Genomic DNA, 72,089 nt, shown 5'->3' with positions numbered 1-72,089 from the left:
AATAAGCCGGCCGAGTGGACGTGAGTGGCATTGATGCACTGGTCATTCCTACAAGACTAAATGCTGTAGTTTACTAGCATAAAACATTGTCTCCCTTACGAGAGGTGCTCCTGTGTGATCCTGATGTTGTCAGTTGTTTCAAGAACATGAGACAATGATGCCTTGCAGTCTCCAGCAATACCATTACGAGAGCAAACCCTTTGCCCTTGCTGTGTGTTATAGCATAGTGTTGTTAAAAGGCACTAGATTGTGTTTAAACCCATTCCAGAACAGATTTTGCTTCATGCTTAAAAAGGGGTGGTATACAAGTAAGGGAGCCTGGAAGTCATCTGCATTGCTGTGTCTCTGTTGATAAGCAGTGTTCAAGGTCATTTCAAACAGCTTAAAACATCGTGAAAGATGATTTGTTGAAAGAGAAATAAGACATAACTTCATTTGCTGTTTGCATTATTTATATCATTTAAATAACAACTTTGACAAGTGTTTATCGAGTTCAGCATATTTGACTATTTTTCTTTTAAATAATGAAACGTAACTGATATGAGTATCGTATACAAACTGCACCGACATAGCAACAACTGAATATTTATCTTTCATGGCATAAACAGATAACAAACAATTCACAAGCTCGGAATCACTGAATGAATTGTGGCAATGACAGAGGACGGCATGAGCATTGATTCATGGCGATAGCGGTTAAAGGCTCCGATTTCAAAATTAAGTTTTCGCAAAGGTTAGGTGGAGTTTAGGTTAAACAGAATGGCAGGTCGCGTTCAGTATTCATGGGTTTGCAGGACATATACCTACACAGATAGACCAACAGACCTACATTGTACATACCTAACCACACCTTGTTTTATGGTTTTGTGTAAGTCAAGCGGCAGGCAGGGCAGTAGTCTGTCGTACAGACCATGAAGTAAATATATCCAAGAAAGCCCACGCAAGTCTAGAAAATGTGGCCAAGTCTAGATTTCCTTAGCTTCTGAAAATGGAGGAAGTCTCAGGGCTCCATTTCATTATATTATGTTTTGACGATGAACGTTTTTTTTCAGTAAAATATGTTCATTTCAGAGACTAGTTCTTAGTCTAGCACGGCAGCGACAAGTACCATTGACAATTCATCCTGGTACTTTCGTAAGCGGTAAGGGACTGAGCCACTAATCACTTAGGACATTTCCCCAGAGATTTTTTCGGTGTGTGTGTGTGTGCGTGTGCGTGTGCGTGTGCGTGCGTGCGTGCGTGCGTGCGTGCGTGCGTGCGTGCGTGCGTGCGTGCGTGCGTGTGTGATGGAGTGTTGATTGTCAGGTCAAATCTCTACGTGCATACAATTTGTGAAGCTTAAAAGCCTGAAAGACAAGGTTGGAATATTGCATCGTAAAACCCAACACTCACTCACTGAGTGATCTGTTTATCCCACTACCGAGACACTATCCCACCCAGGACAGTGTATCTGGCATCTGTGTATTACACGAGTCTCATACACATACATGCACCAAACCTACCCCATTTCCCCACTGGAGAGTCCAAATTCTTTTCAGCAAAGTGTTGTTTATCAGTTACACCCAAACGAGGGTGTGCACGGTTCTACAAGATGTATATAAACCTATTCCAAGTTTCACCTTAAAACCTCGAATAATTAAATCATGCGAAATCCGCACTACATGAAAGATGTAAGGGCAATTTACCATGTGTGTTTTCCCACACCAAAGTCAATCGTGTGTGACAAATCCCAAATGAAATCTATTAACTCTACACTATACCCATGGTTGTTTGACGAGGTTCTAACGCAAACCTTACAAAATACTTATGAGTGAAGAGGTGCCTAACGTTGGATACCACTTATATTTACGCTTTCTCTCATAAATGAAATTGCAGGTGAAAAGCACAGAAATAGCGTTTAACTTTAGCCAATATCCTGCAGGTCTACCGCATGTCGCTACCTGTCATTAAACAAGCATGTTTGGCAGCTTCATTGCTCAGGTCTGGATCCTGACTGGCAAACATGTTGAAAATGCAATATCCACGTTATGTCATTTTCTAGACGGACAGGAAGATATACCCTAAAACAAAGGGATAAGGGTTGTTGGTCTAAGTGGAGTATCTATACTAAATTTCAGAATGTTTTATCATTGCTATTACTGTGCGGTAGTGTAGGGCCCAGGTCACATACCAACTGATGTTAAGCAACACAGGTCACAGAGTGTCCTTGAATGGGTGATCGTGTCTGGAGGCTTGACTTCTGTGTGTCTTGAAGTTCAGTCCTGCCCCACAGCAAAGCACATGTGACACAGGTGGTCTCAGCCTCATCAAGTGAGATTGTTTAAAATTGCCTCTGTTCAAAAGATCACCGGCAGTGAATGGGTACCCAGTGGGATGAGTGATGAATTGATCTTCTAGGGAATTACCTGCAGTTTGATTTAACTGATTCGCTTGGTTTACTGCATGGGGTTAATGCGTGTCCTACCGCTTGAAGTATGCACGCGTGCTTGGATACAGGCGTTATATGAATGTCCATTCTTATTATTATTATCATCCTCACAGGCCTTCAGAGAATTATTCTTCGATATTCGATTAGTCCCATGATATATAAAACCAACGCATTGAAACCATCAGCGGACGCGAAACTTCGTTACTCAAGTCAATACAGTTGACAATATTACAAACACTGTAACCGGTAGATGAAACCATAAAACACAGACGTCCCGTCGCTCTGAGACAGTGAGCTTCTCTCATGGATAAGTGTGACCTCGTAAGATGGAAGGTCCCAAGACCGGAAGTCTGCATGTAGCAAAACACACAATACACACAGAGAAAGAGAAACAAAGAGAAGTAATTGTTTAGCCACATGTCGCCAATCGCCAAAATTGTTTGTCACGCAAAAGAAACAGGGCAGCGGCAACTATTACCTGTAGCTCGAAGTACTGCTTAGCTGAGATTCGAACCCTGGCCTTTATCGTGACGAGCGACAACAATGCCTGTTCGACTACAGCTCTAAGTCTTACTCAGCGCCCGTAGTCCACACAAGGGATGAAGCTGACAGCATCGTCTGAATGTCTAGTGAACGAATGGTATTAACTGAACCTTTACAGGGATCGCACATTCCTGGCCTCTACTCCGTGCTTCCAAACATATTCCAACAGCAGATAGAATTTGGAAATGATCTTGACGCTGTGTCAGTTGGTACAATAGAAAGCTATCTTCTCTCAAGTAAACATTTGAATTGCAATAAGGTAAATATCAGCTTGAAACGCAAGATCTGTCGCGAATGTACGTGTTTTGAAAATCAAACAGTTCCCAGTTGCTCCTCTATCTATTCTGGAAAATGTCAGACATCCTTAGCCCTCCGCGCGAACCAGGAAACTCCTATATAGCTACCATTTTATCATCATCAAACAAATACCCGGTTATAAATGACAAAGAACAACAATCTGAATTTACAGAGAGGAAACCTGATCATGTAAAAGATATACGCTTCCGTTTCATTTGACCCATAATTCCACTGATCTACCGAACCGGAATCACGATGTGTGGAGCTTACACAGGGCATCCGTGTATAAACAGAGGGGTAACACCCTTAAAACGCTCCAAGATTTTCTTCATCGTGTGCGTCTTCGTGATAGCTGGATTGTATCAGAAAAACTTGAACATCAGCTGATACAGATCAGGAGGCCGGCGGTAGAGTATTTGCGTAACATTTACTCCGTACTCCGCGCAGTGCCTATAACACCCTGTTGGAGATAGGAAACGTTACGCCCTGGAAAACATGCAATGGCTTCGCATTTATCACACTGTTGGAATCGTTAGGTGGCGTCCATTCTACTGAAATCTAACTCTTTATGTTTTCTGTAGCTGAGTCGGTTGCATGTGACATGATTGAAGACATGCTTAATTATTAAGTCTTTTGAAAAATGACTCGCTATTTATCCCCAAGCAAATTATCGTGGTATTTTCCGTGGCTGGTAGATCTCAAGACGTTCACTCATAAGTGGTAGCAACATGGAGGTCGGTGATATCACAATCTCATTACAATTAGCTTTGTGTTATCTCAGCTTCTAAACAATGATGTGACTACATCCCGTTGCGGGTCACGCCAGACCGACCTTACCCTTGACCAGTCGCTTTCAAGTCGGAATGTGTTCTCTTATCACGTATCTTCGGAAAAATTCCAATCCACGAGACACTCCAAATGACCATTACCGGATGTACTGCGATTCCGTCAACACCCTCGTCCAAATCTAGCTTCAGTTCTACTAAGATGAACATTTCACACTAAAGACTTCCTCTAGCCATTGCATGGCACTACCAATATCGACCATCTCTTTGATATACATTGTATACTAAAATGTCCATAAGAATCGATATCATTCAAAACTTAGTCTAAAGTTAAAGTCGGAAGTTTAAAACCAGTGCCCTGCTTACTGATTGGCTAATGGTCACCTCTTGTTTGTATTCCATTGGTGAGTCATATTGAGACATTCTGACCTTCATAGGATGCCCCCAGATCTTTGTTTAGAGGCACCATGAACAGTTTTGAGACTAAGGGACACCAGTGGTTGTTGGGAAAGGATAACTATTACATTTACAGAGGCAAACAGTTTACTCAACTAATCTGAAAACGGACAGTGGATGTCTCCTGAAAGCAGATGTCACCTGCTGAATATAGACTAAGGGACACCAGTGGTTGTTTGGAAAGGATACCTATTACATTTACAGAGCCAAACAGTTTACTCAACTAATCTGAAAACGGACAGTGGATGTCTCCTGAAAGCAGATGTCACCTGCTGAATATAGACTGATTGGAATTGGTCGACAAGAACACCTGTCGCTACAGGTTATTCTACACCAGTTCAGAATCGGTAGTTAAACATGCAGCTTTTGAAGGGAACCTTCAGTGCAGATTGAATCATCTGACGGCTGTGATTAGGCGATATTGTGTAATATGACTATGTATCTTAATATTTAACGCATTTGACAACATAATGACTGTAGCTGTTTATGACCAAGTATTTTCAGTGGGGTTGACATTTAGTGCGGAAGTGGGACTGGTCTGTTTAGCTTCTCATACTCGGAAAAGGTGGCCAAGGTGGTAAATGTTTATGTTTATTGCTTCTTTAAGGCCAGACTATGTACACATGTAACGTAATAGCTGTGATGGATGAGATATTTTTTTACAAAATAATATATCATAACTATATAAGTCAGTGGGGAAATATTTGGTTTTGTACCTAACACATGAAACTAACCCACGGCACTGTGGATACAGAGTACAGTTTTCATACTCAGATCTTTTTATTGTTTTTGTGAAAAAGATAATAAATGAATTATGAATTATGAAGAATATAAATGATATCTAAATAATATATTCCTTCAGTACATCAATTGCTTCCCTTAGCCGTATCCGTGCGCCGATACCACGTTCGATACCCCGTTACTCAGCTCCGTTTCAGTTCTTGCTTGTGAGAGGCAGCAGGGTAGTTTTGTGGTTAAAGCGTTAGCTCGTCATGCCGACGACCTGGAACTGCTTTCCCACATGGGTCCAATGTTTAAAGCTCATTTCTGATATGTCCCCCACCGTGGTGTTCCTAGAATATTACTAAAAGCAGCGCAAAAGTAAATTCACTCACTCAAGCTTCGTTGTGTCGTGACAGTGATAGACATCTCTCTACCAAGCTTTAGCAACTGATCATCCATCTGACACTGAGACACTGCGGCGATAAACTATACTCTCTCATTCACTATTTCTTTCGCGAAGTTTCCGGTGAGTCAACACAGTCTGTAATTTGAGAAAAAAACAGAAGGGTATGAGAACCTGAAATCAAGCTCTGGCGATACTCCCTACAATCAAAAGGCCATTGAATTAATTCGCACAATATAATTACCATACATACACCAGCCTGCCTATCAGGGAGCAATCGAGATTTGGGCTCAGATAAAAAGCGAGAAGGATTGATCGAAATACCTCCGAGTCGAGATAAGCGTGTATACACATCTCGGTTTACCGAGCGTAATCAAGAAACACACAAACACAACAATAGAAACACCTAAACAACAAAACGCTCTTACTTATCATATCCTGAAACCCTACAGAGCCAGCGACCCCCTTGGAGAGGTCGGGTTTCCAACGGAAAGTAAAAAGTCGCCAAGCTAAATACTAGAGATGCAGACTTGAGGAATATACATGCATATTGTTTGTTGATGTATCATAACTATGAGTGTTCAGAAACCATGTTCAATGGAAGTGTGTTTGCTTATTTGTTGTTTGACACAGCGCTCAACAATATTCCAACTATATATACGGTGGCGGGCTGTAAATAGTCGAATTTGGACTAGACAATCCAGTGATCAACAACATGGGCATCGATTTACGCGACTAGGATACGATGACCAAGCCAGCGAGCCTGACCACCCAATACCGTAAGTCCCCACTCACGACAGGACTTTGTAGTTGAGGACGAATTCTGACCTGGGCCTTTATTATTCTCGAAACGTTCGTAGCCCTACGAACTTCTTAAGCCCATTCTACATTTGGCTACGACGAAAGTCAAGAATTCTTAGGGCAACGAACGTTTCGAGAATAAGGGCCCTGGATCTTCTTGGGTAGGAAATGGAGGTAAATATTGAGACTCCTAGCAGAGATAGTCACGAACAGCATTCCCACCCTATCTGTGTACGTGCGAGAGCTAGTCCGATTTGTTGCTAGCTTCATAGCTATATCCATATCCACTGTAACATATAATCAGACCTTGAAGCAAATATATTCATGACTGCCCACACAAGTCGAGAAAATGTGACAAGTCTAGATTTCCACAGCTTCTGGAAATGAAGAAAGTCTCTGAGCTCCTTTTCATTGTATTTATAATTTTTATTTAAAAACTTTTATTTTCTGTAAAATATTTTAATTTCAGAGACTAGCTGTTAATCTATGTAACATATAACTCATTCTCTGTACCGACGAGGTTTTTTTTCACTCTGTTTACCGAGGGCCAGGAAAAGTAACAAAAAGAACCATCTTTGAACGTCCTTTAGTATAACGACACGTCGACACCATTGGCTTTCGGTGGAGACGCCATTTTACTTGGAGAATACAAACGAACAGAACATTTCCTTATATTTGAGATATATTCTCTTACTTTTCATTGCAAATCATTAACGATCCTCTCACCCTATACGGCAACTGAAGATCAAGATGTCAAACTGTACAGGAAATGTACATTCTTTGTTATTTTTTCTAAGAAAAAAAGGCATATACAATAACTTTCTCTTTACATGAGCTGTAAAAACACTGAAAAACTAGAAATTCCTAATTAATCCACAACACAATTCAAATGATCGTGTATGTGCACCACCCAGTGGACGGACGAATCGGCTCATCCAGGTCATGGTCCTGTGTACCGGTCAGTAGGTCAGTCAGTGTCAACGTGTATATCTGCAGCGTCATCCCGCTAACAGTGATAGAACATTACCCTGAATGGCATCTGAGAACAGATCAATATACACAATAAACACTGGAGTAGGCACAGCTACACACTGAACTAGATCCATTTGACAGATCCAGCTGGACATGCTTGACAACACATATTGAACTGTTTGATGAGAAGGTTGACGGTGTCTCAGATTTACTTCTTGTTGTGGAGGAGACCCCGGTTTAAAGATACAATAGGAGGTCTCTTAAAAGTGTCACTCGTTAATCCGGCTACATTTTTGCCGGAAACTACGTCTAAATCAATCTGATAAAATTCCATGATCACCTTTTCAACTAAACAAGAACGCATGCCTACCACAACGTGTCGGGTCTTGTGTAATAGTCTGATACACACAACGAATATGCCGCTCCCAGAAATACAGCTTCAGATACCAGCTTATCACGGCGCTCAGCACACGACTGAGGGTCAGATAAACCTGTGATTGACAGCTCCATCTGTACATTTAGGGCTGTCATTATACTCACACCAGGCCGTCGATAGAGGCCACTAACACTTTGTCTCTGATTGTCTTAATGATAGTTTTATGGGCTACATTTTTTGTCAACAGAACCTTTCTTTCTCTGCTGTTGAATCAGGAAATCTAGACTCGGTTAATGTTTATATAGACTTGCCCAGGTTTTTAGACAAAATAAACATGTGAATAAACGCTCCGTGGTGATGGCGCGATGTAGAAGATCAGACGGTCATGCGACTCTTTGGTCAGTGCATGTCATTGTATCACAGTAACGTAAATCGATGTTCATGATATCATTCACTGGACTGTCCGTTATTACTATCATCACATGGCTGCAGTCCTGGCAGTCGCCTGTTGTAACAGGCAGCTACAAGAACAGCAGGACGTTCTGGAAGAGCCAAACATTTCCTGTCCCGGAATACCTTGAGGGATTTCCCGATTTCTGCTTCAACGCTTTCAGATCTCCCCATTGTGAAGACGGCAATGGCTCCGCATTTTCAGATCTCCCATTGTGAAGACGGCAATGGCTCCGCATTTTCAGATCTCCCCATTGTGAAGACGGCAATGGCTCCGCATTTTCAGATCTCCCATTGTGAAGACGGCAATGGCTCAGCATTTTCAAATCTCCCTATTGTGAAGACGGCAATGGCTCCGCATTTTCAGATCTACCCATTGTGAAGACTTCAATGGCTCAGCATTTTCAGATCTCCCTAATATAAAGCTGTATATTATAGTACCTTCCCTGATGGCCTGAATGATATAATCAAGATTCATGATTAAAAGTTGGTGAAAGAATTCTCATCCGATCTTTGAAATCACACCAGTGGCAGTGAAACTGTAATGCCATTCTTATTCAACAGCCTGATGTCAGAGGATTAATTACATTATACGTTATATTATTTTATACATGCATCAACTGTTTTCCTCTCTATATGGGCTTAACCACTACACCACAGAGGCGGTCCTGATCATAACTTGGCAGGCGTGATAGAACAAATCAGGGATATCAGCGGAATGTTCATTGTTAACTGAACTAGTGCGTAACCAGAGTTCGGGTGTACGGGTAGCCTTGTGGTCAGGCTACGACTCTACCACAGTCGTATGTCTATGTTAATGTGTGGGAGCTACGATCATCGTGGCACTACTGCAGTTGTAGGTCTATGTTAATGTATGGGAGTTACGATCATCGTAGCACTACTACAGTCATATGTCTATGTTAATGTATGGGAGTTACGATCATCTTAGAACTACTACAGTCATATGTCTATGTTAATGTATGGGAGTTACGATCATCTTAGAACTACTACAGTCATATGTCTATGTTAATGTATGGGAGTAACGATCATCGTAGCACTACTACAGTTGTAGGTCTATGTTAATGTATGGGAGTTACGATCATCTTAGTACTACTACAGTTGTAGGTCTATGTTAATGTATGGGAGTTACGATCATCGTAGCACTACTACAGTCATATGTCTATGTTAATGTATGGGAGTTACGATCATCTTAGAACTACTACAGTCATATGTCTATGTTAATGTGAGGGAGTTACGATCATCGTGGCACTACTACAGTTGTAGGTCTATGTTAATGTATGGGAGTTACGATCATCTTAGTATTACTACAGTCATATGTCTATGTTAATGTATGGGAGTTACGATCATCGTAGCACTACTACAGTTGTAGGTCTATGTTAATGTATGGGAGTTACGATCATCTTAGTACTACTACAGTCATATGTCTATGTTAATGTATGGGAGTTACGATCATCGTAGCACTACTACAGTTGTAGGTCTATGTTAATGTATGGGAGTTACGATCATCTTAGTACTACTACAGTCATATGTCTATGTTAATGTATGGGAGTTACGATCATCGTAGCACTACTACAGTTGTAGGTCTATGTTAATGTATGGGAGTTACGATCATCGTAGCACTACGATTGCTTTGAGGAATGAGGCCCTGGTTCGATTCCTCACATGGGTACAATATAAGTTGTTCAATGGTCGCGAGGGGGCCCATGGGCCCATGTACCCTCGAGGTTTGTTTATGTTGCCCTCGCCCTGCGAATCTCCAGGGTACATGAGCCCATGGGCCCCGATGGACCAGTGAACAACGTATTTATCTCACTGAATTTTAATTTTGAACTGTTTGCAGCACTTCTGTTGAATGCGAGGCGAATCGCCATTTCGCAGACATAAGGTAAGCAGATATCAGAGTTATCCCCCTTCCATCGATTTTCAATCGCAAAACATCGGTAATTTCCGTGCTTGATGCGTGATTCAATGTTATTCGAAGCAAAGAAGTACTACCATGAAGCACCTGAAGAGTTCGGAATTCCCAGCGGTGTACATTGAAAATAATACTTCGGCTGTAAGCGGGGTACATTGAAAATAATAGAATATCGCTCAGCCAATCAGAAAGCGACATTCATGTGTGAGGTAAGATAATGTGTGAAGCCTTTTTCTGGTGTCCTCTCGTGGTATTGCTGGAATATTGCCCAAAGCGGGGTAAAACGTACATATTCACTCGTCAATAGTTCGTAATACAAAAAACATATCAAACAGATTTTTAAGGAAAGTCATGTGGTTATTGAATACCATTACTTATCTCACACACTCCCTCAAGCCGACTCTGTAATGCTGTTATTGCTTCCAAAATACCAAATGCATTTTTTCACAGAATCTTCCATCAACGTCATTTATACTCCTTATCATTTTACATGTAGCTGTTTGTTTCTATCAACTCTATCGGTCGATCGTTTAGCTCTATCACCGAAGTGTCAATCCTTCAGTCCAACCTGTCTCCGCCCATACCAAAGTCTTCAACTGCCATTTAAAGATCCCAGGAGAGATCCAGCATTCTGCTCCTACCCTCGAATACCTTGATGAAAGCTTACAGTTTACATGCATTGGGCCCAGCACGATTACATTGGTAATGACAAGCCTAGCTAGTAGCCTATGAAGGTAGTAGGGGTGGGAACAGTACCGGTCAACCGGTACATTGCAATACGAAGTTCACAATACGATATATTGCAGTACACTTTTTACGACCAGGTTCACCCGATACGATCGGCAATTTCCGTGACCATGATCGGAAATTTCAGTGATGATGTATTTCCTTCAAATCATTACACATTTATAGTTTTTAGAATGTTTATTAGTGTATAATTGCATTTGCGTGACTTTTAAACCGTATAAATTATAATTACATTGGTGCCGGCACTCGTTGATAAACAAACCAAAATTACGGACGCCACTGCAGACGCTTGCTTCTCGAGTTCCAATCTTAAGAGCGCATTCTTCAGTTCGGAAACATTTTCAATTGACCTCTTGTACAGTCACATCTAGGTCCTGATATTGGCCAGTGGCATTGTTTCAAAAGAAAGGAAACGATAATTTCATTACCTTAACCTTTTGTTAAATGGTTACCATATGCTGCAATATATATTGCAATAGGGAGTGAGTGAGTTTAGATTTACGCCGCACTCAGCAATATTCCAGCTATATGGCGGCGGTCTGTAACAATCGAGTCTGGACCAGACAATCCAGTGAAAAACAACATGAGCATCGATCTGCACATTTGGGAACCGATGACATGTGTCCACCAAGACAGCGAGCGTGTCCACCCGATCCTGTTAGTCGCCTTTAACGACAAGGATATTGTAAATTATGAAATTAATGCGAACATTTTATTAAGGCGAAAAATGATTCTGTACATGTGTCGCATTATTAAAATGACGCATTTCAGTCTGGGGGTGTACTTTTGAATAAACGTCAGAAAACGGAAATCTCTTCCTTTCATTGACACTACTTCGGCAAATTTTGTCACTAAGCAGAAGTGTTGACACTACACACTACATCAGTCAATACAGGTCACTTCCTCATTACGGGTATCGCACCTCACCTCAGACAACAACCTCGTTCCCAGAGGATTTCAACTCTCATCTCCTGTCCCTCGCTCACCCGCCATCAACAAGATACTCCACAATGCCAGCACCAGAATAGTCAAGCACCAGATACAGCACCTACGCCGCCACAAGTCCCACCTCCAAAAAGACATTGAAACTAGCAGAAGCCATCTACAAGACACCCTCGAACCTGACCTCTACCACAAGACCCAGTCCTTAGCAGAGAAGACCAAGCAGCACCTCCATAGAAAGTGAAAACTACCCACATCACCAAGTTCACCCATTTACAACGCCCTCCCACCTCCAACATTCCTGAAGCTAACAACACCACCAACCCCAAGACAGTCATCAACCTCAGCAGTAAACCTCTCACACCATCTCAGACGTCCCTCCTTGCCAAAGGCCTGAAGTATGTCCCAGTCACCGCCAAGATCAACACAGATGCCTTCATCACCAGCATTGAAAGTGGACTTCAACAACTGGCTCCCAATGGCAACGTAGACTATCTCAGACACCAGATTATAGACACCATCAAGCAAGCTCCCAAGCCCCGCTCCAACCTCACGCACCAAGAGAGACAGGCCATCACCGAACTCAAGAAGGATGACACCATCACCATCACCGAAGCTGACAAGGGCAAGGCAGCAGTCATCATGGACACCCCGGAATTCCTCCAGCTGGTCAACAACAGCCTCTCAGACACCACCACCTACCTCAACATCAAGAAAGATCCGACGGCCAGACTGGAAAGACAACACAAGAAAACCCTGAAGGACCTTCATGGGAAGAGAGAAATCAACGACATCATCTTCAACCAGCTGAACCCTATCAACTCCCAAGCCCCATACGGAAGAGCTACCATCAAGATCCACAAGAACCCGCCCAAAGCCCGGATCCTAGTCTGCTCCAGAGGTTCAGTTTTCTACAACACCGCCCAGTTCCTCTCACGTCTCCTCGCTCCATTTGGCAAAGATGGCAAGTCCTACATCAGCGACTCTTCATCCTTTGTCAACCAGCTGAAAGAATCCAACCTCACAGGCACCATGGTCAGCTGCGACGTCGTGGACCTCTTTACCAACACCCCACTAGAAGAAGCCCTGGACACCCTTCGCAGCAAGTTAGCCAACAGGATAGGTGACTTGGACACCCACCTCACCATAGACAGCATCATCAACCTCGCCCGCAGCTGCTTTGACACCTCCTACTTCACATTTAATGGTAAGATATACAAGCAGATCCACGGTCTCCCCATGGGCTCACCTCTTTCTCCTCTCATTACAGAAATCTTCATGACCTCCTTCAAGGAAGCAGCCCTCTCCACAGCTCCGCTCCAGCCCTTCTGTTGGTACCGCAAAGTCGACGACACCTTCACCACCATCGCCAATGACAACGACCCCAGCGAGCTCCTCAACCACCTCAACGACCAACATCCAAGAATCAAGTTCACCATGGAGACTGAGACCAACCAACACCTGCCCTTCCTTGATGTGTCCCTCCACACCACAGACGATGGACTCAGAACCTCAGTATACCGCAAGCCGACGCACACCGACCAGTACATCCACTACAACTCCTGCCACCATCCTCAGATCAAGCAAGCTATCATCGCCACCCTTACCAGACGTGCCAAAGCCCTCTGCCATCCTAATGCCCTAAACAATGAACTGGACCACCTCAGAAAGACATTCACCACACTAAACGGTTACCCTCCTCAGCTCGTCACAGCCACCATCAACAAGACCCTCAAGGACCGAGAACCCCGCCATCACCCATCAGAGTAACCATACCCTACCTTGGCCCCATCAGTCATCAAATATCACGCCTCATCAAGACCAAAGCCAGCATCGATGTCACCTTCTCCAGTGGCAAGACCATCAAGACCTACCTAAAAGCCAACGGTAAAGGACCCAGCTGTGAACACCCTAACCCGAGAGGATGCATCTACCAGATCCCTTGCAACTGTGGCGACCTATACATTGGAGAAACGCTGAGACCAATCAACACCAGAATGAAGGAACACCAGACCTCTGTCAGCAAACTCGACCAGAAACCGGCTATCTCTGAACACATTCTCAAGAACCCTGGACATTCAATCCGATGGGAGGACACTAGGATGCGATCTACCAACAACAACAACTGGCGCCAAAGGAAACTGCAAGAAGCCATCGAGATCCGGAGACAGAAACCAGCAATCAACCGTGACCAAGGAGTGTACCTACCAAGTGCCTGGGACTTATTGATAAATTAATCTCATCTATCTGTGTACATTCTATCTATGTAATTCATGTATAGCCAATCTACCCGTGTACATCCTTATCTACTTGTGTTTGTACATCATCAACCCCCATGTAAACATGCCCATCAACCCTCATGTAGTCATGTACATCATCCTTAATCCCCAATCATGTGTTATGTAAACATCATCCACCATTGGCTTCCATCCTTATCCCCAATCATGTACATCGTCCTTACCCCCTACCTGTGTTATGTAAACATATCCCATCATCTGTAATGTATTACCATTGGCTTCTATCATTGTTATCATAACTGTCGGCTTCCTATCAGTGCTTGTTTATACTGGCTTCCAGCTTTCGTTAATTCATTCCACTTGTTACTTTGTTATTGTTTTGCCTGTACATATAAATATAGCTCTGTACCCCATTCTCAATCACCTGATGAAGGAGTAAGCATTAACTCCGAAACGTTGTGTTCTCATTTAAAGAAGTTGATATCCATAAAATCTTCATTCTTAAGTAGTAGCAAGCAATCACGTGATCAAACATGGCAGCGTAATCAAAACATCGTCAGCTCCATTCCATTCAATACTTAACAAGTTAAATTCAGGTAACTAGTGTGTGGTAATAAGAAATGAACATCAAAGAATCAGGGTGTCGCATTTTCTGATCAACACAGCTTCCCGAGCTCGCATTAATTTCATGACGCATTTTAGACAAGACCTTTGCACTCGCATTAAATTCATGACGCATTAATTTCATGATTTACATCATGGATTTTTTTGGCAAGCATGGGTTGCTGAAGGCCTATTCTACCCCGGAACTTCACGGGTCTGTATTGCAATAGGTCAACACATATCGCAATATATCGCACTACGATATCGAAAGAGAAACTGGTCGCACCGGTCTCTGTTTCATCATAGTAAAGGGCTAGTATTGGATAAAAGTACTTGGGTGTCTAATATAAGAAATATTCCTTTCATGTCTGGTTTTTCACCTTGCTTGGATATATCAAGATACTGGAAACGATAAGTTATTTACTTTTATCCTTAAGTAAAGATTAAATGACAACTTTTCACAAACTTGGCTCTGCCAAATATCATCTTCAAGATTTCTGTGTCACTATGCAAATATAAAAACACTATTTGTTCCTGGAAAATATGTATCCGAAATACAGGACAGAAATTTAAGGAAACTCTTTCAGTAAATTCCGTATATCACTACACAATTTTCATGTTAAAATTTTAGAAAGAAAAATGTACGTGATAAAAATAATAGTTTATGTCATCTATGTAGTGAAGGCTATGTCGTGGATGAGTTTCGTGTTCTTCTCATGTGTAAACATTACCAGTTTCTTAGAACCGGATACCTCCCTATGACCTCAACTGTGTACAAAGATGAACAACAAATGAAAAACCTGTTAAACTCAAGAAATGCAACTATAATAATACCTGTTTCAATATTCCCAAAAAAGTATTTTTGAAATTGGACATATATGTAAGTGTGTTTATACTTCCAAGTGACAGAGCACTGTAAAAATATAACAAAGCTGAACTTTAGGTCACATGGCCTGAAATAATGAATAAACTTCTTTCTGTCTGTGTACACTAGGAAAGTTTTGGCAATACCCACCCTAGAAGGTAATACATCACAATGGTTTAGGCGACCAGTTTGGTTAGTTCGTTTCATGGCGTGTCATCGTACCCTGCCGTGGATGGTTGCTCATATTATCAATCACTAGATTCTCTTCTCTTGACACGAACGTGTGAAGATCCGGCCTAAAATTGATCTTCAGTAACCCATGCTTGTCGTAAAAAGTGACTAACGGGATCGGGTGGTCAGGCTCGCTGCCCGACATGTAGTTGACACATGCCATTGTATCCCAATTGCGTACAGGACGATGATGTTGTCTGGTCCAGACTCGATTATTTACAGACCGCCGCCATATAGCTGGAATTGTGTTGCGGCGTAAAACTTAACACACCCTCCTCTCATTTATTTTCAGGTCGCGATCACTCACATAAAACAACACCGCGTAACACAACAGACATACGTTGGGTCGCTCTGGAGTTGCATCATTGATCGATAAGTTCTTGATAGAAAAAGTGAATTGAAATACCTGCTTGAATTCCAAGCACAAATCCATCTATCGATCACCTGTCAATCAACGCCGTATGCACACATTAAACCGATTAACATAGTTGTGCCGATATGATGTTTACATTTTCCCATGAACGATCAATAACATATTAAGTAATAACGTGCCTGTTATATAACAGGTGAGCGACGTATAACTCTAACTATATCATATTGATAGGGTCGGAAATACAGGACATGCGTTGTTGTATTTTTGTCAGACACGAAATTCCTATCTAAAAAATAGCAATCAAAAACCGGGTGAAAAGTCTGATCTATTGGCACATTGTAAAGCAAATATCACCAGCGGTCCGCCAATCATGAGAATCCTGGTGTCAGCTGTGTAGTATTAGTGCTACACCGTTCTGACAAAACGGTTTTACATTGTTAAAAGATGGCATTGTGAGTGAGTGGGTCTGGTTTTACGCCGCTTTTAGCAATATTCCAGCAATGTCATGGCGGGGGACACCAGAAGTGGGATTCACACAATGTACCTATGTAGGTAATCGAACTTGGGTTTTCGACGAGATGAGTGGACGCTTTATCCACTTGGCTGCTCCACCGCCCAGCATCGTCAAAAACGTGATTACCACTTAGTGATCCAGTTAATACTTGACACCCATGATACCTCTAAATTTACTGTTCGAGACAAACAGTTACCTTTTCTGTCTATGCCATGGTTACAGACAGATCATATCTAGGATTCGACCCACGACCAGGTATGATCATGACGTTTGTTATCAAACTATATTTTCAGCCTGTGAAATTACTCTTAGTGTGTTTAAGACGCTCCATTTTCTACAAGTCGTAACGTATGTCTTCTATCTACAGCAAGATAACACAGTGACCCCGTGATCTCCAACAAATCACCCCAGATTTCCCCCTGATGCGTAACCCCCCACAATAGGGAGCCACTCCCTGGTCCTCCAATAACAGTAAAATCAATCAATACCTCACCCCGATCTCCTTATCAGCCCAGATTGATTAATCTATATTCGACAACAAGTGATTTGGTACAACTCAGCCCAGCTGAATAGTGAACTCGGCTATCGATATGACTGCGATACTGGTTAGATCTGGTTAAATGGCCTGTATTCACCACTACAGGTAATACGGCCTTGTTAGTAAGGAGATGTCGATGACTGGGTGGAGAATATACTGGTGTATTGGTAATAGCACGTCATCCGTGTTTGTAAACATGCACTTATTCGATCAAGTTTTGTTTCAGATTATATCAAAGCACGTAGGACACAAGTATCACACGTTAACCTTCGGGCGATAGCATATGTGCGCATGCGTCTGTGTTAGTCAGGTGGATGGAGCGTTTGCTCATCTCGTCAAAGATCCGGGTTCGATTCCCCAAATGATGTTTTGTGTGAAGTTCATTTCTGGTGTACCTTATACCTTGATATTGTCTTTTACCTTGAACCAGTTCTCACTCACTCATCCTTGCATCTGGGAAAACATCTGTCACAGACCTGTGACCTGTGACAGTTTCTTTTGTAATGTAAGAATCTTGTCGTTTAAACAAACATCGTTGAGCTAGAGGATAAAGGGGTTTCCTTTCACCTACAGGTCAAATATAAGTTCTTGGGGCAAGGTATCTCTGACATTACACATATTAGAGGTTAAAGTTAGCACTGGTCGCAGAGAACTAAAAGACGTTTCTCGCAGATTCAGGTTGTGTATACATGGCTTCCATTAAAACCCCTTTATAAGGCCAGGTCAGTTCGTTCGATGTAGAATATGTTATGGCTTGGTCTCATTCTACTGAGTGATCTTAGTACTAGGGTGATAGTAACTGTCATACCTGAACATTGACTTACGACAGTCATAATGCTAAGGATGTGTCGTATAACCTTATGAACGCTTGTGATTATCCGTTCGCTCGTTAGACCCGGGTTCGATTCCCTGCACGGGAACTATGTGTCAAACTCACTCCCTGTGTCTCCTGCCGTGATATTGCTGGAACACAACAGAATTGCTAAAAGCTGCGTAAAACTGAACTTAATCACGCGAATTAGAATTGCTTTATTTCAGTTTATATTCATGCCAACGGCCTGTTGCAATATAGAATGCATGTTCAGTATGATACTCACTCGTGAATTAGGCATCCGATAAGGTAGCGTGTTGCTACAGTGTCCCCGTTAACCACATATAATGACGACCTACCATAGACGACCCCCATGAAGTGATAGACAGTAGGTCGTTCAATTGAAGAAGTACGGTAAATAGTACTTCAGGTACAGCCTAGTATAAGTAGGGTATCATTCGTATTGATAACTCTTCGCGTATGTTGTGTAGACAGATTTACTATATGTCATCGTGAGTGGAAGCGTAGACTTAGATTTGTGTTGTGGATGATACATCGATGAAACGTCCCTTGTTATAATATCATTGGCAGCTGAAGATTCACTCTTGTGAACATCCGGCGTAGAAACTGATCTTCAGCAACCCGTGCTTGGTGGTCGGTCTCGCTAACTTGGCTGATGCATGTCATCATGTTATAGTTGTGTTAATCGATACTCACGTTGTCAGTCACTGACTTGTCTGGTCCAGAACCTACATTTTCGAAGGTCTCTTAGCGCTAAGATAATCGTAAGTTAATGCCAATGCATGACTTTCTTAACGCTGAGAGAGCTGCGAAAACCTAGGCCCAAACACGATTAACAAAGACCGCCGTCATATAGCTCAGTACATGGCTCAGTGCGGCGTTAAGCAACAAACAAAACAATGGAAATAAACTCAAGGTTGTCCGAAGGACTCCCAAAACAACACGTCAGCACCAATCTTGATAATGTAGCTATGCAAAGTTAATGTGAGTTAAGCTGAGGTCAGATGTATCGAGTGATGCCAGAGCAAACCGAGAACGTTTATAATAATAAAAATATTTTGACGTTTAATTAAGCACGTCATATTTATGTTCCTATCCAAAAAGTTCACAAGCACTACAGAACCGGAAGTGCAGTGTTTGTCGGTTCTTTTCCAGTGCTCATAAATCTAAGTTTTTGTTAATCATGTTCTTTAGAATTCCCATTACTGCCCTCAAGCCCACTTAACGCAAACAGAATGATCCTTACTAGTTTTATTTCGAATGAAATGGACTCGCTAATGAATTTATGTCATGCGCGTTTAATCTGTGTATTTACACGTAACCAGGCAACGCTGAGAGACGAACTTGGTTTCTGATCATAAAGTGGCCCTGAAGATGACAAGGTCGTATTAAATGATGATATTATATGGTAGTTATAATAACAGCACACGGAACTGCAGGATGTGTGCGGCGATGGACGACTGTGGCTGCTGCTTATATTGGGTCACATTATGCACACCTCATTTAACAGGTTCATAGCATGGGACGAGCTAGGATACATGCCCTTTTAAACATAAATTTAAAAAACTGGAACATGAAGAAAATTGTCAGATGTGTTCATTTGGAAGAAAACTAGGACAATGTTCTTTATGAACTCACTCGTATTTCAGATACTTAATATAAAGTGTCACAGTAAGATTAAATGTTTAATAACAGACGAATCTGGATGTTTTAAGGAAGCGTTTCACCAAAGCAGATTTTCCAGGGTCATGTAGATAGAAACAGTATCGGCATGTCGCAAAAAGTCTTCTTGTGACCGACTGGCTCAGAGTTAGATTTTGTCAGTATTTTGACAAAAATACACCAATGTCTTGTTCAGTAAGCTATTCGTGGTTTTTGAAATCATATCAGAAATCCAAACAATGCAAATATGAGGAGGAAGTATGACAAGCTGACAGTGATTTGAGGTTGTCTTATGTCAGACCACTAATCCTTAATTTCAACCCAAAACGTTTTCACTGGCCAGTGCCTAAACCTATTGATTTCCAATTCCTCTTGTCGAATTCTCTTGCAACGTCGTGCTTCATACTGTATATACCGAAAAAAAGTTTATTGCTGATTAATAAGAAACTTTGAATCCAGGTTTAATTATCGTCAATAAAATATATATTCAAGCTTTATACACCTTACGAAGCAGACAGCCGTGCTTGAGAACTGATATTGTATTAGCCAGAGAGCCGGGTTTAGTGTGATCCCAGCTGTGTTTGTTAGTAGACTTGCTGGGTCAACAATTGAAAAGATTTCCTCCCTCATTACTTTTGTTTTCAATCCCCAAAACATTCCACTCTCCTCCTGAGAAGAAATTGCCTGAGAATCTGTTTTATGAAGTCCAGACTGAAGAATTCATGTCGTACATGTATATAGTCTCCTCCGACAAGCATCGTGTATAGGGCTAGGGGTGAGTAATGATGGCGTGAGCGCACTTTATGCCCACTGCATTTGTAGTTGGGGTGGGGGTGGAGTCGAAGATGTCAGAAAAGATAGGAAGAGACGCCGTCACGTACTCGCAGTCACAGATGCAAGTGGTCACATACACATGGTCACACATGGTCACATACGGTGACATGCAGAGTTAGAGTCACATATACACATATACATGCACATGGCCATATATACATGGACACACAAAGATGTTTGTATATATGTCTCTAAATCTTTATGTGACCATGTATGGCGATGTGTGTGTACATGTGACTCTAACTCTCTGTGTGGCCGTGTGTTTGGATATGTGACTCTAATTCTGTATGTGGCCATGTGTGTGTATATGTGACTCTGTGTGGCTATGTGTGTGTGTATGTGTGTATATGTGACTCTCACTCTGTATGTAACTATGTGTGGCCATGTGTTTCTAAATGTGTGTATATTTCATTTTAGCTCTGTGCGTGACCATGTGTGGCCATGTCTGTGTGTACGTGACTCTGCGTGGCTATGTGTTTGTGTATGTGTGTATATGTGACTCTAACGAACACACATACACAAAGACATAGTCACACATGGTCACATACATGGTTAGGGTCACATATACACACCTAGTGACTTACACACAGTCAAACACACATAGTCACAGCCACACACGTAGACAGTCACACACAGAGTCACAGTCACACAGACAGACAGACACACACACACGCGCACACACACGCGCACACACACGCACGCACGCACGCACGCACGCACGCACACACACACGAATTGCCCAGTGGTTATATACAGACTGACGACGGCACTGCTGCACCTCCCAACATTATAACATTCCCAGCGCAATGCCACACGCATGCGGTTCCGTGATGTGAGAACGTGAAGATCTCAGTATTGCCGACACACAAAGGCAGGAATACCGTGGTGTTTCCACAGGCCCACTTTGTATGAGTATACATGCACTCCAGCACTTTAAAATACAAACAATAAAGTCTCGCCTCTGTGAAGATTGTCTGTGAATAAACAATAATACACAACCACGTGAAATATGTATAATTGTTGGGAACACGTTTCGATCATGTCAATAACAGACATTGACTGGGCACCAGTATAGCTGACCGATTTACACGCTAAAATATCCTTTGACAGTATGAGTGTATGCAGAAATGGGAGCGGACACCTTCCCAACTATTTTAAATGACGTCAGAAAGGGTCAGACGAGACACTTCACCAGCTAGTATCGCATGATCGAACATTTCCCTTTTCACTGACCCCGCGTTGTCCGTGTATCTATCAGGGGTAAATCTGTTGTTAGGAATGTCACGCTGTGATAACTACCTGGTACATACATACGGAAACCTGTACAGGACATATTGCCTTTCCCTTGAAATTCCATTTACAAAAGTTTTTAAAACATCAATGGTTCTTTCTTTTCTGGGCCTCCTTTCACAAAGCACTAAAGTGATCGTAAGCACAGAGGTAACTTTGGTGTGATGTTAAAGAATGGGAGTTAAGGTTAACCTTAGTACAGGTTGCTTCATGAAAGGAGCCCCCGGAGTGATCTTTTGGGATCTGACACATACTACCTGTTGTGATACAAGTTTAGGGTGAATTTTCGAGCATAGTTGTTGGTGCCAATAATCCTGAGACCATTATCTGTGAGAGCATGGGGATGTATATCCCCATAAAAAAACCTGGTTAGAAGTGGTCCTCAGCAAGCAATGCTTGTCGTAGAATGCAATTTCATGTATCAGATGGTCAAGCCCGCTGACATAATGCGTGTCATCTGTTTGGGAGGATTTGTGCTCAATATGCCAATATCTGTGTTGAATGCAACTGTTAAATCGCTGAGCTTCGCTGGGCGCAATGCTTAACAAGGAATCCGTTTTATCATTATCATTATTTTTCCCAACAAATACCTTTGACAGCTTCAAGATCAAGGTCAACTCGACACAGCGTAGACGACATAAGGATTAACGCTACTACCGGTTTTTCCATACACTCCCGCTGAAATGACACAAGTGTAAACAGACTTGAATGAGATTGAACTTTTCCAAAATGGATTTTTTTAATGGATATAATCCATTTTTTGAGGGCTGTTTGTAGTGATTAGAGTTTCAAATGAATAATGACTCGTGTAATAGAGATCTGCGGTAATATGTTCTTGAGGGTGTGGTATTAATACCGTGCTGTTGTTTATATACTCTAGAAGTAGAATTGTCCCGAATGCAGATCGATAAGTGCAGATCAAATATAACGAGAGTGGAATGCTGCACCATGGGCCCGATCGTTACAGACATCGATTCAGTATCGGAACCACATTCAGTAACTTACCCGGCCAATATTGTAATACTGTATTCACATTCTACATTTATTGTTGCAAGCGGTATTTGGTTTACAATGTGACGTGGGACTGTTATTTATTGTTTATGAGTATGAATAGTTCTAACTGTGAATGTCTCGTATTGTGAGAACAGATCCATATGATTGTATCGTTTGCCCCAATGGTTTGGTTGGGGAAAGGCTCACAGTTCCACGATTAACTAACTTTTTACTTGGAATTCAGATGAACGCATCATGAAATACAATTCGAATCTAAAATTTAACAAGTTTTTGTTGATAAATGAAAGGCGCTTGGATATGTTCAGACTGGTTAGAGTCGATTCTGAGACCAGTGTTCTGGCTTGTACATGTTTCTTGTCAGATAAGCTGACTTAATACTGGCTGTGTTAGATGTGATGTTTGGAACGTCATTCGCAAGGAGTGAGTGAACGTGGTTTAACGCCGCTTTTGGCAGCATTGCAGCAATATCACGTCGGGGACGTCACGGTCGCTCGTCACGCCGAAGACTAGGGTTCGATTTCCCATATGAGTACGAGGTGTGAACCCTCTTCCGGTGTCCCCTACAGTGCTATTGTTGGAATATGTGTAAAAAACGGCGTAAAACTTAACTCACTCATTAAAACGATAAAAAGGCTATGGTTCGACGTACGTCATGGGTACAATGTATGGGACTCATTTCTGGTTCCCACGCGGTGAGGTTAATGGAATCTTGTTAAAGCGAAGTAAAACACCACTCTCTCATACAACATTCCATGAGGGTATCGGAGCAAAACGTATAAATTTAATTGATGCTAGTGTATTGATGTCCCAGTAAGGAGGAGGTAGGAGATCTTGTAAGTGGAGGACTTATCCAGGCCTATTGGTTGTGTCAGTAAATATGGTTTAGATTAAACTCTCCAATTTGTGAATGATAACTAACAAACCGCAGGGACATATGTTATTTTTCCAAACGCGATGAAATAAACATTTTTCATTTCACAGAAATAAAAATGACTACATTCAAACGCATGTCGTTTGATCTAACCACGCAATTAGCACCTCGTTGTCGCCCAGTGCGCTATTGCATGATCAGAACTTCAAAGACTGCCGCGCGATTCACATGATTTCGGGTGACACTGATTGTATCGACAAGTTCATCAAGTTATGATTGAACTAGATTTTGGTCGTACTGCACAGCGAATGAAAAGCTCGTGATGAAGGAGTCATGGATAAGTTGGCGGAAAGTATGTAACATGATAGCGTTATGTTTTCCCGTTGGCCCGAGTTCCGGGTGTTTTCCGATATGCTTTGTCCTTGGAGTTACTTTGCTATGGAAACTCGAAACGTTCCCTATTTTTAAGATAATAAATACCTCGGTGTAACATGTAAACATATGTCCAAGACAAAGTCTGAAACAGAGTTATATAAATAGGCGATATACATGTTTTGCACCAAAGCTGAAATATACAATCACCGATAAAGGAGTATGTTTCGTTTCTTTGTTGTTAAACGCCGCACTCAGCAATGTCCCATATATATGTCTGTCTGTTCGTAACCGAGTTTGGACCTGACAATTCGGTGACTGACATGATATCGATCTACTCAGTTGGGAAACGATGACATGTGTCAACCATGTCAGCAAACCTGACCACTCAATCCCGTTAGACGCCTCTTACAAGAGGGCAGTGGGGTAGTCTCGTGGTTAAAGTGTTCGTTCGTCACACCGAAGGCCACGGTTCGATTTTCCACATGTGTACAATGAGTGAAACCCATTTCTTGTGTACCCCGTCGTGATAGTGCTGGAACATGGCTAAAAGTGGCATTAAACCATATACTCGCTCGCTCTTGCGACAAGCATGGTTTGTTTAGGACCAGTTGTAACACGGAAACTCGTGAGCATGCATGAGTGAGTGAGTGGGTGAATGTTATTTTACGCTCAACCGAGGTGAGGCGAACTGGGGTTTAATGTCACACTTAAGAATATTCCGCTCATATGACGGCATGACTGGGATAGCATATGGTATGGTATATACTGAAGTTAAGCATGAATCCCAGACACAGTTTGCTGGCTCCGAGTCGACCAGTCCTTGTACGCATTAATGCCCAGCGCCAGGCAGGGACCAACAAGTACCATATTTCATCAACCTGTTGTATGACGCGGCCTGGTTTCGAACCCATGACCGTCCGCTCTACAGGCGGACGCTCTAACCACGACTTTGAGGAGACGGTTTACGCTCTAGCAGCAATGGTTTGCAAGTAATCTGCCAAACAGAATAACCAGAGAAACGATCCATGATCTTAGGGCACGGTGACATACATTCCACCAGGTGACAGTCGAATTTGTTCCAGTCGCTTACGACAAGAAATGTCTGCTGTGCGGAGTTGCGTCCTTGAACACAGGTTGTCATCGCAGATAAATATTCGCTGGTTCTGGGTTTGACAGCGTTATATCCATGATATCCATGGCTGAGACTTACATTACTCCGGGCTTGAGCCCCAGATGAAGCAGACACACCGTGAGATTACTAGAATATTGGTCAAAGCCTATTCACTTAAACAATCCGAACTTCGTCGGGTCTGGAGTGAGTGAGTGAGGTTAGTTGGGGAGCTGTCGGCAATATTCCAGCAGCATGACGGCGGGGGGCACCAGAAATGGGCTTCAAATAGGGTGCCCTTGTTGGGGAATCGAACCAGAGTCTTTGGCGTGACGAGAGAACACTTTAACCACCAGGCTACCCCACCGCCCAAATCAGCTCCGGAATCCCAACACGGGCCATACATAAATGGAACATAATTTTATATTCTGTACGCATTAAGGTCACAACTAACAGGCGACGGGGACAAATAATAGTTTCGGAACGAAAAAAATGGGAAAAAAAATAAAGCAAAAACAAAACAAAAAACACACACATACAAAATAAACAAATAAATAAAATAAAATAAAAATAACAAAAAAATTCTGATGGTTCAATTTTTGGTTTGGCAATGACAAATTAAGGTAATCTAAACAAAGCCTTACCAACCTGCAAGGTCAGATTGTATTATCTCGAGCAATCTACTAATCTGTAATTAGCCAAATCGCACAACTACAATGTCGTGATTTCACGCATGACGTGAAGACAGACATTCAGACTCAGTAAGTAGTAGACTGGGTGTCGTCTCCTATGGCTCTCAACCCAGCGGCCAGTCAGTATCTGCGCATAACGCAAAACAATGACATTTTCGCAAATTGTTCATAAACATTTATCTTGCACATATGGATTTCTGTTTCTTGATGAAGATTCTGCATATATTTGCGTCAAATGTTCATGGTGAGAGATACACATACTATACGTGTGCAGAAACGAGACCTCCGCGTTTAGCGCCTCAGTGCAAATTGATCGATCATACCACGGATCATTGATCACAGAAATGTATCGATTTGTGCTGCCATTGTAATGAGGGGACGACATAATAAGGTGCACACACTGTCAACCCGAGGCATTCAACTGTACGACAACGACCTGTAGACGTACAGCGTCACTGCCCACCCACATGTACTGGGCACGAGATGAGTATTTGTCGGACGCTTCATTCAGTCGCAATATGAGCCATTTGGTACGAGAATCAGTAGATCCATTTAGGGAAATGGACGCTACTCTGCACAGCTACCTGAAGCACCTAAAACGTGTGATAACCATACTGTCCCACTACACACCATGGTTTGTTGTTTACTGCCACACTGAACAAACCTCCAATCTTGGCCAGACAATCCAGAGTGTGATATGATGACCATCTATCTACACAACTGCCACATGCATAAATTACGTCAACGGGAATGACCACCTGATCCCTTTAGTTGCCTCTCACATGTATGGGTTGCTGACGTCAGTTGGGACCCAGATCCCCATCTAACTGCATGGCTTGTAAATGCACTTGCGCTAGCTTTTACATAACAGATAAAGTTGTGTCATTTTCCTATTTCTGAATGGAAAGACAATGGTGAGAATCTGTTGATCACATAAAATCATCATTACAATACATGCTGATAAACATTTATGCCACTGAATTAAGCACAACATTTAGTGGCTTATCTTGTGCAACCATATGTGTTCTTTATAACACATGTGTCAGAAACCCTCAATCCGAACTGATGGGGACATTAGTCATGGTTTATTGGACAAGCCAACAATGAATCAATGTAAAGAGATTACAGGTAGTTCCTACTAGGTGACCCCAGTGCAGTAAATATTCATGGGATTGTGACAACCAGTATGTCAGATTGGATTATTGTGTTGATAACACTATCCATGATGTGATAATTTTTTTTATATCAGAGCCCATCATTCTCTTTCAATGGTAAATATCACAAGACATTCCTGCTACAACCCAATTCAAAATTTGTACACAAAAAATACTGACAGGAAACTGGAGATGGATTTTTTTATCTGTGTTTTTTGTTTGGTCTCACAAACAAAACATTTAATATAAATATAGAATTTGTTGCAAAATTAACACGCCATTCAGCTTAAATCAACAGGTGTAAAGGATGTAACCGCGAACAATGCACATGACCTTTGGGGTTCCATGGAAGGGGTGGTTGGGTAGCCTCATAGTTAAAGCATTTGCTCAACACCCCAAAGACCTGCACACTACATATTGACCTACATGATCTATGCTATGTACAGCAAATCATATTTCATGAAAGATTGGCTTTGTCCTTAAAAATAATGTTCTAATGATAGAATTATTAAAATCTAAATATTTTAGATATTTAAATACTTACCTTACCATAGGTCTTATGCATATTACCTCTAGCTTCGCTAAACGAGATCAGACAGTCGTTGATTCGCCATCCCCTCGATGGCTACCTCATGTAATCTACGAATGTAGTCACGGAAGTGACGTGATCTCTCCACTCGCGCGAGAGCGCAGAATCCAAAATTCACTTTTACCGTCAACCGGAAGGTCCGAAGAGTCCAAAGTGGGGAGGAGCATCCAGCGTTGGGAGGGAGTCACCGCCCTATGGTAAGGTAAGTATTTAAATATCTAAAATATTTAGATTTTAATAAATTTTTAACTTACCTTACCATAGGTCTTATGCATATGGCTTCGACAGATGGATGGTGGTGTGGACTCCAGAGGACCATCCCTCAGCAAACAGTGCACATGCATCAGGAAAACTCGGGAAAGCCAATGTCAACGGTCTCAGGATAATACCTGGAACAGGACAAAGAGCAACCCAATAGAACTCCAAAGAAAAACCGACGCACCCTGGGGGTGAGGTTAATCTTAAGACCAAAGGTAAGTAGAAGTGTAGTTACCTAATGGGCGGATGGTCGGGTAAGTTGCTGAGCAACCACCAATGGACCAAATGACTGTAATCCCTCCACGTCTTCAACTGCCAAGTCCCTCAAGTAGTGGGATGCGAAGACAGTTGATGACCTCCAGAAACAGCCCTCCATGATCTGCGGTACTGTGCAGTTCCGATGGAGGGCCATCGTAGACGCCAAGGCCCTGATCTCGTGCGGGTTACTTGCTACCGGATGAGGCAGGTGCTTGTCGTCATAGGCCGCCAGGATAGTCGATCTGAGCCAGAGGGCAATAGTATTTCTGTTTACTTCACCTTTGCAGGACACGGCAAAGGGAATGAATAACCTTTTGCGGGATCGTCTCCTAGAGGCTGACCTTTTAATATAGCATCTGAGAGCCCTGACTGGACATAGCAGCTCCTCCTCCAAGTCATGATGACCCAAGATCGTAGACAAAGGAGGGATGGAGAATAACCTGTTAGGCTGCCCGGGAAGCTGGTTCTTAGCCACAAAATCCCAAAGCAAACCCAAATGAGCACGTCCGTGTCTTGACTGTTCAAATCGGATCTGAGTAACGTCAAGAGCATGGATCTCGCTGACTCTAGCCGCTGTTGCCAATGATAGTAAGAAAACCGTCTTCTTGGAAAGATGTTCAAAGGAGGCTTCTTCTAATGGCTCGTACGGCGACCCTCTGAGATGTTGAAGGACAACATTAAGATCCCAAGCTGGAGGACGAAACTTGGTCTTCTGGTCTTCCAGCTTGAAAGCTTTGAGAAGCGCAATAAGTTCCGGTATCTTGGAGATCTGTGAATCTGACTTGATAGCAAGGACAGAATTCAAAGCTGACAAATAGGTGCCTAAGGTACTGCCTTTGAGATGTCTAGAGTTCCGTAGGTAGAGAAGGAACTGTGCCACAAACTGAGGAGATGCTGCCATGGGATCTTGAGATCTTCGTGCGCAAAAATTCTCAAAAGAGCGCCATTTGTCGTCATATAAAGAACGGGTAGAAACTCTATGCGCGCGAGCTATAACGTTCGCCACGTGCGCAGAGTAGCCCTTAGCCTTTAATGCTCTCTGCAGATGACCCATGCGTGAAGATGGAATCGCCGTGGATCCGGATGCAGCTGTCGACTGTGTGGATGTCGAAGCAGATGCAACCACTCTGGAAGTTTGTAAGGGTCTCCGCTGGCGAGCCGTCGAAGATCGGGAAACCACGATCTGGCTGGCCACCAAGGTGCGACCAAAAGCAGTCGGAGGTTCTGCGTCAGTCTGATCTTGGCGATTACATCCGAGAGAAGAATTGGAGGAGGGAACGCATATGCGTCCAGTCCTTCCCATGATAGAGACATCGCGTCGACTGCCCACGCCTGTGGATCCGGCACGGGAGATACGTACGTTGGTAACTGGTGATTGAAACTGGTGGCAAAAAGATCTACCAGTGGTCTCCCGAGTTGCCAGCAAATCTGGCGAAATGCGTCCGGATGAAGCATCCACTCCGTCGGGGATGGTTTGCCGGGGCGCGACAGGGCGTCTGCCAGAATGTTTTTGCAGCCGGGAATGTGACGAGCCGCGATCACGATGCCGTTGCTGTCTACCAGATCCGCTAACAGGAACATCTGGTCCAGAAGTTGTTTGGACCTGGTTGTACCCTGATTGTGAATCACCCACACGACCGTGGAATTGTCGGACGCTACCAGGAGTCTGGAGTCTGTTAGGACCGGTAGCCAGTGGCGAACCGCTAGGATGACTGCTTGCATCTCCAGGCTGTTGATATGCCACTCCTTTTCGGCGTCTGACCACAGCCCTGAGGTTGTCTGGCCGTTCAAATGAGCACCCCATCCCAAGAGGGATGCGTCTACAAACAATTCGTGGTCGTGGTTGAAGTTTGTCAAACAAACACCGGCGCAGACGTTCCACTCTACCGTCCACCACCTGAGGTACTGATGCAGGTGCGGGGGTAGAAGAAATGACGACTGGAGGTCGTTCTTTCGAATGAATGGTAATAGGAACCTCTGTAGTGGGCGCAGCATAAGCCGTCCTCTGAGGGTGAGGTCCTGCGCCGACGTCAACAAGCCCAACAGAGACTGCCATTCTCTGAGGGTGAGAGGTAGGGACAGAGCTCGATCCGTAAAGGCGAGAATCTTCTGCCATCGATCGGGAGGGACCCTGACTAGATTGAGCCGAGTCAGGAACAACCCCCCAATGAACGTTAACTCCTGCGTTGGTTTCAGTTGCGACTTCTCGAAATTGATAATCCATCCCAACTGTTGAAGTAGGCGTGTGGAGAAGTCCAGTTGTTTGCGTAGCAACTGAGGATTGCAGTGATTTAGAAAACAATCGTCGATGTAAGGATCGAAGTCTATCCCCCGGAGGTGCAGAAACCGGGTGACAGGCAGTGTGACCCGAGTGAAAAGCCACGGGGCCGTAGAAATTCCAAACGGCAGCACTCGCCACTGGTAGTGTACTCCGTTGAATATGAAACGCAGGAACTTCCTGTGGCGTGGGAATACAGGAACGTGCAGGTAAGCATCCTGTAAATCTAGGCTGGCCATCCAAGCTCCGGGTGACAATTTGGCTCGGATCTGATCCAGTGATGTCATTCGGAAATGCGGGGGCTCGGCTAAATACAGGTTGTTGAAAGTCGCCATGTTGTGAATCATCCGCATTTTGGTGGAACCTTTCTTGGGTATCAGGAAGATGGGTGAATAGAACCCCGGGGAGAGATGGGGTTCTGACACTATCTCTATAGCATGTTTTGTTAATAAAATGTTGATGTTTTCTAGGATAAGTACCTGTTGATCTATTGAGTACCCTCGTGACAGGGGAGTGGTAGTCAACGGCGGAGCTCTGGCTAGTGGTAGCTTGTAGCCGGCTCTCAGGATCTTGCAAACAAACGGGTCTTCCAGGAATGTCCAGTTGGCCCAGAAGATCCCTAGTCTCCCACCTACAGGGGTCGGATGAACTGGTACGACTGGGGGTGGGAGGTCCCAGTCGTAGTAGTCCATGGCTTCAGCGGCCGGAGTAGGGACGCTTGCCCCTACCTCGACCGGACGTAGCTGGGGCATCCCTGCCACGTTCTTGAGGCTTGCGCTGGACATCTGAGTCTTTGGTACGACCTCGTCCCCTCCCAAACGAGGAACGGATCGACTCTCTCCTGGGTACATATCTTTTCTTGGCATTACCCCTGGCTCGGCCACGAAATGCAGAGCCCAAGGCCTCGAAAGTTGACAGCGCCACTTCCGTGTTAGTAAGTTCGGCATGTTGTTTATACACCGACGGTATCTTTTCATCAAAGAGGAACTTAGACGTAAATGGTGCACGAAGAAGTTGACGTTTAAATTCCTCTTGCCAAGAACAAGCATCTAAAAATCCAGATCGGCGCATAGTAGTAGTCATGGCTAGCGCCGCACGTAAGTGTCCAAGTAGGTCATGGAGTACTCTGCCTTGCCAAGCAAAAATGGTAGTTAAATGATCCACCCTCGAGGCATTATCCTCTGACAAATCCAAGGCTGCAGCGGAGGTGGCTGACGCAAGCGCCAAGATAGGTTTAAGCATACGTTTCAGTTCAGTATCAACAGCTGCTAACTTTGAATCCTGAACTCTGTAAGATGACGGAGTTGAACTTGACAACCTCTTAATTGAATCGTCTAGCGCCGCCCCGTTGTCGGCAAAATCCAGACTGTGCACTTTATAATCTGATTTCTTAGACTTCGACGCTTTGATGGTCGGATTTAAGGATAACTTCGCAAAGTCCGAGTCTAACAAAGTAATCGCATCCGCCACCATAGGGTGTGGTGGAATAAGTAACTCAGGAGTCAAGTGAATCGACGCCGGGTTGTTTGAATCCGAAGAAGGGGAAGGACAGTCCGGTAATCTGTCGGCAATCCACTCAAAGACAGCAGTTAAGGGAAGATAGGTGCCATCACTATCACCAACATTGCCAGGTTCCTCCTCATAGTCTGGGCAAAAGAACTGTTCCTCGTGTTCCTCCCAGGAAATAGAGGTTGATTCTCGTCGCTGACTCGAGTTGGAAGCAGAGTTCTTAGTGTTTAATTCTTTGCCGGAAGTCCGCAGTGGTTCCGGCGATCGCGAACGCTGGGATCTAGAGAGACGTCGTGGTGATCTTGACCGAGATCGCACTCTACGTCTACTTCTGGTACATGAGTCTTCCTCTAAGGAGCGCCTTGGAGAGCGGGAAACCGACCGGGAGCGCCGGCGCCTGCTACGGTGTGGAGAACGAGAGCGCCGACTCTTCGGGGACCTAGAACGAGATCTGGGCCGGGAGCGCTCAGCCTCTAAACGACGAGCGCGCTCTTCATCCAGCTGGCGCTGTAACATTTCTTCTTTAGTCAGCGTATGAGACACTCTGGGGATCCGATAAGACGTAGTTATAGGAGCAGGGTCCGGCAACAATATTGGCGCTGGCGTTGGTACAGGCGCTGGCGTCGGAATAGGCGCTGGCGTCGGAATAAGCGCTGACGAAAACACCGGTGCTGATGTAAACAAAGGCGCCGGGACAGGCAGTGGCGCCGGGACAGGCAGAGGCGCTGGTACAGGCAACGGCGCTGGCGTAAGTCTAGGCGCTGTCGTTGGTAAAGGTGTAGATACCGAGGTAGGGAGTACAGCAGCGCCCGGCGTCAAGAGAGATCGCAGAAGCCTCTGAACTTCAGGATGGGATAAGGCATCCGGGTGAGATAAATCTACAAAGGCGTCCGAACGCGTAGGCTCTGGAGAGGAGCGCGCCGGCGTAATAGATGAGCGCTCCACACTCGGCGTTGATAGTGGTATTGAAGGCGGTGGTAGATCTTGGTCGTCAGGTAAGGATCCCAAGGAAGACGCTGGCGACGACATTCTTCTCTTACGTTGCGTAAAACGTTTCCTCCGAACCGCCAAAAAGGTCTTGAAATCGGTGAGAGATAACGCTTGACAGTGTAGGCACCGACTATCGATGGAACAAACAGCGGACGCACAATCCGGACACCAGGGATGTGGGTCCTTGGCTGATTTCTGCCCCTTGCAGACAGTACAATAGTGTCGAGTCATACACAGAACTGTAACAGACAAGAAACCACGACTTGACGACATGTTAATACAATACTAGGAGGAAAACCCCCTACATAAAAATGTAGAAAGTAGTTGCAGCCCTACATAAAAAATAGGCACACCCGTAAGTGCGGGGCAGCGAAAAATAACAACCACAATGGCTGCCTTCGCTACGCTGAAATTCATGGCAGAAAAAAGTATGCTAAATACCGAAAACACAAGTGAAAATGACCAAGCATGGGCAGAAACATGACGGGCAAACCACCAACAAGATGAACTACCCTCATGGACGCCATGTCGTTCTCACCTCCGACATGGCCAAGCCAAGCCTGAGTGAGAAAAGAACAACACGAGGTAGCAAGGTAAGCACATTAAATGCTTGTATGACTTGACTTTGATACATAATGAGGGGATACAAACCATACCTACCAAGGAGTAGCAACTTTATTGAAACTACACACAGTAGGAAAAAAAAAACTGCAAACCAACACGTCCGTTCGCACGAACGCTAAAGGTAAAAGTGAATTTTGGATTCTGCGCTCTCGCGCGAGTGGAGAGATCACGTCACTTCCGTGACTACATTCGTAGATTACATGAGGTAGCCATCGAGGGGATGGCGAATCAACGACTGTCTGATCTCGTTTAGCGAAGCTAGAGGTAATATGCATAAGACCTATGGTAAGGTAAGTTAAAAATTCATTTTATGGTCTGTAGTATAAATACATTCAAAGTCATGTTATACACAATGTGCTGCTTAGGTGAATGTTGATCAATAACATGAATATAATACTTCAAAAGCCTACAATAAATGTGAACAATTTATAAATTCATGACTATAATCTGAAATACAGACTTCGTTTAAAGTGTTGATATGAAAATAGTACAGCATATTAGTAAAATCTCCTTCAATACATTTCATGATTTCATGTTCCTCTCCATCTCTAGAGTGGCGTTGAGGAGGTCGTCATCACTCTCCTCCTGCTGTGACTGGTACGTCTTCTCCGCCTCCTCTGCTGCTCGTACTATATCATCATCGTCAAAGTCAGAATCAAGACCATCACTACTGGTGTTGAAGTAGTAGCTTGGAAGGACTTCTGCTGGGAGGGGCAGATCTGGAAAAGTAACAGTTACCTTGGTTTTGGAAATGCTTAATGGCAGGTGCCCCTGAATTTTTCCACATAACAGTACACCTTCAGTTTCAGGCTGATAATGTTTTGGCATAGTTTATCCATCAGTGGAATAAATTTGAAATATGTATAGAATAGAGAAAATGTGCTTGGGTTATTGATCTTTAACTTAAAATATAGTGAAGACAACATTAGAGATGAATAATTAAGAATTTAACCATGTACTGTATCTATTTCCAAAAACAGTTGCCTGTAACACCCATAAATAGACAATTTGTTGCTAAAAACGTGCAAAACAGGTACACAGGTGAGGTGTCACACTAGGTCCAGTTTTGAGGTCACACAAGAAATAGTCCTGAAGGTCTCAGAGGTGGCAGATTTGGAGATCAGACACACAGCAGACTTGGACGTCACACAAGAAGCAGATTTGGAAGAGGTCACTTGAGCAGATTTGGAGGTCACACAAGAAGCAGATTTGGAGGTCAGATTTGAAGCAGATTTGGAGGTCTAACAAGATGCATTGAGAGTGAGCAGGGATTTAGTCCGCACTTAGCAATATTACAGCAATAACACAACATTGGACACCAGAAATGGGCTTCACCCATTGTGCCCATGCTGGCAACTGAATCCAGGATCGCAGATGAGGTCAGACAAGAAGCAAACAAAGAGGCCAAAAAGAAGCACATTACGACATATACACATACACCAAGCAGCTGATGTTACCTTCTGACTTGAAATTTTCAGCCTTGCAGTCTGGGTCATGGCACTTCTGATAATACACTCCTTTCTTCATGTCCACACACAGCCTGGTGTAAGTACAGAAAACAAAACTATGCTCCATCATACTATGAACGAAAGTAAGAGAGGTACATGTATAGAGCCATTTTCTGCACTTTGAAAGGTATGTGTTTTAAGAAAAACAATACATGGCTGCAAGGTGATTGGTACTGAATGTTGGATGCACTAAGCTTGAACATATACTTGGGGAAAAAATAAGGGATCTCATGAAAGCACAAGTGTTCCTATATTTGTTTCCATGGTTTTCTCACAAACTTTGTATCACACAGCTTGTGATGAAACCTGGAAAAAATAACTGAACACTTGTGCTTTCATGTGATTTCATATTTTTTGCTCTCAGTATATGAAACTCCATTATTAGACTCCATTATTACAAACGCTGACATAAATCTGTGTCAAAAATGACATACAAGCCATAATGCCTGACACTAAAGAGAAACAGAGAAACCCACATGATGTTGTTACTACGATGCTGTCTCTGTATGTTGGCACACCAGCGGTATCGGGCAATGTCGTACAGCAGCAGCTCCCCCTGAGGAAAGTATGTCCAGTGTCGAATGACACCATTCTTTCCACCATCCCCCACTGTCCTGCTGATGAAGTCATCCAGCTCAGGGTATGGGGATGTTGTGTATCCCCCCAGTGTTTCTGTCAGGGATAGCATAAATAGGCAAGTAGTCATTGTCAGTGAACACACGCTTCATCCATTGTATTCAATTATATGCTTTTAATTGAAAGCCTCATCTAAATGACTATGTGACAGGAAATTCTTCAAACAGATGATCCAAATACTTGGACATTTCAAGACCTGCAAACAGGTCAGGGATTTAACTTAACCTGCTCAGTGGTCTTGCAGCAAATGTAGTAAAAACATCACACATGAATTTAAAATTAAAAGTTCTTAAGATGGTAAGAAAATAATAACAAGAAGACAAAGTCATCAATATCCCCATAATTGCAAAATACTCTTCATGAATATGTATATTAGTTATGATGATGTCAAATATTTTGACAAAGTGGAAGGAGAGTACTTAAAATATTTTATTCAGAGCTCAAAAACTACCAAAAGGCACCAGAACACCACCAGACCAATCTATGTGCCAAATTTGGTAAAGCAATATTGAAAGGTTTTACAGTTTTGCTCCGGAAAGGAACACAACCACCAAATTCAGTCAAAGTCAAACCTGTTGCCATAGAAATGAAGAAATATATTTTATTTAAAAATCCAAAACTACCAAAACGCACCAGTGCACCACCAGATCTATCTATGTGCCAAGTTTGGTGAAGAAATAGTGAATGGTTTTGATGTTCTGCTCCAGAAAAAGCAAATGTGCACAGAGACAGGGAAGCACGGACAGATTGGATTTTTTGTAAATCGCATTGCGGGGGATAATAATAACAATAATAATATAATAAGTCATCTTCTATGTCTCCAAATACCAAGGAATTGCTTGCAGCACATAATCAGAATCTGATTCTTATTACCCCGGATAACTCAAGCCTGTCTGCAGCCTGTGCAAGAACGTTATAGTCACATGACTTTATGCAACCAGGTACCCATTTTCTGCTGGGTGAACAGAGGCAATTTTGAACAAACTCACAAGCCTAAGTTGAACCACATGTGTCACATGTGCTTCACTTTGGGGCAGGACTGGAGTCCTGGAAACTCTCAGGAATCAAGCTGAAAAACATGGTTACCCATCCAAGGACTGTCCAAGCTCAAAGTTGCTTAACTTCAAACTGATTTGTGACCTGAGCTCTGTGCAGAGCACCACATGCCACCATTGATGCGTGTAAGAGCATTATATAAGTGCTGACTTTTTACTGATATGCCTGGCAAAGTCAGTTAGTTCTGAAGCCTAGATAAATCCCTGTCAGAAGCTTGGGAGCTTTGCTGTAGGTACACAATAAGTCTTGGAGTTTGCTACAGATACATAAAACACCACACATCGTGTCATGTGGACTGCTTACCTGTGTCAGCAAGAGGTCTGTGTTTTACTGTTTGATGTCTGAATCTGCCACCTTGTCTGTCAGAGCTAAACGTCAAGACACGCAGTCTTGGTGTATATCTGAAACATGTATGGCAGCTTACTGAAATCACGTCTGCATGCTACCTACTTTCCAGTGTGGGGAATCAACCCTGAAACTCAATGGGTCCATGTGATAATGGGAAAGTTAATGATTAAGGAGCATATAGACATGCATCCAATGTTTTGTTCTGACAAACACCAACCTGGAAAGTCAGTGTTTTAATCCCAGGTCATATCACATGTTAAAGATGGAACTTCTTGTTAATCTGACATTGATTATGGTGATGAAACCAGGATTGGTCAGTTCTTTTCAGAGAAAATATGTTAATCTGCAACATGGTATATCAGCGGGCTAGAAAACCAGCATTACAAAACTGACATTGACTAGTTTAATGAAAGCAGGTGCTCAACATACATGTGCATGAAGACACACATACATGCATGCATACTCTAATGTAAGTGAAATAATAATTAACGTTTAAGGTAATTCTATTTCACATTCAGAGTTGTTTGCTGTTTAACACCTCACTTGCCAATATTCCAGTCACACAGCAGCAATGCCTAATCAAGTCAATCCAGTGACTGACATTATGAGCATCTATTCACGCCATAGTGTATAATGGCATACAGTCCATAAGTAATCAAGTAATCAAGTCCCACCATACAATCAATTAACCAGCTCCTCACAGTATCATGCCCCGCCTGAGTCTCAGACTGGAAAGTCATGTGACTGGTGGAAACCTGTTTGAAATCACTCACTTCACATTTGAAATGAGAGAGTCGGAGAAGAGATTGAAGCCATCTTGAGCATCTGGTATTGTTCTAGGTTTGTAGACATTCTCAGCTGCTACACGGAATGGGTTGTTCTTTCCCAACTTTGTGGACTTCAGCAATCTAAAATTCCTGTTCTTTGTGTACACACCTACAACAAAGGAACATTCTTTACTATTTGGGGACTGGATATTGGTAGCATCAGTTTACCACAATCATTCAGTTTGGCACTACTTAGAGATGTTGCTTTGCACACTTCTCAAAACTGGCTGCAGTTACTAGTTATGACAGTTTTAAGGCCAGTATTCTGGTTGTGCAATTGCCTCTTATCTTGACTGGCGGTGGGCCTCCTATGAGTCTGAAAATCCAGGTTTGATTACCCACGTTGGGTACAACCAGTGTAGAAAGACAGCCCGTCCTAATGTCCGAGATGGGTGAATTTTGTGGAGGATGGGGTCAACGTGGCCCATGTAATCAGCTTGGTGGTATACTGATACAGTGGGGAACAGTCTCATAATATCCTGATACTATAGATCAGATGCAATAAAACAGCATCCAATACAGTACTCATATTTGATATACATATTCATAAATTCTTCCCTTTTTTGCAAGTGATTCAAAACCCTTAGTCATTTGTTCAAAATTTTCAGGGCACAAAGATAGGTGGGAGGAAAAAATGGCTAGGGTCATTGTGAAGATCCTGCTATCACAAGTCAACAAAGAAAAACAAGGAAATCAGCATAATCTGGTTCATGCACAGTTTCAACCATTATTCACATTTTCACACCAGGATTGCTTGTGATGCATATTGTATGTATTGCAATACAGGGATTATGGTGTATTATATCATCTCACAATACTGTTGTTAAATCCTTCATATGATGTATTTCATATAACTGTATGTTGCTATAGCAGAAAAGTGATGCATAAATAACAGAATATGAAATAAGTGAAAAACCCAGACAGACATCCGGGCTGGTAACTTCAAAATATTACCAGCCCAAAACAGATTTAACAAGATCAAACACCAAGATCTGGTGAATTTACTCAGATGAATGGAACTTCTAAACATTTTACCAGATTATTGGGCTGGCTAGCTGTAAATGTAGAGCCTCCATCAAACTTCTATCCCATGTTATGTGGTCAGACGTGGTTTATTTCATATGCTAGCAATCCTGTTTTAATTTACAGATATCAAATACTTCATCCTTCAGTATCAACTTTACCCACCCATATCACAAAACAGCACAGGTTTCAGGTCCTTGGACATCACCACCAGTGATCTCAGCTCCTCATCACCAAACTGATCCAATATCTCACAGCTGTCATCACTGCCGCCAGCGATAGAAACGTCCCCTCCTGACTTCTCAGAAGCACAGGCACCATCCTCCATACCCTTCAGAGGGCTTTCAAAGCCAGAATCATTTCTGTCTTCACTCTTGACCTCAGCTGCTTCTTGTGCTGTGTGTTTCTCTTCACTCACTGAAGCGTCTAATGTTTCTGATTTGGGTGAAAGACTTGACAAAGGCTTGATGATCTCAGAAGGCTCTGTTTCAACTGAGTTGTCTCCTACTGTTGTGCTTGCCTGCACTCTGTCCAGAAGTTTGTTAAAGATGTAATGGACAAAATGACCTGCATTAGAAAATATCAAACAAATATGTGTGTTAAATACAAAGTATACAACATGGTATGATAAGGTCTCTCTGGGGACATAATAAATTTTATAAAACAATTTTTTTTTAAATAATTTGAAAAAGCTGTCATCATACAATGGTATCTCAGTGAGCCTACCACTATAAAGATAGCATTAGTTCAGACCACTGCAAACAAACACAGCAGACACAGGGGAAGCTGATGCTGTCTTGTGTATAGGACCTACATTGCTGGGAGCACAACTGAGAGACAAACCTCACCTGCAGTGACATTGTCCTTGAAGACCACATCTTGGAGCTGGAAGATCAGATGCCGACTGAACTTCCTCTCGGTGCTGATTACAAAAACAGATGACTGTCAGTACCATGGATAAAAGTATGGTACATATTAAACAGAACAAAGGAAAACAGAAGTATTCTTTGTATTTGAATGATTGTTTCTATTTTTTATGAACACTATCACTGAACCGAGAGTAGGGTGAAATTTATTGATGGGTATCATTAATTCTGTGCAAATAGTGAGTGAGAGTACACAGCTCCAATAATATAACGGCAAGGCAACAGAAACAGGCTTCGCAATTTGTACCCATGTGGGGAATTGAACTTGGGTCTTCAGTGTGATGAGCAAACACTTTAAACAGTAGGCTACACCACCACCCATATTCGTCACATATGGACACATGTTTCAACAAACACAACTGATGATACAACATATGATAAATGAAATAATCACCCATGTTTGATATCAAAATATCTCTCCTCGAAAATAGTGTATCATGTAGCTTAATATTATTTTATATTAAGAGGAGAGATGTAAATAAAAATCTGACTGTCTGTCATAATTTAAAAGTCATCTCATCATGAACTATCAGCCATCTGGAGGGTGACTGCTTAAATAAAACACCTACCTTGCATCCAGGTCCAGCACATCCCGCCGCTCACAGTACACCTTGTACTCATGCTGCATCCACGTACACACGTACTGACGTTAGAGGAGAATGTGTTATTGATGTACAGACTACAGTGGAAACAGTCGAAACTGGCACTTGTCAGGACTGAAGAAATAATCCAGTTTAGACAACGTGCCCGATTGCAGAGCTTAAACATTTACCTAGGACTTGAACAGAGCTCATATTCACTTCATTGGATTAATTGGTGACAATGCCACATGCCAGCTACTAGCCAAACGCCGGATTAGATAGTGCTGATTACTGTATAAATGCATATTCAGGCGGCTCATTTCATGCCAAGATCCAGAAGTGCACAGTTGCCAGATTGCAGAGCTTTTAAAGGTCACATGCAACATAAAACACAACTTTAAACTAGAGATTCTGATACCTTTCAGTATGCACTTATCAAAACAAATCATCAAAAATGCTAATTCAACCTATAAAGTTGAAAAAACGCGATGAAAAAAAGCCTGCCAAATCGGAGTTCAAATGATTCACCAAATTTCCCCCAGCGCTGGGGGAAAAAGTGGTTTCAAAAGCTGTGCTGCGCTGTGCTCATAACGCATGTGCAGTAAATAGGTTCGCAGAGGTTGAAACAGTATGCATGCCCGGAGTATGAGGTAATGAGCAGTAGCCTAATCTTTGTTGTGTACACAAGTTAATAATCTACTCATTACATAAAAAACTTGTTGATTGTGGTAAGCAGCCTCTGTCACAGAGAAAGCTCAATGACTGTTTGCTGAGGACAATAGGCAATACACAACTTAAATCACTGACCACATGCAATTTGAACTTAACACCTATCAGGCTAGAAAGAAAATAAATTGATTTATGACTCATGCACCCAAGTCCTGTCACTGCCACATTATGTAATTAGGCAGGTGTGATACTTGTACACATGACATGTTTTTGTGTCTGTGGGTTGCAAACAAACTACATCCAATTTTCGCGGATGACTGGATCTGACAGAAACTCTTGTCAGTTTCCAGTCCTGCTTTGTACTTGTACGAATGACAGTTTCCAGCCATGCAGTAGTTCATCAACTCTACTGAGATGAATTCTGATTGGATCGAACGCAAATTCAGAGAACATGTATTTACAAAACCCAACATCTCTATATACATTCTTTATGAATAACAACTTTTTTCAGTGTATATGATTTTGTTTGACAACGGTATATGAATCCATACTGAAACGATGCATCAATTACAATAAAAGAAGTTATCCATAAAGAATCTTACTTTCTTGTGACTCGCCATACTTCTAAAATGCCCATCAAACAGATCATCACAATAAGCCCTCAGCGCATCAGCTAAAAAACCCCCTGCCAATCAGAATCCGTCGTTACACTTGAGTGCATGCCCACTCGCTATGACTGGGTTCAGTCTCCCGAGGGCTTCGTTTCAAGGGAAGTAAGCCCAAGTACAAAATATTGTACTTTTGAATCATGATTGTAGGCTTATAATTTTGTATGTTTGTTTTTTTACAATCTGCAATGTATATTATATGTCATGAACAAGTGATAGTTGTGTTTTAAATATGTTTCATTTTTTGGTTGCATGTGACCTATAAATGAAGATAAATGTACTTGCCACAGATGGAACTAAGATTTTTTTATGGTGTTGACAACCTGCCTGACTGGACAGCTGCTGTTTTTTGACAGCTTCCACTGTAGGGGGACATCACATAGGATAATAACTAACTGTAAGTGTTTTCTTTCAAAATTTCATGATTACCACTGAGAATTTCCTTTTTGTGGCATTAAGTGAAATACTGATTCACAAGTTCTTCATTTTCTGAGGAGCATTAGTTACATTATCTGTCACATCTTAATAGAGAATAGTAAGGTAATTATACTGATGAAATTCAACATACAAACAAGGATACACTGAGCATCAACCTGACAACTTACCCATATTAGCATGTATGAGTGCCACCAACTGGCATTTGCCATTGTGAGTGAAGGGACCCCAGGTTGTCTGCGATGAAGTGTAATACGACAGATAAAGCTATGTAACAGTCTCATGAGCAGCTACATGCGGAATCAATTTCATCGTCATGCATTGCATATGCACTATCCTACATATGGTCTCCCTTTCACAAACCAAATGGGTTTGTTCATTGTCAAGCATTGTAAATGTGTTCTCTGCATCGGTCCAACTTATCCTTGTTTGTCAGTAAAGGTGATGAACTAATTGTTTTTATTACCTTTATAAATATATCAACCATCTGTAATCCATTGCTGTTAGGATTTACGTCTTTGGCAAACTCTAGATCAAAATACAGCTTACAGACTCCACCTGCAACAATGCATTAGAAATAGGTTTGGGTTCTCAAAACTTGTCATCTAAGAATAAACGACATCATTGAAAGTGAGTGAGTGAGTGAGTGAGTGAGTGAGTGAGTGAGTGAGTGAGTGTGCAAGCAAGCGAGTGTAGTTTCATGCTACACTCCGCAATATTCCAGCCATATGGCGGCGGTTTGTAAATAATCAAGTCTGGACCAAACAATCCAGTGACCAAGAACATGAGCATCAATCTGCGCAATTGGGAACCGATGACATGTGTCAACCAACTCAGCGAGTCTGACCACCCAATCCCGATAGTTGCCTCTTATGACAAGCAGTCGCCTTTTATGGCAAGCATGGGTTGCTGAAAGTCTATTCTACCCCATACCTTCACAGGTCGTCATTGAAAGAGTCAAGTTGAGGTACAAATAGCTTTTGCATCAAGACACTACATCAAGGTTTCACATAACACAGGGATATTGCACATGGATTGCCAGTGTTATGTTAGAAAGGTAATGTTTCATGAAACATATTCAACTTGGTCAACTTGTCTCTGGCAAAAATATCCATACTGACAAATTCCTCATCTTATCAAAGGCGTTTGATATTAAATCAGATGTAACAGTCAGCAATTTAATGTGTAAATCTAAGACTAATAAACATGAAGAAATTCATGTGAGGAGCATATAAGGCGACCAAAGGTATCGAGTGGTCAGTCTCGCTGCCTTGGTTGACACGTCATCGGTTCCAAATTGCACATATCAATGCTCATGCTGTTGATCACTGGATTTTCTGGTCCAGACTCGATGATTTACAGACCGCCGCCATAAAGCTGGAATATTGCTGAGTGCAGTGTAAAACTAAACTCACGCACTCACTCATGTGAGTAGCACTAAAGCAAATGATAGCATCCATACTGTAGACGTAGAATTTCACCATGTAGTATGTATGTGCTGACACCCAATCCAAGTGTTAACTTTCTTCATAAACTGGATGTCTGCTGTTTAACAAGTCATCTGGGGAATAGTACTCCAGGTCACGACATGATGGACTCACTCTCATCTACCATCCAGCCACATCAATGATACACACCTTCAGGTATTACTTCATAATGGTGCCTCTCACAATCCTTCAGCTGACTGAAACAGTATTTGTACAAGTGACATATTAAACTGCATGTAAAAAAGGGACAGTTCATGAAAGAATTGTGATTTGAAAGAAGCCTGTTCAATATTCAATTAAGTATTTCTAATCTATTCAGCACGATCAAAATGTAAAGGTATTCAATGCAAAAATGTCATCAAAATCCTTGTAAAGGTTTTGATCACAACTGACTCAGTTTAGACATTATCACAGATTGCAATTTGTATTCAAATGACATATTATTGTTTTGTTTAAAAGTTATTTACAATTAAAACAATCTATGAACTTATAAGAATTAAATGTAACTTTGCAGACCATTGTAAAATACATTGCTTACTATGATATCATAATCAAATGACGTCTTGTTCGCTCTGAAGTTGTACATTTTACACTCTGAGTGCCCGTTGTTATTGGATGAAAGATAGAATTTTACCCCATGATTCACTGACGAGACATTTGCAACTGTTAATTACTCATCCCAAGTTCAGTCTTAGAAGAGACAAGGGTGAGATTCTCAATGCATTGCATATTTCTCTGTGAAACTATTACAATCTCATGCTAAGTATGACCCTCCTTCCTCTGCATGTATATACTTATACATACCTGTAGTAATGCCAGAATGTGGGATAGCTGGCCACTAGGTACATCCTCTGTCCTGACTCACCCCCAAGGGTGTCACTCTCATATGCAAACACATGGAGGTGATCCTGGAAAAAAAGGCACAATGGAAATCATTGTGGCAATGAGACAAGGTCTTTGTGGAAGATGAACACAGTTGATCCTGGAAAACAAACACAATGGAGGTCATTGTGGAAATGAGACAAGGTCTTTGTGGAAGATGAAAAGGGTTTATCCTGGAAAACAAACAGTTTTAGGGTCATCATGGAAGCTGAACAGAGACATAGTGTTCATTCTGGAAACCTGGACAAGAGTGGGGTTGTAGTTCTGAAAACATATACAATAAACTCCCTGGATCTCAAACCCCAAAGGACCATCAAGACGGGTTCCAGATATCGTGTGATTTGAGACTGAAATACAATGGATATATGCACACTGTGTACATAGTACTACATATACACTGAACTTGTTTAAGATGCCTTCAAATTTGGCAGATGTAAATTTCTTCTACATGGGCTTATGCGATTTCCTTGATCTTGATCTTGTCAGCTGGTTTTAACCATGTAAGACAGGGTGTTGAGTGGTCTGCCAAAATCTTTAGCAGCTTTTATTTTGGTGTTGCCACCCTCAAAGAGCTTTGATTGCAGCCAACTTAACATCTACAGTTTGTACTGTTAATTTTCTCGTCGGTGTGGACCCAGCTATCCATTCCCCCAGTATGATGACTGGGTCCTGCACCAAATTGCTCACAATGATCAACACTTGACATGAAGCAAGAAGATGACTGACCACTTCCCATCACAGGGCACTTTTTTAGCCCCAAAAAGTTTACCTAATCCGTACATTTAGCAATGCATCTCTTTTTTATGATGTGCCGATGAGCGGCGGATAACACTGATTAACTGCTCACAGGGACATGGTGAACTCAATTTAAATGTTTGTTATGGTGAGTACAGTTCGAGATTGACATACAAAGTTTATATGTTTTGATGATCTTGGGACAAATTTTCAGGTTCGAGATATTGTGTGTATGTGTGTCTCGAACTTCAACATACAAATACAAAAATGATGATAAATATATAAGAAGCGGCTCGGACCAGAGATTAGGTTCAAGATATGTAGAAAATTCGAGATTCAAGAGTTTGAGATCCAGGGTGTTTACTGTACATATGGATGTCATTCTGTAACAAACATGTGGAGGTCATCCCAGAATCTAAACTCATGGAGGTCATCCTGAAACACATGCATGGAGGTCATTTGGGAACCCATACATTTGTAGGTCATATCAGAACCCAAACATATGGAGATCATCCTGAAACACAAATACATGAAGGAACCCACATATTTGGAAGTTATCCTATAAGAAATACATGTAAATAACCCTGGAAAACAAATATCTTGAGGTCATCCTGAAACCTACACATGTGGAGGTGATTGTGGAGGACAAACACATGGATACAATACTTGAAGAAGTCCTACTACATTTTTACAAAATTCTTCACTCTACAAGCAGGTCCTTTACTGGAACAAAAGAGTTACTTATAAACATACATCAATTTTACTCCGTGTGTAGTCAAAGGCATCTTGTTGTCGAAAAAATGTTTTCCACTCAGTGCTTGGTCCAGTTATTCTGAAACAAGCAAATGATTGAAGGTTAACTATGATGGCAATATGGAACTACTATTTATTATTTTTCTATTTGAAAGATCACTGAATCTGAACATTCAACTTATATTTAAATCATTTGAATATTTCAGCAAAAGGATTGAAAGCCCAAGCATATTATCCATACATGGATTTTATGTGGAATCATGAAACCCTGGATATAAAACCAATACGTAAATGTGATAAATATAATATAGTAATTACTATTAATATGACAACAGTAGCGAGGAGTATAATTTATTGTTGCATCAGTGATATATTTTACACATACAGACGTGAGGATGTTTTCACACAACTGGCATAAAACAGTCTGATCTAAAATGTCGTATTCTTTATATTGAAAATATTGTATTCTTTATTCCACGGCAATTATTCTTATTTCTTTGCCATCCTCCAAATCTGTGAGGATATATGTTCTTACATACAACATGAGAAAAGGTAAAAAGTGCTATTTGCAGTAACTACCTGTGCTTGAATGTGTGTGGAAGCTTTTCATCTCTGAATCTTTTCACTCTGTTTTCAACACTTTTTTCCAGTTCATGTCTTCTTCTGAAGGAGGATAATCATCTCGAAAGGTACATGATGTATCAATACAGTAACTTCAATGATCACAATGACTTTAAAGTGTAAACACATTAGGACAACAAGACGTACTTGCTGCATGAGGCTGGTTTATTGCCAATCAGGCCATTTATTCGACAAAAATACACCCATCTACCCATATTGAAGCACTCTTGGGGGCATTGTCATAACTTTGGGGATCTTGTAAGAATACTGAACGCTGCGATACTGTCGATAGCTCAAGGTAAGTTAAATGGTCACAACATTTAATAATGAATAAGCAGGGACTAATTTCAATAGACTATTCCTAAGTATGCTCTAATTTACCGTTTAGACTTCCTGTCATAAAATCGGAACACGGACAGTCCTTGAGATGTCATAACTAACAATTTCGAAATTCAGAATTTTGCCGCCATATTTTCGCTCTTCTGTGTTGGAAATACAAACAGTCAAGCTGTCAAAACTTAACTCGTGATCCGAAAAAATACATATAATTTCTGCGCGTAACAATGTCACAAAGTGACAATTCAAAATTTGAAATGATTATGAACGAGTAAATGTTCTCTGTCATATTTTTGAACCTCAAACTCTGAAGCATAATAATGAATCTAATCACATTCCGTTTTCCCTGGGGCATTTTATACTCTCGTAGAAACCAATATGGACACTTCCTGGATCAAAGAACTGAAACGTGATCTCTCAGGAATAGTACAGAGATACACATCAGGTTTGACGTTTGATGACATCGTGAAAGAACCACAAAGCCAGACAATGCCGGGGCCACTGCACGAAGCTAGTAGAACTCTTTCCCGACAAGAACTCTTATCAAAAATAATATCAACGCTCGTTGGTCTAGCTGCTTCTTTCACCATTACTTACTTCGGGGTCAAATATTTGGTAAACGCAATGGATCCAACGCGAAAGGACAAAAAGGAGGCCCAGGACAGGGTAAGATGTTTTTGATGACATGTTTTGTTTATGACATGAGTTATGATTTGATTTATCTTCTCCAAACTGTCCGTATGAGTTCAAGAACTGGTACGCATGATGTCACTATGATCATGATGATGTAACCATGCCGACTATTGCAATCAGCCTGACCGTTGAGGTCAGTCTGTGTGAAAATGTATACAGGTACAATAACATGCTTTACAAATTGAATGACATCCAACAGATAATAAAACGATACCCTCATAACTGTTTTGATCTCCTTTTGCTTTCCCTATTTAACAGCAGCCCCAAATCATGGTTGAGTACAGGTACTGATTTGAAAGGATAAAAAATGTTATTCATCATTTCACATATTCATGTAATTCCATACTTGTCTTTCAGTGTGTTTAGTCTTGTTTTAAACCGTAAATGAATGGAGAAAATATGTTCACTACCAGCATAATCACTTATGATAATTATAATTTTGGCCATCTATCAAGATGATGTCATCTTTTGTTGCAGGCTCAGAAAATGTTGAAGCGTCTTGGAGTTGAAAATGTTCAAAAAGTATGTATTTCAAGCACTCTTTTCCTCAACTTTGTAATCTTTTACATTTCTTCAGTCATGTTGGGTACTTGTTGATGAACACGATGAACAATGCATGTTTTTGATAGATAAATAGTATGAATTATTAAAATACATGTAAAACTTTCATTGATTGTTACTTGTCAGTCTTGAAGATATTGATGCTCATGTGGTCATATCAGTAATGCTAATATCAGTGATCATAGTGACTTTTTGACATCTGATGGAATATCTCGGTCCTGTTTAAGGCAGAACTGCATTTCTTAGGAAATGCCAGAGTTATTTTATAATGAGTTATAAGCACAGTTTTTGTCAGTACCATACCAAACTCATGGGATTCATCAACATGGCAAATAGGACAGACATGCTATCCTGACATCCCAGTGATACCATGATGATATTACTGATCAAAGCAGCATTAGACCTAACTCTGACTTTGTTGTGTTTAGTTGTCTGAGTATGAGCTGTGCATCGCATCCAACCTGGTCGACCCTCTGAGCATCGACATCTCATGGGAGGACATCGGAGGGTTGGACAACCTTGTGAAAGACATCAAGGAAACAGTCATCCTGCCATTCACTCACAGCGACCTGTTCAGAAATTCACAACTACTGCAACCACCTAAAGGTGTGAATAAATATTTTTTTAAGTGCTCTGGTAACATGATTAAATACATGTACAAATATTTAGTGTTTCATTATACCAACCATTCACTATGCTAACTGAATGATGTTTGGTTTCAGATTATTTGGTCCTGTAGTGATAAATTGTAGGTGTCCACGATAAAACATTGAGAATGATATGAAGTAAATCCATTGTTACATCATTTATATATATCAGATTTTAAGAAATGCATTAGGTTGATTTAATTTGTGTATTATCAACGATGAACATATCCGTTATGACTCATAATATCATATAATAATGAAAACTGACTTCATCAAGTGTTCATAATTTAGCTCTTAGCATATCTTCCCAGAGAGTGGAAGGTAGATGTATATTCAAAGCAGTTTGATGTGTGTGCAAATGATGAAGTCCTCTGTTATTCATGTAACTATAGTAACAATGGATGATGTCCGTGATGAAGAGTATTACTGTTACCAGGTGTACTGCTGTATGGGCCGCCTGGATGTGGAAAGACAATGCTTGCCAAGGCTACAGCGAAGGCGGCAGGTATGGTGTCTCCAAAAACATGAATTTGATCATGTTGATTCCATAATTTCAGTGAACTTAAGTATCCATAGATAACCAATATTCAAGTCTACTTTATGTTATAGCAGTGTTATAACAAAGTTGAGTCTGATCTCAGTTACTACTCATATTGTCTGTATTAGTTCTAGGTGCAACTCACAAATTCCAATAGGAAGCTCCTGTGCACAAACAAATCATACCAAACATTTTGGTATTTTGGTCTTTGTGTCAGTGACTCATAAATTTTAAAGCTACATGCATCAGGGGGTATGCATATGATGCATTAGGTCATAGGTGAATACATCATTGCAGGGAATTGATGCTTCATGATACCAACCAATAAGTCTCATCAACTGACTTGCTCCAGCTATTGTAACTGGGGCACGGGTGTCCCAGTCATTTAAGGCAGGGTTGCTTCCCTTTGACATACTAGAAACCTGTGGTTGTGGATTCAAATCCCAGTGAGTGAGTGTAGCTGTACGCTGCCTTTTGCAATATTCCAGCAATATCAAGGCAGGGACACCACAAGTAGGCTTCATGCATTGTACCCATGTGGCTAATCAAACGCATTTTAAGCACTAGGTTACCCCATGGCCCCTCAAATCCAAGTTCAGCCTGATTCTGTTTCTGGTTTGTCAGTACAATACTCATGCTGATGAGTTTCTCCATGAGATGACACACTCTCATATAGCCCTAATATCTGGAATGTGCTTGTCAAAGTTCCATAAAACACTCGTTCCTTTTTGATAACAACAGTTGAGGTTAACTTCATTCTGTAGATCAGGTTGACTCGGACATGTTTATTGTAATATAAACATTGATTTTCATTTTTTGTAGGAGCTCGCTTTTTGAATCTACAGATTTCCTCCCTGGTAGACAAGTGGTATGGTGAATCCCAGAAAAGAGCGGAGGCTGTCTTCTCATTGGTGAGTAAAAAGTATACTTACATGATCACTGGGAATTGTTATTTGAATGTCAGTTTATATACCATTTCATTGATTAAATGTTGCATATAACATCACACTTATCAAATCCTGATTGTGGGTGGGATTGTGTGACTGTGCATTATGAACTTCTGGACATACTCCATTTAGAATCCCAGTGACAGACAGCATGAAGAGTCAGTGTTCATCAGCCTCGTAGGGATTCTAGATAAGTGTTCAGTTTCACTCTGCTTTTAGCAATGTTCAAGCAATATCACAATGGAGGACACTGGAAATGGGCTTTACACATTGTACCCATGTAGGGAATCGAATCGGGTCTTCCGCATGATGAGTGGACGTTTTAAATACTAGGCTACCCCACTGTCCTAGATCCCAGATTAAACTATGTCCCCTGCAACTGATGCTGTCATCAGATTCATCTTGATGGAACTGGTTGTTCAGGGACTTGGGTAAATGTCATTAAGCCCAGGTTGCATGGATTGGCGATTGCAGCACTTGCTTATTTACGGGTCCCTATCATTTAGCTGGAATAATAAGAGCAAAACACTACATAATGAATGAAACAATTTTAATAAAAACTATAAATTCATCCCATTTATTGCGTGTCTGTTGGGTTGTTTTTACCATAAAAGCTATCAAAGACTCAGTTTTGTATGTACTAATTTTGTATGATTGATGTTATGGATATATATTATAGTAAAAATTATCAATGTCTTTTTGCAGGCAATCAAGTTACAGCCAACAATCATTTTCATAGATGAAATTGGTATGTTTATACTCTCAAAATTAGATTGTAAATCTACATCAAGATTGATACCAAAAACTGAGCTCAGAGAGCTGGTTGTTATTCCTGTCATTGTCATGCCTAATGGCACTAAGAGATGGTACTTGTTGTTAACCTGCCTGGCATTCAGAAGAAGGGTTTTAAAACAAGGACTGGCCAATTTTGCATCAATATTGTGTGCCTGAGTTATTGGTTATTTATGCTATACAATGGCATTGTATGTCAGTGAGCTAGCACTGTAAAATAAACACATCATCACAGGGCGTGTACAATCAAACTCATACATGTGCGGTCAAAGTGCCATAATCTTGATATGCAATGTTAAACCTTGCCCTACTTCATAATTCACTTTACGGAAAAATCAGTAAAAATAAGTACAATGTCTTTTTATTGTAGGAGAAAAGTGTTTGAATTTACATTGCCATAGTCTGAGCCATACTCAGGAGGTGACAAATGGTTGTGATCATGGTGATGCAGCTAGATTAGTGAAAGGGTTATACATCATTCACCCTACTTCATGCCACTACAAGGATTAGACACCAGTCTTGACATCTGAAGTCAAATACTGCTCAGTGTTGTAATTTGATGTGATTATTGGTATCATTTTGTTGGCACTAAGCATCTCTGTTATAGATTCCTTCCTACGGTCTCGCTCATCTACAGACCATGAAGCAACAGTGATGATAAAGACCCAGTTCATGAGTTTCTGGGATGGTCTGATCACAGACCCTAACTGCCATGTAATGGTGATGGGAGCCACAAACAGACCCCAGGATGTGGATGCTGCCATCTTGAGACGGATGCCAAGCATGTTTAAGATTGGTTTGCCGGTCAGTCTACAATCTGCTATTCATTCTTCAGCTAGCATCTTTGTGTCATATATAGATTTACACACACCAAAGGTCATGAAGACAATTTTTCACTCTGATCCTTTTTTAGGGACTAGGGTTTAATGGGTCCAAATTCAGTTTGTGTGTACACAACTTAATATTACCTGAAACTTCCCATCACCCCACAATATGTCTCAAAGGTTGGGGTTAAATGACTGACTGGGAATAGTGTAACAGTTAAACAGTCTCATCATTATTGATGAAACTGATTTTGGCCAGACAATTAAAAGTATTAAGTGTATAAATATCATGAAATGTGGTTTTTAGTAAATGTGATTAACCATGGAACTTGTTATTATTGTTGTTATTACCATTTCAACAAGAAACCATGAGACTAACCGCAAGGTACATGTAATTCAGTATGTAACCAGATCTTTCATTGTCACTGTACATCACTGAAGCAGTATCGATGCCATGTTGAAAGTTCATTCGTTCAGACCTGTCTTGACTTCCTGTGATGTCATGATACTCATTGGAACTGTATGAATATCATGAATATTGATACTAATTAAGAATTCATTACTGGAGAAAGATTGACATTTACTTGAGGTACACAATAGCAACGCTTTCAGTTTGAAACATTTCATTGATCACCTCACTTCACATTTAGCATTATAATTGTCCTCTCACATGTTTCAAAAGGACCTATTTCACATGTTTAGTGCATTTCAAACTGAAATTGATTTTTTTTGTTTTGTTCACGTTTGTTATGTATAGTTTTTATATATGTTTTTGTATTATTTCCTTCAGATAAAGAGTGCTAGGAAACAGATTCTCAGGCTTATACTGGAAAAGGAATATGTAAGTACACCAGGTGTCTGTTCTGCTATATTCATGCTGTCTTTCTTTTGGAGACCTAATCTTTGTGTTACACAGTTTGATCTAAAGTTTGAACAACTCCAACTATTCATTGTTCGTGATTGATGAAATTTCGATTTGACACAGCTGTTGATTCACTTGTTTAAGATTAGTGAGAGAAGCTTTGGGTTGTTTGTCTCTCTCAGAGGAATCTTCTTTTCGTTACCTGTTGATGGAAATGTGAAAGTTTGTTTTTGAGTCGTGCACTTGACTTAATCCCTGCAGACCAGCGATATTGACTACGATCGTCTAGCTGACATGACAAGTGAATTCTCTGGGAGTGATCTACGTGAGGTGTGTCGGTCAGCCGCCATCACAACAGTCCAGGAGCTGGTTATGCAGAGAAACAACAACACTGTAGACACTGGGTGAGACTCATTTGAGATTCTCAACTTTATTCATGGCGTAGCAGATAAAGCTCTCCTGAGAACCTTCTCTGTGGTTTAGTGGAGAAAGCATTTACCCTGAATGAGTCAGCGAGTTTAGTTTTATGCCACCCTGAGCAGTAGTCCAGCTATATCAGTTTGTAAACAATCTTATCTGGACCAGACAATCCAGTGATCAACAGCATTAGCATCAATCTACACAATTGGGACATGTCAACCAAGACAAGGACCCTGACCACCTGATCCGCCTCTTATGACAAGCATGGATTACTGAAAGTCAGTATTCTAACCTGAACCTTCACGGGTGCATTTGCCCTGAGAGCGTAAGGTCAACCATTAGATCCCTGCCTGCATTTTATAAAAAGATGTTCATAAATGGTCCTTGATGTTCCCCTGCCTTGCATTCATTATAAAGGGAATCAAACAAGGATTGGTCGGCTGGAACCAGTACTCTGCGTCTGATTGGAGTATTTATATCAAATAGGCATGAGGTATCTTAGTGAACCAGCATTATACGACCAGTATACATCCAGACTTATCAACGAACACTATTAAACCACATTTCACATCACCTCAGTGTTTTGTCTTTTACTGAAAAAAATATTTTGAACAACTGTGGGCAATATAAGATGATATTGTTGTGAATATAAAGATGCAAATTTAAGTTTTTGTGTCCTGTTTTTCTTCTCCAGTGAGGAAGATCTTGTCAACCGAAGACGGATAACTTTCAGTGACTTGGACAATGCAATACGCAAAGTGAGACAGACGAAGAGCATGCCATCATTCAGTCAGACTGTATTCCCTGTTGATTGAGACAAGTACTTCTAGACCATGTAGAAATGTGCCTGGGTGAGAGTCAAGTTGTGGCACAGGTTGTACTCTGTACTCTGTGTGTGAGAGTGTGTAGAAGAATGCTGTATACGTTCATTTGTACAATTTTCACCACCAGTCCAAAATCATGTTATCACTGATGATGTTTGTATCTCATATATCCATGTGAGGATGTATATGGCAAGTTAGAAATTTAACTTGCATAAAAGGTATTGTAATCTGTGTTGTAAGAAATTGTTGAGATGCAGTTAATAAGTAGAGGATACTAAACAACTTTCCTCGGTAATACCATTTTTGTTTAACAAGTTGATGATTTTGTATCAAATAAGCGAAAGTTTAGTATTCTGTTTATTACGGTCCAACATACATTGATGGAAACTGCCTTCAGTGTGATGACTCTCCGCTTTCCACCAGTCAAGCAAGGTCTAATTCCATTGTGACAGAGGTATTTCAATTGCAATGCAACTGTAAACCATTATGACATCATACTTCTGGCAGTATTGCACTGGTGTAACATTGCTGTGAAGTATTACAAGAGTAATAATAGATATTATGAAAAAATTCTTTGATGGCATCAGTAACATTTAAAGAAATAGAGGCTAGACATACATCAACATGTGCAAAATTGGTAGGAGTCAGTTATTGAACAGCTGTTTCTGCACAGTTATCAGTGAGGACATTTTAGGGGATCATGATACACATTGTGTTGTTGCTGTTCCAGTTTTTGGCCAAAGTATTGCGGGTTAGATTTCTTGTGAAAAAAACCTTATTGTATCTACCACACACCTGAACAGTGATTTCAGATATATACACAGGGAAAAAAATAAGGGATCACATAAAAGCGTGAGTGATCCTTTATATTTTTCCAGGTTTCTTCACAAGGTACATGATACAAAGCTAGTCAAGAAACAGTTTCATCAAATTTCATGACTGTGCCAGTTACCATTGTACAAGGCACGAAGTCATCCTAGTGGTAACATACTTACCATATCTTTTGACCTCTGTGGCCTGTGGATAAGGCACCTGACCTCAGATCTGATGGTCCATGGGTCAAATAAGTGAGTAAGTAACAGGAGACAACAAAGACGTAGTTTAGGAAAATATCTGGCTCTTCACAAATAGCAAATAGAGATTTCTTGAAAACAAAATTACCCACCTACTGGCCAAGATATGTTGCAAGAACTAGAAATATTTCAAGTGAAGTGGTTTTCATTTGTCACTTCTATTGAGGATAGGAGTAACTCACTACCAGGACATGTTATGTACGGTGGTGTTATGACACAATGTATCATCCCATTATAAACCTTGGTGCATATTTATCTATGTACATATGCTATTCTCCAGCCTCAGGTCTGGAATCTGTACTGTGATGGAGATGTTATTTATCAGTAATTCATGTTTTGTTTGATTTTGTGTCTTCTTTTTTGTTTTCAAATTGTGAAATTTTGGGTTTTTTTGGTAATCTGATTTATTTCATGCCAAAATAAAGCTTCGTCATTATAAAGTCTCTTCTCATGTCTTGTTTGTTGTAGATTTACATGTTATACTGTTTCACTGTTTCATTATTTAATAACCAAATGTAATACTGAGGCTTTGTTACTATTATATGTGCAAGTAAGCAGAAAAACAGACACAGCTCATATGTAGATCCAGTGGTGGGGTTTTGGGGCGACAGGCTTGAGTACCCACTTTCCCCTTTTATCATGGTATTAAGTAAAGACCAGGCTTTGATTCCCCTAAAGAGCACAATGTATAAACCTGATTTCTGTTGCCAGAGAGTTTGATAATTTTGTTCATGTGAATGGGTAACTGGTTTGACAAGATAGCAGTGTGACTTCTCACCATCCATTGCCTCAGAGGCAGGTTGGATTGTATTCTAGGTACTCCCCAGGGAGTTGAGAATGGATGTTGATGCCACACGTCCATTGACTGGAGATATAATGTCAGAGCTTTGAGCATACACTGTTTGTATGGCTCTCAGTGCTGTACACATGTATCCGACTGTTTTTAGGATTATTTACAACCTCTGCATCCTGTCTGTCATGATGTTTTTGACTTGTATGTTTGTGTACGTATTACATCTTTAAGTTCACAAGTCAACGCATCCTGATGGCTTGAAGAGTGATAGTGTATGGTTGGGATTTGTCATATTCTGTGACACTACAATCGCCAGTCAATGAATTGTATTTAATGTATTGTTTTGGTTTCTTTTTGCTAAATCATGTATTGTGTCTGTAGTTCAATACGTAAGGGCAGGTAACTATGTACATCAGTGACATGATGAAATATATTTTCATGAACTACATTTCAGAACCCCTCCAAGAAACACCACAATAACATAAATCTTATGATGGTCTAACTACATTATCAGAAACCTTCAACATATTTGTAAAATTTGAAAGTTAAAATATGTATTTCTTTAGAATCGGTGTTTCATGTGTACTATCATACCATTAGTGTGTTAGACTTACTGGTTTGAGTGGGGCTTGTATGAGGAGACCGTGTAATATGTTGTGTATATATACGGACTGTGTGATAAGTTATTTCACTGAATATCTTGTGTTGCATGAGATCTCATCTGTATAGTCCAGACACATGGATTTAAATATATCCAAATCTTATTGTGTTGTTTGTTTTCTTTTGAAACTTGCCAGCAGGACCAATGCATGTATGTGGATGTGACTCTCTGACCTGGATTCTTTATAACTATATTACCTTCATGGAATTGTATATTGCCAGGAATGTTTCAAATAGGTTCGCTTGAAAATAATGTTGTGATCAGGATGAAGTCAAATCAGCTGCAGACTCTGTAGCTTGTTTTTTGTTGCACCAAGTTGCAATCCATATCCATGCCATGATCCGATAATCAGACCCTGGCCACTTGGACTGTCATCCAATATACTGACCTGTTGTGGTATACTGAGGGGAAAAATAAGGGAACACCACCTGTGATCCTTTAAACTGGGGGTACTGAAAGGAAAATTTGAATTTTCCAGTGATCCTTTATTTGTTTCTTTCAGTATATGTCTGACACACTGGTACAGGTATGAACAAACCAAAACAGATTTGAGACCTTGTGCAAACCATCTCTATTGGGAGTGCTTACAGCTGCAGTACTATGGTTCACTCTTTATTCCTGAGACCTGTGAAGGTCCCGTGGTAGAAAAGGCCTTCAGCATCCCATCCTTGCCACAAAATGCGGCTATGCTTGTCGTAGGAGGTGACTAACGGGATCGGGTGGTCAGGCTCGCTGTCTTGGTTGACACGTCATCGGTTCCCAATTGCGCAGATCGACGCTCAAGTTGTTGTTCACTGGATTGTCTGGTTCAGACTCGATTATTTATAGACCGCCGCCATATAGCTGGAATATTGCCGAGTGCGGCGTAAAACTAAACTCACTCACTCTTTATTTCTGAATAGGCCAAATGCCAATTTTCAAATTGCAATACAAACTGCAGTAGTAATGCACATGCAAGAGACACATCACAAATGATACTGGAAATGAGGGTTAACATTGTCTGGTGGCAGTATGTGGACAGCATGCTATATGATAAACAAGGATATAGCACATATGTAATAAACGGACATACTCAGTAGCTGGTACACATTACCTATCAACATTGAGGCAGCGGATGTAATAATATAGCCATGTTTCTTACAAAATAGTTGCCTGCAGGCAGTATATGCACGTGCAATACGCACTCCAATAGTACAGAGAAATGAAAGCTTAATATAACAATATTGTCTGGTGACAGCGTGTTAGCAGCAGAGTATGTGGTGAACCAGGATATAGGGTATGCGACTAACAAATATGGCTATTTTTAATAAAAAATTCTGGCTCAGCTGACCATGTCCAGGTGTTCCATTAGATCTAGGACTTCAGTCCTGCTTCACAACTAAGCCCATGTAATACATGTGGTCTCACCTTACACAGGTGAGTTGGTTCAACATGGCGTCTGTTCACCCAGCAGAAAATGGGTACCTGGTGGGATACGTCAAGTGACTATAGCCATCTAGCACCTGTTCCATATTGACCATGCATCCACACTGACACCCGTAAAGATCGGAGTTAGAATTAGTCTTCAGCAACCCATGCTCTTACAACAGGCAACTAACAGGATCTGGTGGCCATGGTTTCGTCATTGACTAGCTGGAAGCTCATACTGTTGATCACTGGATTGTCGGATCCAGTTATTTACAAATTAATAGTTTTCTAGTACGCAATAAAGCTGGAATGTTGCTAAGTGTGGCCTTAAACAACAAAGAAAGAAATATGACAGTTCATGTTTATTGTTAACATGCAGACACTGTGTGGAAATATGAAAAGTGGTAATATCAACTCGTACCCGTGGAAACCTTCGTCATTTGTTGGCCTGGTGCAGCTGTCAACATCTAAGAACCAACTGGAGACAAAGTAGATTTAAGATGTGTCATGTCTTCAAGTATCGTAGCTCTTAAAGTAAGTCATGTGTTACAGTGTCAGCATGAGGTATCTTTGAAGGTGCGGCTGTCTGATTTATTGTACTCAATGACCAGTCCTTTCAAGTACCATACATGCCAGTTCTTCCACCTAGATGTGGGGCGGTGGGGTAGCCTGGTGGTTTTAAAGTTGTTCATTCGTCACGTTGAAGGCCCGGGGTGACTGGGCACATTGGAACAAAATATGAAGCCCATTCCTGGTGTCCCCCGCTGTGATATTACTGAAATAGTGCCAAAACAGCATAAAACTCACTCACTCACTCACTCACTCACTCACTCACTCACCCACTCTACCTAGATAGTAAGTGACTTCAAAAATGTTTCGAATGGGTGTATTGCATTCTAAAACACAGGATGTACTATGATATGTAGACGGTATAGGTTGATATCACTGTGACTTGTCCTTGTCGAGGTGCTTCTTTAAAATGTTTTCAGCTTCTTCAACCTGAAACAAATTATCAAAGTTATTGATAGTGATTATAGTACTTGTGTTGACATTTGTGTCATGTATTTGGACCTCCAAAACACTATCACATTATGTATAGATAACAGATTTTAATGTTTGTTTTGACACATTTTCACTTATTGTCGACGTTGTGACGGGGTAGCTCAGTGGTAAAAATGTTCGCTTGCCTCGCCGAAGCTCCGGGTTCGATTCACCACATGGGTTCAATGTATGAAGCCCATTTCCGGTGTCCCTTGGCCTGATATTGCTGGAACATTGCCGAATGTGTAAATCACAACTCACTCATGTATTGTTGACAAATGGCAATGTAACTTCCTGCTTAGACTCACTTTTAACCTGAGTTCTTCTGGTGATGTTATCAGCCTTTCAATCATATCGGTGTCAAGTTCAAGAAGCATTCCAGTTATCTTCCCTGGGTTTGCTGAAGTGATGAAGTCCACCTTTGGGTACAGTCTGTTTCCTAAATTTTGGAGTCTCGCTTCACTTGACAGTGCTTGAAGATCCTCACTCATCTCCTCAACTGTATCTTCTTTTATGGTTTCAAATATTGGCTGAAATCAGTTGAATGATGTTTGCAGAAAATATTAAGAATGTTGGACATGGTGATAAAAATAAATTTATACGGAACTGATTTTACAAATGTATCTTGAGTCTCTCTTATATCTTGAAATTTGATACTGTGCCAAACAAACTGAGCTTTTGGATCCTGTAGGTAAACATAAAGCGTGCTTCTCACTATATATTATGTCATCTCTTGTTTTTTTCCCAGAATAACCGCTTTTGAGTTTTTTGTTTTGGAGGCACAGGTTTCACTTTTCGCTAGAAAGACCTCTTCCCAGGTTTTACTTTTCTTAACTTTATATAAACATCAACATTCAAATGATACATGAGTGTTTGAAATCAATTGAAAAACATCGTTCACGATTAAGCTCAGAGCACAAATGTTTTTCCAAGCGACATTGGAACCTCAAGTATGAGATCCGTAGGTAGACGCTCTTACGTACTGCCACCGGGCCGACGAAGGGGATTGGGTTAAATTATCTATTTATAGTTACTATCATTAAACTGATTGTGCGCGCGCTTCACTTATTGTTATGTAGCTTCATTAAACGAGCATCTACGCTGTAATTGTACATCACTGACGGTATATATGTTAGAGAAAACACTTCTCCTAGGTTTTGGTAGGCAACACAATCGGGGTCGGGAAATCTCTCGGGGCTCCGCCCCTTGTGATTTCCTTTCCCCACCGATTTTACATTGTCTACCCAAACCTCGGAGGCGTGTTTTCTCCTATACACCCCCCACCCCACCCTACCCCGCTCTCTTTGTGACAAGTTACGGATTCAATGTTTTTGTAAAATAAATCTACACACGTTACCTTAGCTCTCTCCTCGGCTTGTAGTGGTGGCAGGACTAAGGCGGGATCTGCCAATTGGGACATACTTGATGAAATACATGTCTATTAGAGACATGTTTGATATATACCGAATGGCATATACCGCCTCACAATATGTCTATGTCTATTGGCATGTATTTTACAACCTGTAAACCTGTATTTTACAACCTGTAAACCTGTAACCTGTGAGTTACTTCGTTTGTAGGAACGAAACATTGCAATATAGGTATATTTGTGAATTCGGATACATTTTGAATATTATAGTTATTATGCGTGGAATATTTGCACTATAACACATGGTTAAAACCATGCGATTTCAGTAACAACTCTTTGCTAATCCTGACAGAGAAATCATCGTCATGCGGAATGAAAGGTTAGTTACCATTTGTCTGTGAGACCGTGGTATTCCAGTTTGGTCTAGGAATAGGCATGTACTGCACTGATGCTGGTGGTGGTACTGGTGGTGGTGGCACTGGATAGTTGAAGACAGAGGGTGCAGGCAGCTGTGTCCTAATCAATGGTTGTAGACCAGAAACTGCCATTGGATACTGTGGCGATCCAACAGTTTGTATCCCTTGCTGTGAGTTACCTTGAACACAGGTATGACTGGCATCTATTATTGGTATTCATGCTGCTATCATAATACATTGTATGTGTTAATGTTTAAGTTCTCTAATACAAGCTGTTATCCCTAGGAGGTATATATCGATTCAGTCATCTACTCATAAAACGTCTGATAAACATGTTGTTGGAACCACGTTACCAGATTGTCATAATCATGTCTTAACTTTTGGTGGTAAATATGAAAATACCACATGCGATGGTGACATGTAACTAGTATGATCCTTTCAGCACACCCGTAAACGTCCCAAGCAAGTATGGTTGACGATAAGCAACTGTTGACATTTCCCTTGGTACCGGTAAGGATGTTCCTGGCAGTGGCTGGGGTACAGGGAACCTGGGATATGTTGAACCCTGGAAAGGAGACAAGTAAACGATTAAAAGAGCAACGTGCATCAATGACTTGTGGGCATAACGACAGTGAGTGAGTTTAGTGTTATGTTGCATTTAGTGGAATACCAGCAATATCTCAAGGGGGGACACCAGAGATGGGTTTCATAAATTGTACCCATGTGAGGAATTGAACATGGGTCTTCGGTGTTACGAGCGAACACTTTAATCGTTAGGTTACCTCATCGCCCCTAGGTGTTTCAGTTACGCTGGCAGATCATATAGACAGTTTAGGCGTAAGAATTGTCATCAACTTACGTGTGAAAAAAAGGTGTGAGACCGAGTTTCCTGAGAGAGAACTCATTTCTTGATTCTGAAGAGAATGGTACATATTGCTTCACATGCGTATGATGTAATCATTATCAAATACGTGTGAAACCAGGTGTTCTACCTACGAGTACGAATGTATTTTCATGTATATACATGATACACACACACACACACACACACACACACACACACACACACACACATACATACATATGCAATTGTATACAAATATTGTTACAACATTTGTATACAATTGCATTGTGACGTCATGACAAAGAGGCGTCATAACATAATCTGTTTACCTGTAATCACTACTCCGTGAAGATGAAAGTGATACATGTTGGAGAAGATCCGTGTCGTGTGATTATTTCAGAAACTACTTTTTATATATGAACTAATGTACGCTCGGTATTCTCATAACATTCTTTACATATAAAGATAAGAAGATCATGATCTACTTTCAGCAGCACAAATATGATTTAGCTTACAATAGCATTCCTTGAAATTGTTGAAATATTCTTGAAACCGCTGAGCAAGTAAGGGGAAAATACGATTGGCCACACGATCGTATAACGAGTTACCAAGCCCACCTGAAACAATTGTATGACAAGATAGTATGTACATCAAACTTCACAAAGGAATTACCAACATCTTGTCAGACGTTCCGACAGGTAATCGAGACTTTTTATGCCGGGCTCTGAGGTGTTGTCATTTCATAATATCTCCATGATATACAAGTATACCATTCACAAAAAGGTAGGGCATACTGGATTTACAAGATTGATAAAATGCAAATGGCGAAGCCAAGGAGGAACCAAATGATTAAGAGAAAATGCGACAATTTATTCAAGTCCTCTGGACATGTTTCATCTTTATGGATAGGATACAGTTATAGTTATAGTTATAGTTATAGTTATAGTTATATATACAGTTATAGACTGGTGATGAGATTAATAGTTGTGTTTTGGGACTTTGTTCCCGGTCAATATTGTTTTTTTCGCGGGTCCACAAAACAGGTATTGACCGACGTTTCCTGTCTATGATTGTTATATTATGTAATTACCGACAAATAAGCTTCTAAAAACCAAACATGTCTCTTTAGTTAAGAAAAGAATGACGTAATAGCCTGACACCAGTGCATATTTTTAGTAACTCAAGTCAGTATGACTTTTGGTCGGACCTGGGTTGGAGTCAAGACTCATTTTTGTTGACGGTCACGTGACCGCCTCTTGACCATCAGGTAGCCGGAACAATAAGCTTACATGATAAACATGTATATTACTTTTTTTCTCATAAGCATTAGCACTGGCTAATGATTAGCTCGCAAAATGAAATATCCTCTACTTTGTAATGGTATATATTGACAATGAAAGAGAAAATGGCAGTTTATACCATGTGCTGTATCATCAGCTGTAAAAACAGATGCTTTATCAGTAACGTCTCCAACATCACGATGTTTCCAGTCAACGTCTGACTTTGTACGACACAAGCACTGAAACGACTTGACTTCATCGGCCATTAACCGCTGGTAAACTTTTTCATATTTCTTCTTTAGGCTGTTTACAAAAGCACTGAAGTCTTTGACGTGTCCTTGCAGCCGTTTCCACTTGTCTTCGTGGCTTAATGCATCGTTCCTCATGTCATCTGTCTCTGACACTGAGATGACGTTGTTGCTTAGCATGTCTTCTGCAATACAACGGAGTTCAACGGTGTCTTTCATGACACACACAGAACATTTGGGAGGGACGTCATTGCCTTTAAAACTTGAGAGACTTCTTCTAAGAGTTTCTTCTAAATTCGGATGGTCTTTCTTCAGGGCTGGGAGAAATTTCTGTTCAAATGCCACAGACGACATTCTGCCATGCAAATAATGTAGGAAACGTTCATTCCGCCTTCTGTCATGTCGTATGCTGGATGCATCTGTGGTAGATATGAGGTCATCTTGGACCATTTGGTCCAGCAGTGTTGTACGATCCAACATTAGATCCCTGCGAAGAACGTGGTAGCAGTCGTGGATAACATGCTGGATCCTTGTGTTGTGTGAACCTGGTATCAAAGAACATATTGGAGTAATGTATGATGTGTCACACGAACAAGTGACCTTCTGATAGTGAAGGCCAAATCTTTGTTCTTTAAGACCTGCGTTGGAATAAAGCCCTCGTGAATTACGGTAAATTGGAATTGGTTGACCATATTAGAATATATTTAATATACCAAATTAAGTGATTTTTTAGTTGCTAGTGAGGTACATGCTGAAACAAACGCATTTAGGTATAATCGTGTTAATACACACAGGGGCTGAAGTTTGTGTTTTCACCCCTTACGATACAACATCAGACAGGCTGTTTTGTAAAGATAATCTTCAATCGCACTCCTACTTCATTGATAGGACAAAGGGGCATCGCCAACTGGATGGACCCAAGCCAACTGGAATACACTCAGGTTTTGTTTTTACTTATTGCCGACAACTTTTTCATCCCCAGTAACTAAGATTATTAATTCAAAATACTCCTTCTAATCAAGACCTACAATTTTTTATGGTTCTGAGCCATTATTCTCGAAACGGTCGTGGCCCTAATAATTCCTAACGTTGATCCTAAAAATGTGTTAAGAATGGCCTGAAGAAGTTCGTAGGACCACAAATGTTTTGAGAATAGCTAGCCTAGGTTCTTAGGACTGCAGGCTATCAGGGCTGGGGGCCAACAGGAGATACATGTGCCACTGACGAAACATGTTACATTGCGCCATATCATGAAGTTACATTACAATAATTGTTACACAGGAAATGCCACTGACACTTGAACATGTTTTTTTCTTTAACTGTATATTCCATTTGGTTGTCGTGACAATTTATATTTTACTGTCGCATTATTGATATTCAAGTAAAGTATTTTGATGCTGTTTGGCGGAAATGTGTCATGGATGTTGGACAGCAAGTTGTAGATATACCATAATAGAGTGACGGAGCTTCAAGCTGACGAGGAACCTGAACATCCATTTGTCTGAATCCTTGCATCAGATAGTCTTCAGAAAATCGGAGCATGTTTTTTATGTCCGTGCCATGAACTGAACCATCTTTACTCAGATGATACGCTTTTTCTGCATATATTTTCACTCTTTCGCCAAGCATTTGTACACTAAATATTATTATGTTTTCCATTATATCCAGTAAAGCATCCTGTGGATCTGTTTGACGATCCAAGTATGGTTTGGCAAATAACTCATAGATTTGCCTGGCCACGTCTTCCAGAGATCTTTCTCCCGAAGACATGTTTCAGTGTCCATGTGCTACGCCTGTGTTATCTGAACTTTGATTGTCGTTATCTCCAGCATCAGACACGTCGATATCAGACGGAAGCTCATCCTCACTACCACACACAGATTCGTCTGAGTCGGTAGTGTTCCTGTGTGCGTCAAACGCCGTCTTGTGTCTACAAAAAGATATGATGCCCAATTATAAGAGTCTCTATTAAGTTATGAACAACGCGAGAAAGTAACAATGAGTGTGAGAGAGTGAGTTTCAGTAAACGTGCCAGAAAGCGAGAATGTATGAGATAGGGCCTAAAAGTGACACGGAGAGACAATGAGTAAGGGCGTGAAAGAGTGAGTGCAGGGCTATAGCTACCATTATAAAAAAGCCCGGGCTTACATATGGTTGTTACTAAAATGCCTAAACAAGCCCTCAAACTTATTTAAATAAAAAGCTTTGCATCGTTCTTATCGGGCTTGCAAGATGAAAAAAAAGCATATTTGTCGTGGGTGATCACACAATGCCGTTTACAAAATGGTCACATGTAACATAGGATATATTTTGGGATTACACTTTCTTAGTAAAGTACAATTCTAGTACTCCCATCCGGGATTCGAACCCGCACCTTCAGAGTCAGTCAACTCATAGCCAGTACACAAAACCTGACTCTGAGAATGCGGGCTCGAATCCCGGATGGGTTTCAACTCTAAGTAGTACTAGAATTGTACTTTAACGAAAACGCGTACAGCCAAATGTAGCATAAATTACATCTGACCACTTTGTAAACGACATTGTGTGATCACACACGACAAATATACATGCTACGCACCCGGAGTGTAATAGGGTGAGGTACAATGAGAGAGAGAGAGAGAGAGAAAGAGAGAGAGAGAGAAAGAGAGAGTACAATAAGAGATGTGAGTGTGTAGGGGTGGCTGGGAAGGGGGGGGGGATTGACAGAGAGAAAAGTTGTGATCCTTCAACCATCTTACCACACATAGCTGTCCCTGTGTCACGTTGACCCTTATCAATAGTGTGACCTATATAGTTCCTTTCCACGAAGCGACACTTACTACCACTTCCTGGAAGGTGGCATTGTATTGTTACACAATCAATATCTACATGGACTTTCATTGCTATGCAACAATTTCGTAGATTATATATATGTACCAACCTTATGAATAACATACTAGTTACTGTAAACATCCCCTTACTGTGTAAACTCTCCCCATAAAGGGGAAATTCTAACATCATCTAACACCATCACCTAATAACCATTAATTATTACATTCTGTCATCAACTAAGGCAAATATGTAATGACTAAACCTAAAGCAAACTTCCTTATTCCCCTTCTACAGATACATCTGTTTATAGAATATCACTAAGTCTTTATTTCATATGAAGATTGTCATGCTTGACAGAAACGTAGTCAGTTGCAGGTTAGTAGTACATCGATATTCCCAGCCACCATTCAGCTGATTTTGGCAAGCATACATCAGAAGGGAAATGACGTCGGATTGTTTTCTGGCTACAGTCATATATGGCATGTACTGGTGATCCTTTGACGTCCTTCTGTTGGTACAGGAGACATATACATAACACACATTTTGTACCCACCTTTTCTCCACAAACTACAAATAATCCGAACTTTCGGTGACAATACAATACAGTCCAGAGGCCAAGTTTGTTTACACATTTACTCTATTCTATTCACTGTGAACTAGTGAAATCAGACACGGGTCGAAGATTACACTCCCCATTATTGACATAGAATGACGTATGTCAAGGTAAACTATTTATGTAATGTGGAATTACCCGTGCTTTCTGTTTCAGCATATTTTCACTCTCCTGTCATGTGTTTCGTTCGCTCTCCAGTCAGCACAAGACCTAAAATAATTTATCAGCTGATTGACAGTCTGTTTGTTAATTACAAAACCCTAACGGTGACTGTGTTGTAGTTTAAATCATTGTTGTTGTTGTTTTTTTTTCAAACCGAATATTTTCGTTTTATTCTTTCAATTTTTTCTAATCGATTGTCGTGACGCTATTTTTCAGGAAAATGTGACAGCTACAGCATATGTTATATTTGGAATTTCACTTTCTTAGTAAAGAACAAATTCTAGTACTTTTGTTGTTGAGTCCCATCCGGGATTCGAACCCACACCCTCAGAGTCAGGCACCTAATCGCCAGCACACAGAGTCAGCCTAAACCTTGGTCAGTACAGATATGTTTATTTTAACGAAATAATTTATCAAAATAGATTAATTAATGATATATACACTGTAGTTTTGCACGAGAGGGAATATATTATATATTTGGAGGTTACACACATTTGACAAAATTCTCATAAATCTTCCCAGATAGGAAAGTCCTTTATTAAAGATCTTCACATCACCCAAAACAGGACCAACCTTTTCATATTTAATCATGAACGTAAATTTGTTTGCACCCTACTGATAGAATAACACATAGGTTAACTATCACTGTATTCAATTAAATGTACGTAATTGGTTAAAGGTGATCACTCAAGGATGAAAGTTATGTTAAAGGATGTTAAAATTCATATTGTGTTTTGTAGATATATTGGTAAAGCTGTTTGTTTTCCTTTGATAGGGGTTTCTATCTTAAGCAGAATTACTGGAGGCAAATGATACCTTTACGTAAAATAGAAAACGTCAATTTAATTCATATTTCTGATATCTCTATCATCTGAACAAACACTGGGTGTTGAATCGAAGTCATTATCATCGCTTACGTATGAGTTTGTGGAAGTTGTTGGTGCATATAAACATTGCTGTCGAACTGATGTATGGTACAGAATTTGTTATTAAGTATATAACAACGGTTAATTTGTAGGCCTCCAGCTAACTGAACAAAAGTGTGAGTTTGCCGTTCAGTTGAAGAGTAAGAATATCTGGATGAACAACTTACAACGGGGCCGATGTTTCGGTGTAGGTTCTGACACCGTTATCAAGCAAGTGACGAACAGAAACAGGATGAAGAGGCATATACAACACATATAGTCCTACGGAGTTTCAGTTACAAATATCACTCAAACACATTTAGAGAACACTAGAATTCGTACAACATCTGACAGGATCCAGATAGGAAGGAACGAGAGTGCTTCGTGGATAAAGACGACAATTTCTACATGATATTTACATATCTAAAACACCAGGGAACCTTTTATTGGCCTCAGTATCTTGTGAAGTCATCTCAACTCCACGGAATTACATCGAACAATTTCGATGACGACTTAAAAGATTTTCTCTTTGAGAAAAATACGTTGACTCATGGCGGAAGTATGGTATGTACGTCTTGTTGTGAAAGCAGTCCATGCTGAAGTTACTGTTGTTATTGTTTATATTAATCGCGATGAAAGTGAAGAGATGGTAGAATCAACATTACAGGGACTGGAGGCGTTCTCAATACCGAAAGCATCAACACTGTAGGACCGGTTTCACTTTCCGATCCACCACTATCCTCACAAGTGGGAGGGGTTTGTGAAAGGATGATGAGCATCACTCGAAAGGTTAGTCTAAACTCCCCTCCCTTTCAGATCATTCCACTGACTCTTCACTGCACCATGACGGAATACTGTGTGGCTGCGTAAATTTATTTCCCAGTGTCTCTTCATTACGTGCTGAATAATCTGCAGTTGTATCATTGATCATAGGGTGGGAGGTGTCGAAAGTCTAAGATGTCAATGGTTATAAGTAAGGACACATATGCATCATTTTCGGTAGAATGTTTCGGAATGTCTCCCAACATTAAAAGGTAGGTACAAGCGGTCACCCAATGAGTCAACGCCATGCAAGGTGATGTTGTTTTAAGGAAAGGAACACTGCTGGGAATGAATGTCCGGGGACTATAGTGGAGAAGGTTCGCCTGACTGCAAATGGTATTTGGTATTTGAGAGAACTCAACAAAGACGTAAGCACGTCCAGTTTTGCAAATACTTGCACTGTTTTCCATAGATGACGAAGCAATAACTTTATGAATGTGTTATCTGATTCTGTAGAACACATGTAACTTTCAGCTGTGTGTCATCACAGGAGTCTGATGTTACAAACAACAGTATTGCCATAGAATCGTGCGCATCACCAAAACGCCAGTATTTCTTGTGCAGTATTTCTGTCTTTAAGAGAAACATCACTCATATTAAGTTTACGTTTTTCGTTAGGAAGTGTTTAATGTTCACTTAAATTTGGTTGAAAACACGTTCAAGTTCACGTTTTACACACATCAGAAACTATATCCAAGGTGATTGATGAACGCGTACAGTCTACCTAAGTATTTGTTATAGTGTTATTCAGGACGGCCATCGGTCGTCAGTCGCCTCTTACGACAAGCTGAGTCGCCTTTTACAGCAAGCGTGGGTTGCTGAAGACCTACCCCGAGCCTTCACGGGTCTTGTTTGCCACGTCTCATGTAAGCAACCAAAAGAAGTTTGAGCTCTACTATGCCTTCGTCTTCGTACACTTCAGGTTATTTAACTATGAGCTAATTCCCCAGCCGATGACCAGATACCAAACGTTGACATATTTATCACGGAAGTGGTACATTCATGTTATAGACTTCAAGCAACTACCCCAATCAGTGTGTACGGAAATATTCAGGAATACAGACAACCCAGAAACATCTCGTGTCTCATAAGATGTCTGTGTGATGCACTGATGTTACATTCAAAAACGGGGCGGTGGGGTATCTTAGTAAGAAAAACGTTCTATCGTCACGCTGAAGACCCGGGTTCGATTCCCCACATGGGCACAATATGTGAAGCCCATTTCTGGTTTCCCCGGGTGTGATATTGCTGGAATATTGTTAAAAGCGACGGAAAATCATTCGCACTCACTCACTATAGTAAGTGACGAAACGGCATTTTTCATTTAATGTGGATATGGTTTAAACATATTTTTATTTCGCTAAACAGATACCCGAAATGGCGAAACACGCCGCTCAAGTACATATGCATTACATACTCTGGATAATGAAGTGAATAACTCTACAACTAGAAAGTAAAAGAATACTGTGGAAATGGGCACTTAAGCACAATGTCATATATACGATTACATAATATATACTTTAACGTAAAGAGCTGACCATGCCTAGTAATACCTGCAGCTACAAATCAGAATATATGAATTGAAGTACATTGGGTATATGTGATAAGGTGAAATTTACAGGAAGCACTTACCATAGTTAAAACTGGTGTTAATTATTTTGGATTTTATAGTTAGCTGATTTATTCAGAGTCATTACCATTTTAATATCGTATCCTTGATTGTGAAAATACATGTTTCTTCTTACAGTTTGGCATGAGAAAAGATAGTCAAAAGTGTTTTCGTTATCGTGGCCACACGAGTATCATAAATCACTGCAGAACAAATTGAGACGACAATGGATAATTTGACAAAATCTAGTCCCCAAATCCAAATCAAGGTAGTTATGAATTTCTGTTGACAGCTTCATTGTACAAGTAATTTCACGGCATAATAGCGCTAGGTAAAATAAGCGAGAATATCTTTACGTTCTACACTTAATTGTTTGAATGGAAGAACTGTTTCTTGGATTATATTTACTTTGTTGAAATACTCTACCCGGTACAAGATCGGTGAGATACTCAGAGGTCAGACGATGATACATTCTATAAAAAGTAAAACATTTATAGAGATTCCATGTGTCGTTCAATGTTCTGTAATTTGTTCCCCTGAATATTTGATGATGACTGGTACCCGAACAGTATCGTATAGTTTTTAATGCGTCTAAATGCAAATGTTACATTAAAATCGTCTGTCCAATCATACTGTAGTTCAAACATATGACGACAGTTCTCCAAAATGGTAAGATAAAGGACTTATAGAGTATTTCACGTTTTTCTTTGGACTAATTCTTTTATCATGTTAATAATATGTACTTTCCAATATCAACCCCTTTCAATTCTTATATTGAAGTGTTTAGGGTTTCAAATTTTTGATGGTTTCATCATTCATTTATAAGCTCGGTCTGAAATAGATTTGCGTTTTTTACGTGAACGTTATACTCTCAGTCTTTTTAGGATTAAACTAACTTGCCATGCCACTTCCTTTCCCAGTCTGGAGGTTTTGAGAAATCATTATTTATAGTTGCATTTTCTGTAAGATGGTCCTCTGTTGTAATATGCATCAATGTATCATCCGCAAAAGTTGGATGCTTCTATTTATACTATGTGGTTTAAATCGGAAGTTAACCAAGTTTCTGTCAGACGTATTACATCGTAGAATCTGAGGTCAATCCGTAAGACAATGTCAGTAGCAAAAACCTGGAATACGAGCACTATGCACATATCGAAATTTGAACAAAACTAGCAAATTCATACGAATGTTTGCATTGATGAACTGCAGCAAAAGCACCTACCGCATGTCTTTATTGTAATATTTTTAACTGACATCAAAATTCGTAAACTAATAATTAAATACATAGGCAGCAGGTATTGGTGGTACATAACGTTACACTAGGCATACACCAACAACATAAAAAAAATTGCAGTGTTTGGAACTATGCTGAGGACCCCAAGATTGATTGTTATAACTATAAATAACATTAATAATGCAAAGGCTACATAAACCTGGTAAGAATGTATGGAAGAAAACGATTACTAGAGAGAGAGAGATTACTGGAGAGAACAAAACATAGATAGCAAGAGCTTCATACAGAGACAGTAAACCGCAGTCAAACAGGAAGGACTAGATTACTTTATCGTATCCAAAAATATTAACGCATATTAATGGTATTAACGCAATGTATATATCACCATTCTGTAATTTGAATTAATCTAAAATTCAGTGCAGTAGAAAGAGGCAAAAGCTACTGGAAATTTAACAATTGTTTACTCTACGATAAAACATGTGGAAAAAAAATAAAAACAATGATAGACGAAATAAAGAAACAATACAAATTATGCGTAGATGAAATAGGGACATATATCTTCAAAATAAACGATACGTTATTCTTTGAAACACTTCTGCTAATGATCATAGGACATACAATAAATCATTCATCCTACAAGAAAA

At 40.9% G+C, this 72,089-nt stretch overlaps 2 protein-coding genes and 1 pseudogene across 2 annotated transcripts; 1 reads left to right on the top strand and 2 right to left on the bottom strand.

Annotated features, from left to right (window-relative positions):
- Window positions 1–33,970: 33,970 nt before the first annotated feature.
- On the bottom strand, window positions 33,971–47,214 carry LOC137284086 (DNA-directed primase/polymerase protein-like). Its single transcript, XM_067815766.1, has 14 exons — window positions 47,095–47,214; window positions 46,672–46,755; window positions 46,093–46,171; window positions 44,527–44,630; window positions 43,873–43,919; window positions 42,702–42,793; window positions 40,452–40,525; window positions 39,805–39,878; window positions 39,122–39,523; window positions 37,880–38,042; window positions 37,062–37,159; window positions 35,543–35,738; window positions 35,016–35,098; window positions 33,971–34,277 (listed from the first exon to the last, which is right to left on the bottom strand). Exons 1-14 carry the CDS (start codon window positions 47,145–47,147, stop codon window positions 34,081–34,083), a joined length of 1,746 nt encoding a protein of 581 aa, XP_067671867.1. The 5' UTR covers window positions 47,148–47,214; the 3' UTR covers window positions 33,971–34,080.
- A 194-nt stretch (window positions 47,215–47,408) lies between these two features.
- LOC137285024 (outer mitochondrial transmembrane helix translocase-like) lies at window positions 47,409–56,787 on the top strand. Its single transcript, XM_067817191.1, has 10 exons — window positions 47,409–47,715; window positions 48,220–48,264; window positions 48,732–48,909; window positions 49,387–49,455; window positions 50,311–50,399; window positions 51,141–51,183; window positions 51,835–52,031; window positions 52,842–52,892; window positions 53,175–53,317; window positions 54,028–56,787. The coding sequence occupies exons 1-10, from the start codon at window positions 47,428–47,430 to the stop codon at window positions 54,146–54,148; spliced, it is 1,224 nt and encodes a 407-aa protein (XP_067673292.1). The 5' UTR covers window positions 47,409–47,427; the 3' UTR covers window positions 54,149–56,787.
- Window positions 56,788–58,440: 1,653 nt separating this feature from the next.
- Window positions 58,441–71,438, bottom strand: LOC137283959 (uncharacterized; annotated as a pseudogene).
- Between the last annotated feature and the right edge of the window lie 651 nt (window positions 71,439–72,089).

This window comes from Haliotis asinina, chromosome 5 (genome assembly GCF_037392515.1).
Source record: "Haliotis asinina isolate JCU_RB_2024 chromosome 5, JCU_Hal_asi_v2, whole genome shotgun sequence".
Taxonomy (NCBI): Eukaryota; Metazoa; Mollusca; class Gastropoda; order Lepetellida; family Haliotidae; genus Haliotis; species Haliotis asinina.
Note: the sequence above shows the minus strand (reverse complement) of the source record. Positions and strands in the feature narration are given on the sequence as shown.

Coding starts and splice junctions, on each gene's coding strand:
- LOC137284086 (XM_067815766.1), bottom strand. CDS start 47,147: ATGACATCTCAAGGACTGTCCGTGTTCCGATTTTATGACAGGAAGTCT. Junction 35,739..37,061: donor CAGACCTCTTGCTGACACAG/GTAAGCAGTCCA, acceptor TATCCCTGACAG/AAACACTGGGGGGATACACA. Junction 34,278..35,015: donor TGAAAATTTCAAGTCAGAAG/GTAACATCAGCT, acceptor TTACTTTTCCAG/ATCTGCCCCTCCCAGCAGAA.
- LOC137285024 (XM_067817191.1), top strand. CDS start 47,428: ATGGACACTTCCTGGATCAAAGAACTGAAACGTGATCTCTCAGGAATA. Junction 48,265..48,731: donor GAGTTGAAAATGTTCAAAAA/GTATGTATTTCA, acceptor TGTTGTGTTTAG/TTGTCTGAGTATGAGCTGTG. Junction 53,318..54,027: donor AACAACACTGTAGACACTGG/GTGAGACTCATT, acceptor TTTCTTCTCCAG/TGAGGAAGATCTTGTCAACC.